General features: G+C 33.5%; 7 protein-coding genes across 7 annotated transcripts; 4 read left to right on the forward strand and 3 right to left on the reverse strand.

Annotated features, from left to right (window-relative positions):
- The first annotated feature begins 20280 nt into the window (after nucleotides 1-20280).
- Nucleotides 20281-23766, forward strand: LOC114741124 (O-fucosyltransferase 19). The gene is made up of 8 exons (XM_028929380.1): nucleotides 20281-20883; nucleotides 21470-21542; nucleotides 21637-21707; nucleotides 21810-21898; nucleotides 21998-22130; nucleotides 22214-22446; nucleotides 22545-23021; nucleotides 23115-23766. The coding sequence occupies exons 1-8, from the start codon at nucleotides 20332-20334 to the stop codon at nucleotides 23371-23373; spliced, it is 1887 nt and encodes a 628-aa protein (XP_028785213.1). The 5' UTR covers nucleotides 20281-20331; the 3' UTR covers nucleotides 23374-23766.
- Nucleotides 23767-27539: 3773 nt separating this feature from the next.
- LOC114741123 (fructokinase-like 1, chloroplastic) lies at nucleotides 27540-29961 on the reverse strand. Its single transcript, XM_028929379.1, has 2 exons — nucleotides 28972-29961; nucleotides 27540-28252 (listed from the first exon to the last, which is right to left on the reverse strand). The coding sequence occupies exons 1-2, from the start codon at nucleotides 29959-29961 to the stop codon at nucleotides 27557-27559; spliced, it is 1686 nt and encodes a 561-aa protein (XP_028785212.1). The 3' UTR covers nucleotides 27540-27556.
- Nucleotides 29962-32162: 2201 nt separating this feature from the next.
- On the reverse strand, nucleotides 32163-33070 carry LOC114741126 (uncharacterized). The gene has a single exon (XM_028929381.1). The coding sequence runs from the start codon at nucleotides 33014-33016 to the stop codon at nucleotides 32384-32386; it is 633 nt and encodes a 210-aa protein (XP_028785214.1). The 5' UTR covers nucleotides 33017-33070; the 3' UTR covers nucleotides 32163-32383.
- A 1716-nt stretch (nucleotides 33071-34786) lies between these two features.
- LOC114741116 (tubulin beta-2 chain-like) lies at nucleotides 34787-36458 on the forward strand. Its single transcript, XM_028929373.1, has 3 exons — nucleotides 34787-35180; nucleotides 35306-35575; nucleotides 35676-36458. The coding sequence occupies exons 1-3, from the start codon at nucleotides 34787-34789 to the stop codon at nucleotides 36344-36346; spliced, it is 1335 nt and encodes a 444-aa protein (XP_028785206.1). The 3' UTR covers nucleotides 36347-36458.
- A 2089-nt stretch (nucleotides 36459-38547) lies between these two features.
- Nucleotides 38548-40281, reverse strand: LOC114741121 (L-type lectin-domain containing receptor kinase S.4-like). The gene has a single exon (XM_028929377.1). It carries the CDS (start codon nucleotides 40064-40066, stop codon nucleotides 38987-38989), a length of 1080 nt encoding a protein of 359 aa, XP_028785210.1. The 5' UTR covers nucleotides 40067-40281; the 3' UTR covers nucleotides 38548-38986.
- Nucleotides 40282-48738: 8457 nt separating this feature from the next.
- Nucleotides 48739-50384, forward strand: LOC114741122 (uncharacterized). Its single transcript, XM_028929378.1, has 3 exons — nucleotides 48739-48886; nucleotides 49016-49345; nucleotides 50036-50384. The coding sequence occupies exons 1-3, from the start codon at nucleotides 48820-48822 to the stop codon at nucleotides 50182-50184; spliced, it is 546 nt and encodes a 181-aa protein (XP_028785211.1). The 5' UTR covers nucleotides 48739-48819; the 3' UTR covers nucleotides 50185-50384.
- A 2598-nt stretch (nucleotides 50385-52982) lies between these two features.
- On the forward strand, nucleotides 52983-56243 carry LOC114741120 (transcription factor MYB1-like). Its single transcript, XM_028929376.1, has 2 exons — nucleotides 52983-53382; nucleotides 55210-56243. Exons 1-2 carry the CDS (start codon nucleotides 53061-53063, stop codon nucleotides 55998-56000), a joined length of 1113 nt encoding a protein of 370 aa, XP_028785209.1. The 5' UTR covers nucleotides 52983-53060; the 3' UTR covers nucleotides 56001-56243.
- The last annotated feature ends 1488 nt before the right edge of the window (nucleotides 56244-57731 follow it).

Here is a 57731-nt window from a genome sequence, read left to right on the forward strand (position 1 = left end):
TTAACGGTGGATAACAGTTCAAGATAGAAATACCATGAAATAATATTTTTAGAGTATATAAGAGTCAGAAAAAATTTTAGGTGCTAGATGCTCATTCTTAAATATTTCAGAATACTTAAATACCTTATCCTAATAATAATTGATTCTGAGAAAGGCAACTAGATGTTAATAATTCCATAGGCATTGTGCTGAAACCTTTTAGAACAACTATATGTTGTGAACACATTATGTTTCATTTTGTGGGAGAGTAAAGAGTAGTTTACTCTTAGTTTGGTACAGTAAAAATATTTTTGCGTCAATTGAAATTGATTTTCTCATCAAACGAACGTAAGGGATCAACCTTCACTTTATTCCAGTTTTAAGAAAATCTTTTGTCTTGTTGATTGACGAGAAGGTGGCTTTTTAAGCTATAACTATTAAAGGTTAAGTTTAAAAAGTTGCAAATTTTTTTAATATTTAGTGAATTTAATTAGTTTCCTTAATCCTTAAAAAGGTAGTTAATATGATTTAATAGAAAAGGCCGGAGAGAGTAGTTAATTTTGAAATAAAAAAAATGAGAAGTATGATCCAGCTTGCTTCAACTTCTTACTATCTTTACAAGTGAAAATTATTAAATTAGTCTTCCCATAGTAATCCCCGTATATTTCAATATTATCATTTTTTATAATTTTATTTTAATATGATCATGTTTGGGTAGCTATAATCAGTAATAGGAGTATTTCCTTCGGCAGACCACAGATCGCAGTAATCATAATTCCTTAAAAATAAAGTCTTGAAATTTGCTTTCAACTTTTTTTTTTTTAACTTTTTTATCTTTTTCTTCCTTCCTTTCCTTTCCTTTTTCTTTTTCTTTTTCTTTTTTGACCCCTTTTTGTTAGAGAATTTGCTTTTTCTTTTTCTTTCTTTGCCAAAGAGAATTTGCTTTCTCAAGTTTTGAAGAAATTGATTCTTCTAGGTCGGCTTTATTTAAATAAATAAGAAATAAATTAAGTCAGTTATTTTTAATAAATAGGTGTTGCTTTCCTAAAATGTTCTTGCTAATTAAGTATATTCGCCTCTTTAGCTCTTCTTTGGTAATTACAATAATTGAAGAAAAATAAAATCACCTAAAACAGGAAATAAATTATGATATATTACCTCTGTTCCTTAAAATAAAAACCGGTTGACTAATTTAAGTATATTATAAAAATTAGTTAAGTTAGTTATCGTTTCTTGAACAACACTAAAATTTTGAAAGAACTTCTTTGGATTAGCATTAAACGATGGTTGAAATTAATTTCCATAGTACAATGGTTAAATATAAAAGCTAGTTAAAGATTGAATTTGATTTTAAATATAAGATATCGATCCACTTTGTCTCTCAAATTTATAATATTTTCTCTAAAATATTCTCATTAATTGCAAGGTGTTCTCACTAAAAGATATTTTTAATGTACATGATTAAATAGGATAATTTAGAGAAGACAACACAAATTTATTATAATTAACTAACTTAATTAATTTTCTTAATTTTTTTCAAATTGATTATGTGATAAGAACCAGAAGTTGTACATAGTTGTACATAGGAATGGGGAAAGGGGATCTGATTTCTCCATATATTTTCACTCTATGTATGGAAAAGTTAAGCCATGTGATTATGGATGAAATTCATAGAAGGAAATGGCTCCCCATCACCTGGAAGGGAGAAAAAAAAATCGTCCACCTATTTTATGAAAATTTTAGAAATTCTTTTGATCTATAATGGGGGGTTGCAAATTCTGTACTTGATAGGAAAGTGAAGGAGAATTACTAGATAAAGCAAATACGTTGAGCACCAAACCACCATTATATAATTATTTATTCTACCATAAGCCATCACACTTCTTCAAAACAAGAAGACAGAAGTACAAGAGAGAATCGAGAAATTGAAGCACTAGCCACTGCTTCGCGTCTTTGTTTCGCCCTCTTCTTTAATATTATTTGATAAAATTCCTTCAGGCCAATTGTCAAAGCTGATGTTGAAACCATGGAAGCTTTAAGGATGCTCACAGCCTGCATTTGTATGCAAATAAATTTGATCATATTCAAGGGAAAACAAACCCAAACCATATAAATTCTTGTTTTTTCGTTCCAAACAGAATTTGCATCTCAGTCGTTCCAAACAGAATTGGCATCTCATTTGTTGTGTCTAAAGGTTAGAAGATACGTACCTCTTGTACCCCAATGCGGATTGTTCTTTCTTCCAAGTCATGGTGAGGCACCTTCAATTCAGTTAATAAGGATGATAGAACATGGTGAGATGAAAAGGGTTTCACAGACAGGTCATCGGCAACCATGAACTTGGTTCTGCTCTTTGCATATCCATTGCTTGATTTCCCCTCCACTATTGGAGGCTTAGGGTCACACATTCTTACTCTTCTCACAACACGGAGATACAAACTTGCATCAGCAGTCAAATAATATGGACCAATAGCATGCTCGTTAGAACAGACACTTAACTCAGACGGATATTTTAGTTCATCGATAGGTGCCATCTGGTTATCAACATTAAAATATGGGGCTATCATGAGGTTGGCGAACACGTTTTTCAGCTTCTCTCATCTCAAGTCTATGGTTGAATCAAAATTGAACAAACTGTTATATAATTTGTCGACACACACCATCCCAGAGTTTCCTTCTAAAACTCTTTCTACTGCTCCTACTGGGAATGTCAAGAAACTAAGAAGCTGGTCCATGAAATCTTCCTCAACCTGAGCAAACAATATCTTGGACTTCGATTTTGACACCAATACCTTCATCTTCATCGTCCCATTGCTCTCTCTGCCTTGTCTCTCATCAGTTATCTTGAACGAGGTTTCAGAATGCACGAGGTTGTGCTCCTTCCTTAACAATGAATCTGTGAGTGCCGTCTTGGAGATCAACAAGCACTTGAGTAGGTCCAAAATCTTCGAAAATATAATAAATTAAAGCATCAGGTGATGTGATGCAAAGAAAAAAAAACATAATACGTTTTCAGAACTTAACCTCATTTGAACTAAGAACCATAGTGGATTCCTCCAGTGGACCTTCACATCGGAGATTCTTCAGCAGACACAATGTTGTATTGAAATCAGCAAGAGTTACAGCTAGATCATCAGAAATAATAAAAGATGCAGTCTCCTTTACATAGCCTTCCCATGTATTATCTGCATTTTGGAGTAGGTAGGAAAGAAGTAATAGTAATAATCGAATCAAGTATGGTTTGTTTAATAAGGATAACAAAAAATATAAAATGCATTTCAATTATTACCCCCAGCATCACCACTCGCGTTTTTATCGGATTCACTTAACAGAGGACTGCATAAGGGCGATTTGCAAGGGTCCAAAGAGAGGCGCGTAAAATCCCACCCACATTTGCATTTCATATTCTTGGAAGTGCTCACCAGAGAAGGTCCTCGAACAAGACAACGTTCACAAGCATAATACTTGGTTGGCTCAGTGTCATCAATGTTGAGTTTGAGGTTTTGATTATAACGTTCCATGGAGTTCCTTGGCTGAAGCAGCATTTGCTTGCATGTCTCCGAATTCAAATACTTGGGGTCCAGATTTCCCACACTTTCATACAGCGAGCTTATGCATCCGAATCGACAAGGCTTCGTGTTTGAATCCTTACTTACGAGTCTCGCAATAGTTCCCAGTGGCAATGTCAAGAAGCTTAAAAGAACATCCACAAAATCCTTCTCTGCTTCGGCATAAAGCACTCTGTTCTGCTCTTTGTCCACAACAACTCTCAATGAAATTTGTTCCGGTATAGCAGTTGAAGCCATGGGAGCAATATTATTAACCCACCAAATCCAGCAAATGTTTGAGAAACTGTAACGACGACGTAACCTATTACCTATTTGAATTTGATACACACACACATATAAGCATGCAAGAAGATATATAGTACCTGTACTGGAGAGTGGGTCTCGTTGTGGAGGTTATGGTTATGAACAAGGGCTCTTCAATTATTGGAAACTGATGATATGACCAATGCTTTGCGACTCCTCCTTCATTGCTAAGGTAAACGCTTGCACCTTTTTGGAAGTCAAAAGGTTCTTGCCTTCATTGCTAAGGTAAGATTTTTTTGTTAAATGCCTTTTTCTGCCAATCTTCGCCTCTTTAGCTCTTCTCCAGAATTTTTAGGGGTTGCAATCAAGTAAAATGTACGCTTATAATAATAGATGAAAATTAAAATTACCTAAAACATTAATATTAAATTATGATACTATATATTTAGTATAATATAAATCTTTTCATCACATATTGATATTTAATTTTTAAAATATACAAATCATTTTTTAAGTTGGGCTCGCGGGTATTACAGGACAACAAAAATCACCCATCGTCATATTCGTTTAGAATTTTATTAATATAACCATAATTATATTAGTGAGAAAATCATCTTACATTTTTGTTTTAAAAAGAGTTAATATAATTTTTGATCCCTCAAGTTTGCTTTTATTTTGGTTTTAGTCCCTCAAGTTTTAAACAATAGCTTTTACTCCCTCAAGTTTCTTTTCATTTAAAATATTGATACATATAATTCAATACAAACTTGGACCATTCTCTCTTTTGAGGAATCAAAACCTATAGTTTGAAATTTAAAAGATTAAAACTAAAATGAAAGCAAACTTAATGGACTAAAAATTATATTAACTTTTTTAAAATCTAGACCCTAAATTCAGAAGAAGTTAAATTAGTCATTTGTAATAAGTAGGTATTGTTTTTTCTAAAATATCCTTGCTAATCAATATATTGGCTAGAACTACTATTGTTAGAAGGACTACATTGAAAAAATGTATAAATATGAGAGACAAAATGGATTGAGGTCTTATATTTAGAACCAAAATAAAAGTCAAACAAGGTCTTATATTAAGGACCGGAGGTAGTATTGAATTTTTTCTTATATTTCACTACTTTCTTTTTTCTGCCAGAAATATATTATACTACATATTATAAAGTAAATAATAATAAGATAAAGTGCTTAAATACCTCGAAAGTATCCATGTGGATTTTTTTTTTGCTCTTATATGCCCAAAAAGTTTATTTTTGTAGTAAAAATACATTAGCCGTTATCCGCTATTAAGTTTGATTGTTAAATTATGCGGTTTGACTGATATATGTAACAGCCAAAATTAATGGCGGATAACAGTTCAGGATAGAAATACTATAAAATAATACTTTTCGAGTATATAAGAGTCAAAAAAAATTTAAATGCTGGACACTCATTCATAAATACTTCAGAGATACTTAAATACCTTATCCTAATAATAATTTATTCTCAGAAAGGCAACTAGATGTTAATAATTCCGTAGGCATTGTGCTGAAACCTTTCAGAACAACTATATGTTGTGAACACATTATGTTTCATTCTGTGGGAGAGTGAACAGTAGTTTACTCTTAGTTCGGTACAATAAAAATATTCATGTATCAATTGAAATGATTTTCTTCTGAAACGAACGTAAAAGATCAACCTTCACTTTATTCCAGTTTTAAGAAAATCCTTTGTCTTGATTATTGATGAGAAGGTGCCTTTTTAAGCTATAACTATTAAAGGTTAAGTTTAAAAAGTTGTAAATTTTTTTTCATATTTAGTTAATTTTGATTAATTTCCTTAATCCTTAAAAAAGTAATTAATATGATTTAATAGAAAAGACCACTGAGAGTATTTAATTTTGAAATTAAAAAAATGAAAAGTGGAACAACATATGATTCAACTTGCTTCAACTCCTTGCGATCTTTAGAAATGAAAATTAGCCTTCCCATAGTAATCATCATATATTTCAATATCATCATTTTTTATAATTTTAGTTTAATATGATCATGTTTGGGTAGCTATAATCAGTCATAGGACTTACTCCTCCGACAGACCGCACTAATCATAATTCCTTAAAAATGAAGTCCTGTAATTTGCCTTCAACTTTTTTTTTTTCTTTTTTACCTTTTTATCTTTTTCTTTCTTTCTTTCTTTCTATCTTCCCTCCTTTCTTTTTCTTTTTTTTTTTTGTTTACCCCTTTTTGTCGGAGAATTTGCTTATTCTTTTTCTTTTTTTGCCAAAGAGAATTTGCTTTTTCAAGTTTTGAAGAAATTGGTTTTTTGGTTTTTTTTAGTCGGCTTCATTTGAATAAAATATCATGTGGCTGTGCTCAAGAAAAGAGTAAACATTACAACATCATCAGGTTGTTTGGGATAACCTAAAAAAAGTAATTTCTGAGTCGGTTTCATTTTTTTTGCCTTGCTGTCGAATGTACAAAAAAATATTTTAGGATACTAGACACACCTAAAATAATATTTTAGAGGGCCGGATGCTCTAAAAAATATTTCACGATGCTGGATACACTTAAAAAAATAGTTCAAAATATTGGATACACCACAAAATACAAAATACTTTGGGTTACTGAATGCTTCTTGATCCATTTAAAGTACTTATACTCCTCTGATCCTTAATATAAGACATATGTAACTAATTTGATTAGATTAAGAAAGTTAGCTAAGTTAATTAATTATAAGAAATATGAAATATTTTTTCTAAAATACCATAATCCTATTTCTTAATATCCTCCTTCCCTCACTTGATTATAGTTAAGGGAGTATCCATAGAGGTAATTTTAAAAAAATTGATAAATATGATAAATAGATCTTATATTTAGGACCAAAATTAACTTAAGAATTAGGTCCTACATTAAGGACCGGAAGAGTATTATTTTTTAATATTTTCATTTTATACAAAAGCAAGAAGTTCTTTCAAAGAACACCGACTATTGCAGAGAGAGAGATAAAGAAATAGCTTTGGGAAGAAGCCCAAGCTACTAATCATTTACTTATTGAAACTAAATTTCTTATGAAATGATCTTGATCCCCCTTGCATTGTCTTAAAAAATACATGAAGAGAACAAAAACTACTTACAAAATATTTACAAGTTATTCATTACTTGTGAGTAACTTGCACGTTCAAACTTACAGTTGCCTGTGTGTGATCTGCGAAGCCCTTCTTGTGAGAAAAAGGGCAAAAAAGGTGCACGTGTGATTTAAAAAAAAAAACAATAACAACAACAAAAGGATGTTGTCTGAGAACCACCCATTATGAAATACTCCAATTATATAACGCACGACACATGTTATTGGTAAAGTCACTTCAGGAACCATTGATAGAAAAGTTTCATCCAAATACAAACAAACTCCAATGAATCCATGTTTAACAACACCCCACATGGCTCCAGAATTAATTGGTACAGTAAAAATATCCATGCGTCAATTGAAATCGGTTTTCTTCTCAAATGATCTCAAGAGATCAATCTTCACTTTATTCCAGTTTTAAGAAAATCCCTTGTCTTGCTGATTATTAATGAGAAGGTGGCTTTTTTGTTCTTTCTCCCAATAAGCTTTGACCATTGAGGTTAAATTTAAAAAGTTGTAAAAAATTTTAATATTTAGCTAATTTTAATTAATCTCCTTAATTCTTAAAATAAAAAGTAGTTAATATGATTTAATAGAAAAGACCGGAGAGGGTAATTGAGTTTGAAATATTAAAAAAAACAGAGAGAGAGAAGTGACACAATATATGATCCGGCTTGCTCCAACTCTTTGCAAGTTTTAGCAACAAAAATTAGCCTTCCCGTGGTAATCACCATATATTTCAATATCATTATTTTTTTTATAATTTTATTTTAATATGATCATGTTTGGGTAGTTATAATAAATCATAGGAGTATTTCTTCCCGTAGTAATAATAATTCCTTAAAAATGAAGCCTTGGAATTTGCTTTCAAGGTGTTTTTTTTTTCTTTTTATCTTCTTTCTTTTTCGTTTCCCGGCCTTTTTTGCTGGAGAATTTGCTTTTAAGTTTTGAAGAAATTGGTTTCTCTGGGTTGATTACAATCTTCATTTGAATAAAACATCACGTAGTTGTGCTCAAGAAAACGATTCCTTGCGGGATTAAAATTTTTATGATGCTCAAATGTGGCTAGGTTTAAAGTATTTATACTCCTTCAATCGTAAATGTAAAATTTATTTTATAGTATAAATTACACTACAAAATGATTTTATATTTAGACCCTAAAGAAGATTATTTTGTAATATTTTTATTTCACACAGGAAAAAGAAGTTCTTTTAAAAAACACCGACTACTGAAAAGAGACGAAGAAATGACCTTTGAAAGAAGCCTAAGCTACTAATTATGTACCTATTGAAAATAAATTTGGTATCAAATGATCTTGATCACTCTTAATTGTCTTTAAAAAATACATAAATAGAACAAAATTCACAACTTAAAAAACACTTTAAAAAATATTTACAAATTATTCATCACTTGTGAGCACCCCACAGGTTCAAACTTACTGCTCGATGCGTGTGTGCGTGAAGCGTTCTTGTGACAAAAGGGCAAAAAGGCACCCATGTGATTTGTGGGGGAAAAAACAACAACAACAAAAGAAGAGAATTCAAATGCATGCCTTGGCAAAACAAGACATCAGTTATTTATACAAAGCGTAGAGAATTTGCTGCCTAATTTATTTATTCAAATTAAGCTTAAAAGATCATCATCGTGAATCTATGATCTCTTAGTATGGACATCTCTACGCCAAAGATTATGGTGAAACTTCCTATAAGAGACGGCAAAGAGTAATTAATTTTTAAATCAGCTGTAAGATTCAAAAATTAAAGATCCAATTTAATTATCTACATGTAATGCAAAGCATTGGTGATACAAGAGGGAGGCCACTGCCTTTTAGTTATGCCCTTTTCTTTATCGAAAGAGTTGGGTTGCTCCTTTGTGGTTTTTATTATAACATTAATAAATAATAATTACTAATTAATATTTGATCCAATTTGATGGAGAATGAGCATGACAGGGTTAAACAAATGGATCCGCTTTCGGGATTTTTTTTTTTAAAAAAAGGCCAGATTTATATCCCTCAATCACCAGGCTTTTAGTGGGCTTATGTTCCAACCAGGCCTTGGCCGAAAATGGGTAAGAATTCTTTTACTTCGAGTTTGGGCCTAAACTAAAACAATATTCCTTTCTTCTCTTTTTAATTAGATCCTTTCCATCAGCCCAAAAAAAAAAAGTTAGATCCTTTCCCAATTTTGGTAACTCATAAGCTATAAGCCAGATTTTAGCTTGTTGATTTTGCTTCTGGCCTACCAGTTTTAATTTGTTGTTAGCAATTGCCATTATCATTTCTTGAAAAACATTAAAATTTTGAAATAACTTCTTTGGATTAGCATTAAACGATGGTTGAAATTAATTTCCATATTACAGTTTATTATGCTTAACATTTTCTCAAAACGGTTTAGGTCTGATAGAATAAGCTGTACCATGTTGGGATGTTCAATTTGTTATATATTTGTGTATTTTCAAAGAAGACCTTAAGATTCAAAATAAAGTTCTGACCCAAAAAAAAAAAAGATAATGATCCTATTTAAAGTTTTAAAATGATTATAAGTATTTTTGTAATTCGTCAATCTTTTTAATATTTATATCTGTTCTCGGACATTTTGCATTACTCATTCACGTTGGTTAATTTGACTTCCTCTCCAGTGTCCATCATCTTTATCCCAATTCCAGAAATTTGAGGTCCACATAGACCTATATTTCTTCCTTATATATAAACTAAAACAAAGAACACAACGTCAGTTCCTTAATATAAGATTTTATTTGACTTTTATTTTGGTCCTAAATATAAGACCCTGATCCACTTTGTCTCTCATATTTATACTTTTTTTTTTCAAAATAGTCCTTCTAATAATAATAGTTCTAGTTAATACACTTGATTAATAAGAATATTTTAGGAAAGACAACACATATTTAAGATAGATAAATATCTCAACTTACTTTCTTAATCTTCTCAAATTAGTCAATTGGCTCTTATAATTAGGACCGAAGGTATTAATATCATACACAGAAATAATAATTATATTTCTTAATAAAACATGTTTACTACTAGATAGTGAAACAATGTTGTAATTATTATCATCCATAAATAAACTAAAATAAAGTAACATAGAATGAAAGGTGAATTAAATTATTATTTATTCACAGCTTATGTGGCTTTTTTTATGATTATTTAATCATCTAATATTAATTAACAAGGCAAACATATCTATTTTAAATTTTTGGCAAAAAAGAAGTCTCCTGGTTTTAAATAGTACTTCCTCTGATCCTTAATATAAGAGTTAGTTGAATATTGAATTTTATTCTGAATACTTCAATTTATTTTGTCTCTCAGATTTCTCTAAAATATTCTTATTAATTGCAAGTTGTTCTCAGTAAAAAATATCTTTAATACATATGATTAAATAGGATAGTTCAGGAAAAAAAACACAAATTTATTAAAATTAACCAACTTAATTAATTTTTAAAATTTTTTAAATTAATTATCTAATTCTTATGTTAAGAACAAGACGTAATAGATAGTTATGTCAAGATTTGAGATATGCCCCCTTCTTTATTAAATTTTTTGTAATATTTTTTTATTTCTCTTGCGAACGAAATCTCCATATCAACAGGATTTTATGCTCATAATGCAAAATTTGGAACACGTAAGGAACAAAAAAACAGATTTTCCAATTGCCTATCACCAATGCGTGTCTATCTCTCCGTCTTTTGTACGTCTCTCCACATGAAGAAGAGAGACCTGACCTCAGTACAAATCCTACAGGTGCGGGCCGTGTTTTATTTTCTTTTAAAATAATCCTTCCCTGCATTAAATTCCATCTACTTAATGTTTTTTTTTTTTTTGCCAGCCCATTACTTAATATTATTCTATGTTTTAATTTCAACAAAAAAAATTATTATTCCTCTATCAAAACCAGCGGAGATCTGCCCACCAGCAAAAAAATTGAAAAATAGTTTCTGGAAAATAAATTCTTGAGAGAATAAATTTTGTAAAGAATAGGTTTTATGAAAAAGTGATTCTAATAAAGTGAGAGTGTTTAAATAATTGTTATCAGAAATATTTTTATATGTGCAAATTACTAAAAAAAACATAAGTTAATATGATAATTACATAAAATATGGATTTTATAATATATTTTAATTTGAAGGATAAAATTGTTAATAATATATTTTTTACCAATATAATTAACAATATATAAGATAATGTAATGAATAAATAATTAATATGTGTATATATATTATAAAAAATAAGATTAAATATGTTTGTAAAAAAATAATTGAGGGGTGTTAAAGTCATATTATCATTGAGATCTACTCTGACAAACACAATCATATTCTCCAATTTAATCGAGGAGCAGAATAGATTTACTTTTTTTTGAAACCATGGTTTTAACCCAAAACTGCGGCTTGTTAATTCCCCCATTGTTTGGCAAATTTGAGACCCAAACCATGATTTGGGTGCCAAAACCATGGTTTCATCATATTGCTAAACAGACCCTTAATCTTAGGAAAATGTGATTTGACCACTTAAACACAGTTTTAATTTTGAGTGTGTGTGAATACAAACCTCAAATAGCCCGAACATTAATTGTTCGAATCTAACTCGTTCGGATATTCATATCAACAGACAATGCTCAAATATAACCGAGGCATGTATCCATATTGGAAAAAAATAACAGATAACAGAAAACCAACGTGAGATTTAGTGTTATGATGACAAACATAAGGGAGTGAGTGCAAGCATTTCAAACAAAACCAACTACCACATGAGCATGAAAGAAGCTATGAAAGAGTGATCCCTTTTTTGTCGCATTTTCTTTGGAAATTACATATACATACATGCGGTGTATCTACATTTATGTCATTTTATAATGATTTAAGGAGATGGAGGCCCACGTTCTGTGATTTGGGACTATGCGACTTGTGAGGAGTCCGATGGAATAATCAATGTGATCTGTGAAGAATGGAATTCTGGTAGCGTGAAAGGAAGAACAAACCGTCGATCGTGTGGGCCATAACTATATATATAATGAAAGGGAGGGAGGGTATAGATTCAGATACACACACAATTTTTTTTGTTGCCCATCCAGTTTATCAAAACTTGGTTCTGACTATATCTGGATCCGACCCGCTTCGCGCACCTGGCTGTGGTGGATGAGTCTCCTAAAGAAAATTTCTACATACATTAAGACTCGAATTCGAGACCTCACTTAAGTGGTACTAAGCCGTTTATCATTTGGATCAAACCCCTTTGGTCATACACACAATTTGATGTTACGAGAATTGTTAATTCGATGTTGTTGGGTGTTTCTCCAAGTTAGGCAATGGGCATATAAAAATTAAATGTTTGGTTAGGTGGCACTTGGCTGATGGGTTCCTTCCCTTTTCCTACATTTAATGCTTCACACGCCTCCCTCCCTACCATCCTTCATTATTTTTCATTCATTCATTATATTAAGGTAGGCATACATTTGCATGAAGCTCTCTGCCTGTTGGACGCTGTGCACTTCCTTCCCTTCATTGATATATGTATTAATATAATCTTTTGTCTTTTAAATTTGTTCTTATTGTGATCTTAGTCTCTTTAAAGAGATAAAATGATCTAAATTTTTATTAGATTATAGAAACCAATATTATAAATGAAAAGAAATTTGAATGACCAAAACGTATGATTTGAAATTTAAAGGACTAAAACCAAAATAAAGATAAATGTAAAAGACCAAAGTTTGTATTACCTCTTAATATATTGACATTGATTCCTTTTTTCAAACCCAAAAAAATTATGGGCTAGAGATCTGCATTTTTTTTTAATAAAAATTCAAATATTAGTTCAATACATTATGAAGAACCAGTTTCTTTTATTAGATCCAGTTTTTATTAAGATAAGGAAGATTTAAGGATGTATTATATGCTATCCCGTGTTATGAGGTTAGATTTTAAGCAGATATGGATGAGTTTGACTCATAATTTAATGAACATGCAAAAAAAATAAGATTTTACTCCTTCGGTTCTTAATATAGAACCTAATTTTCGAGTTGGTTTTGGTGCTAAATATAATAATCATTTCTTATATTTATTAATTTTCTCTAAATTACTCCTATGAATACTCCCTCAACCACAATCAAGTAGAAAAGAGAGAGGGGGTATTAAGAAAGATGATTATATTATTTTAGAAAAAATATGTCACTTTTCTTATAATTAACTAACTTACCTAATTTTATTAATCTAATCAAATTAATTAAATATATCTAATATTAAAGATCAGAGAAGCCAGAAGTATTAAGAGTTGAGACAGTGTTGAATGTTGGTGACACCAGAACCAGAGTGAGTGAATAATATTTTTCAAAATGGGACCGGTAATATGGGACGGGACACCAGTGGGGGTGTTTTTTAAATCCATATTTTGGGGCTGAAATTGAAGGTACTGCCAGTGGAGTAACATCGAAATTAGTTGCGACGTGGTTCCGTTAAAGCTGAGATCTCAAGCTTTCTCTGGCCGCCACGCATCAGTTTTAGGGATTTATTTATGGACAGTAGAGGTCACCCACCAAACGGACCACCTCAATTTCAAAACCCCATCATGACATCCCGGTTTTCTTCATTTTGTGGCCACCCATAACCTCTTTGCTTTCTTTTTTTAAATATAACTAATATGGTTATGTCAAATTCCACTAATCCTTCCAATTTTTACTATACGTTTCAAGTATTTAATTTATATACTCTCTCCGTTTCTTTTTATAAGCAACATTACAACTTATCACGTAGATAAAAAATTTAGCTAAAAACCATAAATGTGTAAAAATTAGAAGTTTTTTTTTTTTTGTAAAACGTCTTTATTTATGAGGGAAAGAAGTATAAAAGAGATAATAAAAAATTATTGTAATAAAAAGAATTATAGAAAAAAGAGAATGTGTGATGGAGAGATGATGGTTTGAAAAATGAGATAATAAATATATTAAATATTAAAATAAGTAATTAATAAAGTAACATAGGAAATTTGCTACAAAAATTTAAAATAACCTGCAAATGTTGCTTATATTTAAAAACAAGAAGGAAATAATAGTTGTTACTTATAAAATGGGACGGTAGGAGTATAATGAAAAATTAGTTATAAATAATAAATACATAAAAAAACAAAATGCTATCATAATAAATAAGAAAATGTCATGTTGAACTCTTAGAATTGAAGTCATCTAAATTTTTGTATCTAAAAAAATGTATGGAAAAAAAGGTATAGAATAGTGTGGTATGAAAATGCGACAAATAAAAAAATAATTAACAATAAAATTAACAAACACACATTAAATGTTACGACAAATTCAAATTAATGCTTATACTACCTTAATCCTAAATACAAGTTATTTGTAAAACGTTCTTACATACTAAAAAACACATTAAATTGATAATGTTTTTTAATTTTACACTTAGAAGTTTTTTCTCTCTCTCTATTTTCAATTCATTACCATATTTATTAAATGAGAATAATTAAAATAAAAATTAAATATATTTTAAGTAATTTACATTCAGAACCGGATGATAAGATAATAAATAGACTACACACCTCACCAAATTTAGGAGGAATATTGATATTGATGATCACTTTGGCAAAGGCATTTTCTTGTAACCTCATTGGTTGCCCCTTACTAGCTCCCCCCCAACTCTCCGTTGGTCCTTCTAGAAAAACAAACTCTCGGTTGGTCCTTCCAGAAAAAACAAGTCGCTGTCTCAACCCGCGGCAACTTAACCGTAAGTAACACCATTAATTAGGCCAAAATAAATAGAAATGAATTTAAAAAAAGAAAAAAAAGAAATAGGGGCATATTCGTGCGGTGCATGCTTTTGAAATTGAACGGGGGAAGAGGAAGCCACTTTGGATCGTGCTGGCTGCGACTGCGAGCATAGCTTTCAAGATTCAGCGCGTTCAACCTTCTTTTGGTCCCTTCCTTTCTTCATTCCCATTCTATTCCCCACCGCCACCCTCTTCCCAAATCCTACTCATCCCTCCCTCGCTTATTCCACGTCTCCATTTATTCCTACTTCATTATTGGTTTTTTTTTTAAATGTAACACTTCACCAATAATAATTTTATAAAACCGCCATTTAAATTTGACACGGTCCATTTTTCATTAAGAAAAAAAAATAGCATTAAAATTCAACTTGGGTCAATAATTGGACTAGTTAACCACAAGTCAACTAGGTTGAATTTTATATTTTCTTTCTTTTTTTAGCTTGAAATGATTTAGCTTATTTTGAGTTTAAAAAAAAAACACAGTTTGTGACATCTACGTTTTAGAAGGTGTTTGGATAGAAACTAAACCATGATTTTAAAAGTGTTTTTACGGTATGTGAAATAAATATGTGGAGGAAATTACTTCGTTTTATAAAAAAAAGTGCTTCTGATTGTGTTCTCATAACTGGGTTGACTTTGATTCAATCACAATTAATTAATAACTCTTGGTCGATTCGAGTTTTGCAGAAAGAAGTGGATTAGAGTGTTAGAGAAACAGTGTTGCAGTTATTCTTTTTTAATTCGTGCCCCACTCTTCTAGTAAACATGGAATGGTTTCCCCACCCACACCCCCATTCTGCACTTGTAACAGCTCCACTGAACACAAGGCACATATATTTAAGAGGTTCAAAGATGGGCCACACGCCCATATCCAGCAACAATTCAGAATTCAATTTAAGGCCTGTTTGACATGACATTTAAACAGATTTATAAACATATTTTTTTATAAATTAAAATAAATTTTTTCTTACATATTTATTTTATATTTTATAAATTATTATTAAAAAATTATTTATAAGCTATTCAAACTTGTTCTTAATGCTTATTCTACATTTTATTCATAGCCCACTCCTTTTTTTTTCCCTTCCTTAAACATTGTTAAACATGACTTTTAGCATGAGGTTCGAATGGAAATGATGAGATGGCACCCTTTTCTAAAGACAATAACTGTGTGAATTTAATCCATAAAATATGAATTTAGTCTTCTTCAAAATAATTTTTTAATGGCAGGATAGTATTTAAAAAGGAGTACGGCGAGAAAAAATTTATGAGGAAAAACAACCAGTGGGGATGCGGGATTTCCTGTAACATGACACGTGGGCCAATGAATGGGATGCAAGTGACGAGGGTAGAGATGGGCCCACGGGATGAGGAAATCCAGCGGGGGAGGTCAAACTGTCAAATCGAAAGCGTGACAGGTCCTTTTGGAGTTGGGACTCGATCTCTCTTTCAACGGCGCGTTCATCGAGGAAAATTCTCAATGTAACAAAACCTACGGGTCGGCCCATCCACACGCATTCCGCACACCGCACCCCGCACCCCTCTCTTCTCACACGAAATCCCTAAACCGTCCTTCCCTTTTTCTGTACAATCATGGGTACTTCATTCCTATTTACTTGTCCCTCGCGAGGGGAAAAAGCCACCAACGAATCACCCACAGAAAAAAACAAACTCTAGGTTATATTCCTCTATCTTATTTATAGGGTAGGGAGGAAGAAATTTCTTTAGAATATTTTTTTTAACGTAAGCAGCCTCATTAAATTTATTATATGAATATATAATTTTATTTTTAATTTATTTTTTAAAATGTTTTTTTTAAAGAAGATTTGCTTTGATTTTATTTATAAAGAGAGAAGCAGTTTTTTTTTTATAATATTTATAAGACAGAGAGAGAAATTTTAAATATAAATGTATAATTTTACCCCTAATTTATTATTCTATTGGTTTGGTTTTTATTAAGTATAATGTATCGTATTAAATAAGGATAAAGTTAAAAATTATTAAATTTTAAATAGAGTTAATAAAATTTAATATTTTTATTAATTTGTATAAACATGTTAGAAGTAATATAAATAGGATAAAAGAATATATGTATATATATATTAAAGACTCATAGAATTGGAAAATGATTAAACTTAAAGACAAAGTTTTGAGATGGATGTACTCTTTTGTTATTTATTTATCATTGTGTAAATTATCATTTTTCTTCAAAAAATGTATATATTGCATGGAGATAAAAATAGAAAATTGTTAAATTTAAATATAGAATTAATAAGGTTTAAGATTTTTATTAATTTTCATGTTAAAAATAACTTATAAATAAAATCAGAATTAGTACTTGGTTTGAGATATACTAATATATCATGTGAACTCCTTTCAATTCACGGTAGAAGTTGCTTCTAAAATAATAGTTTAGTCTAACTAATATAAGTCACTGGGAGAGTAATAATAATTAATTCTCATTTGTCAGTTTGTCTCCACAATTAAAGTCTAAATGTAATTCTTTGTTTTTTTTCCTTTTATTAACTATCTTATTTAATATAAGCAAGGTTGGAAAAAATTTCCAACTTGAAACCAACTGAAGAAGTTAACTACAAATTCTTGATTATGATAAATTAGTTTAAGGCTTTAAGCCTGTAAAATGAATCAATGCCAATTAATGTAGAGTGTGAGAGATTTAGCTTACTTGTGGCGCCAATTCACCTATACTATTCCTTGAATTTTGAAAAAAAAAATTATTAGGCCAAAAGAAGTTTAATGAAAATTTTGAAAATAATATAAACACTTGTGTTCGTCATTAACTTTATTTTGTGCCTCAATTTAATTTTTAATTATTGTCTTAGAAAAAGGAAATTTTTTTTTTTATAACGTTGTCTTGGTTTCCCAGTGATTTTAGACTCAATGCTCACTATGAGTCACTGTAGTTATGTGGTTAATTAGTTTTCATGATGGAAGGATTGACTCTGCAATTACAAGGAGAACACCTTTGCGTAAAACATCTTTTAAACTTTAAATTGAATTTACATAAACTTTATCTTCAGACAATTATGAACTCGCGTTCCCTAATTGAGAAGCAAAGAGGATTATGATTTGATAGGAGTAAATGTCACACTTTGTGATTAATGAGACACTTTGATTTTGAAAGGGATTAATTATGGAGCCTCTACGCACGGCATTGGCATATAAAGTGAATTCGTAGTTCCCAAAACGTGAACTTCTTAATCTTAATTTATTATAACCAAATCCTAAAGGACGTGGATTTTGCGTCTCCTACACGTACCATGTTATACACATACACCGAAATTGTGATCAAAATCTTTCAGTTAAATTCCCTTAAGTTTATGGCTTTATGCCATGCTACTTTCGATCCTTAATATAAGATTCTATATAATTTTTATTTTGATCTTAAATATAAGACCCCAATCCACTTTGTCTCTCGTATTTATATATTTTTTCAAAGTAGCCCTTCTAATAATGATAGTTCTAGTCAATACACTTGATTAGTAAGGATATTTTAGGAAAGACAACATCTATTTAGGACAAATAACTAACTCAACTTACTTTCTTAATCTCTTTAAATTAGTCAACTGGCAATTATAATTAGGACCGGAGGTAATATATATTAAATAGTGTGTTTCTATTGAATTTGAATTCATTGGTCGGTTTCTTTATGGTGTTACGGATTCAAAATACTACCTCCGGTACTTAATATAAAAACTCGTTCGACTTTTATTTTGATCCTAAATATAAGATCCCAATCCATTTTGTCCCTCATATTTATGTAATTTTTCTCAAGATAGTCCTTCTAATAATTATAATTTTAGCCAACATACTTGATTAGCAATGATATTTTAGGAAAGATAATACTTGTTTATTACAAATAACTAACTTAACTTATTTTCTTAATCTTTTCAAATTAGTTAACTAGCTCGTATAATTAAGATTAGAAGTAGTAAGTAAATAGCATCTTAATCAAGAAATGTTGGTAGTTTTAGAATTTAGAAGTATCTTGTTTCTTGTTTTCTTTGTGATTGAATTTTATCTTCTTGATATTTATACATTTTACTTGAATTTTTTTTTTGCCTGAACATTTTACTTGATTTTAGCCCTTGTAGTTTGGGGTGTTAGGAAATCTTTGTAATCACTTAAAAAAATTTTATTTTTTTCGGCCTGAGTAATGTTTTAGTTGTAGCCAGGCTTTGACCTTTATTTATAATTGAAGTCTAGATTAAAAGCTCTCACAAAACAGTCAATATTAAAGTTTACGTACTAAAACCAGTAATCAATAAAAAAAGGCAACTGGGTCACAAATTAAAAAAAGAAAAAGAAAAAGAAAGATTCAAACATAAACATATTTATAGTTTTTAAACTTATATTTTTATTTATTGTCAAGTCCTTTGATTAAAAGATAAACAGCTGTCTTGAAAATATGACTAAGTATATGGTTTTTTAATAAACACTTGACTCTATATTTTTTTCCCAAACAAATAGATAAGGATTCCGATTAAAATATTCAGTTTGGCATTTTTCTTAGAATAGTATATACTTAAGAAAATGTCATAGTAAGAATATGAAGAAATGAAAACTCTTTTAATCTGAAATTAATTATATCTATTTATTTTAAATTCAAATACATCACAAATAAGTTATAGTAGTTCATATAGATGCAGATAGGTAGTAAGCGTAATAAAATATTAAAAGTGTTTGTTTTCCGTTAGATTTATTTTAAAAAAATATTTTATGAGAATAATTTCTCATTAATTGGTCCTAAATTGTTGAGTTAGGTAAAATTTATCTGAACTGTACATTTAACAAGACGAGCAGAAAATGGAGATGATAGATACTACCTATAAATTATAAGATCAGGCATCTGATCTCAATCAGTTTCAAATCAAATTTAGTTTAATATCAAATTTAAAAAATATCCATCAGAATATCACACTCACACGTCTTCATACATGAACTTAAGATAAATTAATTAATAATAATGATCAAATAATTTCCAAATTAATTAAGAAAAAAATACTATATTTGAGCATGATTTTTTATGCCTATCCTCATTTCCCCCCAAATCATCAAATAATGATAGTTGAAAGATATGGAAGTGCTTCACTTTCAGAGATAATGTCAAATAAAATGAATTAAAATTTAAGATCTGAGATCAAAGGGCAAATAAGTCATAAGGCTCTAAAAATTTAGCTGTTTTGATTTTTTGACGCACAAAATCCTAATCATCCTGAAGAATCTAAATAGCACATGAATGAGAACACGTCGCGGTTATATAAAAGGGAGAGAGAGGGAAGGAGGGAGAGAGAGAAAGGGAGGGAAGAGGAAGACGTTGCATATCAGAACACTGAAACCTGAGAGAAAAATGACACATTGCCTCCGCTGAAGCACCCTCCTGGGATTTCGGAGCCTCTCTCGTTCTCCTTTTCACACCCCCCAATCTCACGATACCATTACCCAAAACCCACTCTCTCCCTTTTCTCTCTCATCGCCACCACACCAACAGAGAGAAGAAAAAACCTCTTCTTCCTTCTTCTCTCCTAATCCTCTCTTTAATTAATTTGCCTTCTCCTTTTCTCGGAAAACTTGGTTTCCCGATTCGGGGTTGCCGTTTTATTGTTATTTTCCGGCACCGGTCATGTCGTCCGGCGGCCCTACCAGCTCCTGCAATACAAGCCCAAGGATCGCCGGCCCCACCTTGCCTAGACGACGCGTCGCAGACAATATTGCCGACCCTGAGAAACAGTCTGGCTATTCTGATTACTCCGACGTTGGTGAAGACGACTCTAATGAATCTGGTGCCGGTGGCGGGTCCCAACTCCACCACTATCACGCCCAACGCCATCACGTCATCAGGTACATCCTGCTTCGCACGCGGATGCTCTTCTGTTTACCGGTGCGCCTCCTCCACTGCATTGAGCAATTCTATATCTGGGCATCCATGGTGGTTGCGTCGATGAGATCGGGGAAGAATATAAGTCGTAGAGTTTTATGGATGTTGACGTTGATGTTAGTTATGACGGCTTTTTTGAAGGCCGCGTTTCTAGGAGTTGCCTCGGAGGTTAATAGGAGGAGCTTAGAAAATGGTCAATTGATGTTGCAGAGGTTCAAGCAGGATTGGGCATCGGCTCAGAGGGCCGTCACTGAGAGAGAAACCTCCTTGCCCAAGCATGTCCCTCAGAGATTACTCGTAAGTGATTTTGGATTTTTTATTCCCGTCTTGTTTTTGTTTACGAAGTTACCGATCATTAATTTATTTCATTAAACAAGAATCTCAGATTCAAGTTTCTTCTAGATCCTCTGTTTTATATCGATTAGCTTTCTAAATTTAGCGTAACTGTGGATACAAGAAGGATAGGCTTCATTTGGTTTTTCATGGCGTTGGTTTTGAATTTGACTCCAAATGATGAAAAAAATTTCTGATATGCTAATTATTTAGCTTTCTTTAATTGAATTGATTTGTTAAGAGTTCATGTTGTTTTCATATCTGGGTCAGAGTTGTGAGAGCCAGGGTTTGTTATTTCTTTAACGTTTTGAGTATTTGGACTGGTTTAGGAGTCGCGAGAGATGATGTAACCAGTATTATTTATAGAATATCACGCTAGAGTTGTGAGAGATGATGATGATGTAATGAGCATTACTTATAGAATATAAACCCCGCAGTTGAGAGATGATGATGTAACTGTCATTTTTATAGCTCTATATCACTTTTAGTTTCACTTTTCATGATTTTTAACGCTTTCTTTTCCTTGTTCTGTTTCTTTTCTTTTCAAAAGACTGAGGAAATATGGATGAAGCCCGACACTGGCAACTATTATAAATGCATCTCTCGACCCAGGAGGCGAATAAGTATGTAGGACTGCTCTGAATTCTTATAAAGCATATGTAGGTGGGCTTAATGTATATGTTTATGACTCATTGTTCCGCTTTTGTAATTTTTCAGGGGCAGATACAAAGACAAATGGCTATCTGCTTGTTCATGCTAACGGCGGGTTAAATCAAATGAGAACAGGAGTAAGATCAACTGAAATATAAGATTGTGATAATTGTTCTATTTCCCAGCCTCCTAGATTATACTTTTCATGGCTAATTCTCAGAACCTGCTTTATCCTGCAGATATGTGATATGGTTGCAATTGCAAAGCTCATGAATGCCACTCTGGTTCTTCCTTTACTTGATCATGAATCCTTTTGGACAGATCCCAGGTAAATTTTCGATTTCGTAAGTGCGGTGCTCGTAATTTGACTCCTCACAGTATCCTTCTTTTCCGAAACATATATAATAGCCCCTCTCATATATTTCAGTGACTTCAAAGATATTTTTGACTGGAGGCACTTCATGAATGTTTTGAAAGACGACATTGACATAGTCGAGTATGTTCCTGCCGAGCATGCAAATGTTAAACCTCTTATGAAGGCTCCTGTTTCCTGGTCAAAGGTGTGGAAATAATCCAACTATGTGACGAGATTCACACAATTCAAGAAATGTGGAGTGGTCTTACTTACATACTTGTTTTGCAGGCTAGTTATTACAGAAACGAGATTTCCAAGTTGTTGAAGCGACACAAGGTCATACATTTTACTCACACAGATTCCAGACTTGCCAATAACGGCCTTGCTTCTCATATTCAGAAGCTCAGATGTCGTGCCAATTACGAAGCTCTCAGGTACTCACCAGAGATTGAAGAGCTTGGAAAAATTTTGGTCAACAGGCTAAGATCCAATAACGAACCATATATTGCCCTTCATTTAAGGTATCATCGTGTAGTTTCACCCATTTGTTGTCCGTTCTTCGTTCAGTTATGAGCCGCCAAACTGACATTTCTTGTTTGGATTCTTTCTTCTGTAATAGATATGAGAAAGACATGCTGGCCTTTACCGGATGCAGTCATAACCTCACAGCAGAGGAGGCTATGGAACTCAAGACTATGAGGTATGAAACTAAGCACTGGAAGGAGAAAGAGATCAATGCCATTGAAAGACGATTGCAAGGGGGGTGCCCTATGTCCCCTAGAGAGGCGGCCATTTTTCTCAAAGCCATGGGCTACCCTTCTACAACAAAAATCTACATAGTTGCAGGCCCGATCTATGGAAGAAACAGTTTAGATGCCTTCCGATCTGAGTACCCTAATGTATTCACTCATTCAACCCTGGCAACAGAGGAAGAACTGGAGCCCTTCAAACCATATCAAAATCGCCTTGCTGCATTGGATTACATTGTTGCCCTGGAAAGTGATGTCTTTGTCTACACTTATGATGGAAATATGGCCAAGGCAGTGCAGGGCCATAGGAGGTTTGAGGGATTCAGGAAGACTATAAATCCTGACAGGTCAGTTCTAAATGCCAAATACGTGTCCCTATTTTGAAAATTTTATATAATATGCATTTCTGACAGGTTTTTCGTTTCCTTTTTCATTTCCAGATTAAGATTTGTAAAACTGATTGATAAGCTGGATAAGGGTGCTATATCTTGGGAAAAATTTTCTTCCAAGGTTAAAGACATACATTCAAACAGGGTAGGCGCACCTTATCTCAGACAGCCAGGTGATTCACCAAGGACAGAGGAGAGCTTTTTCGCTAATCCCTTCCCAGGTTGTATCTGTGACCAGTCGCAGGAGCTGCTTACAAGACTTAAACTTGACCAAAGCCGGAAGCTTAGTCTTAAAACCCAAAGAGGGTAACCGGGTTTTGGTATGACTAGCCCAAGATGATAGATTTACGCCAGTGCCTAAAAAGGCAGCAGTACATCAGTTGAGGTGGCAATGTGCTTTCCTTATTCAGGCTAGTTATTTTGGTTAATGTGCCACGGAAGGATCGAAGGACATATGGGGCTTTTGCCATACGATTCAAAAGAGACGAATTTTGGTTGATGCAAACCGAATGGGGAAAAGATTTATAGGCGAAGGAGGAAAGTAGAGGGGGCTGTGTATAATTTAAGGAGGTTAGTTTATACTTGGGAGATAGACATCTAGCAGAAGGGAGTATTGTCCCACTGATTCATTGATTCTTTATTGGAAAAGGGGGGTGTTGAAGTTGCAAATTGATTGCAATTCTGCTTTTTAATTTTTTTCCCGTACAGTTTAGCTGAGGAGATTAGATTCATACGTTCCATTTGATGCTTGTTCATAATTTTCCCTTCGTTTTTGGATGGAGACGCCCGTGATTGCCGGTTGGTTCCAATATACAGTAATTTCATCAGTTTTTTCTCCTATTCTTCATTGCGTGCCAGCTATACTGAGAAAAGGCCATCTCTCCTAGTTACAAATCAATTCCTAGAAGGAATTAACCTTCTCCGAGTTTGTGTCCATGTTTCAAAGTTCTAAAATGAATTTACGGACGTGAGATATGTACTAGTAAAATAATCTAACTAATAATTCAAGCCAGTCTAAAGATTTAGATCAGAAAATAGCTATATTTTGAATCATGAAGAATAGATTTGAACTCTTCAGAATCCAATATATCAATATGTAGAGATCACACCTGTAATAAATCCCATTATCTAGAAGTAGCACAGCATGATTTGTTCTTTTAAATTCCATGTACAGTGTATTGAGAAAGCGTGTGGGGGTGAACAAGTCTACATAGAAAAGTCATTTATCGGTGACATTGATAAACTTTGTGGGAATTTCTTCAAGCTGAGCTGATGCAAGTGAAGTCAATATGGGGTGACAGAGTCGAAGTGATGGAATCATGGAAGCTTCAAAAGGTCCCATAAGAAAACATATATTGTCCATGAAGAAACGAGTACGACTGAAAGTGGCCATGGGAAATGAAACCACTCCAATGGCGTTTCACCAAGACTTCTTCAACCTAGTCATGCTTGACCAAACTCGAATATGACAATGGAAAGCGAAGTAGTACACAAAATTGACTTGGAATTGTCAATCATAAAAAGAGTTCTTTTTTTTTTTGTTAAATAAGGAGATAAAAAACCTAAAGAACCAACTCGACGAATAAAATGCAGAATGCAGGAGACCTTAACAAACTTGATATTTTAAAATATTTAAATAACTTTCAACCTCTTCTCGTTTTTAATATAAAAACTAGTTAAGAATTAAATTTAATTATAAATATAATACTCCAATTTATTTTTTCTTTCATCTTTTTTTTAAAAATATTCTCACTGATTGTAAGAGGTTTTCATCCAGGAATAATTTTAATCATCCCATGCACCTTATTAAAAGAGGATGGTTTAAGATATTTGTGACAAATAATTAATTTAACTAATTTTTTTAATATCTCTAAATTAGTTATCTAATTATTATATTAAGGACTAAAAATAATAATTAATTATCTATACTACATTTTATCTTATGCATAAACAATTAACTCATTAGGCTTAAGTAAAGCATTTATTCTTCTTTCGTGTACCACCAATTAATTTCCTCCCCCGCAAATTGCTTCAATTTAATTTGTGTACTTCTATCCTTTATTTGCTTATCTCAAATCAACATATGTTGATAACTTATAAAAATATAATATATTACCTTTGATATTTAATATAAGATTTAATTTATAGTGCATTACAAATTATATTTTATATAAAAGACGGAGATATCTTTCCTTAAAAAAATAAAAGAGTAGGTAGCAACCCATTTCTTAGTCAAGCATTTAAAATGCATGTACATTACTCCTACTTCTATAGAATTCAAAGTCATTCACAATCAATTATCCAGCCATTAGTTTACACTTTCCAACTTAACGGCGCCCTCAGGGCCTTCAGACTCCGGTCAGTTTCCGAGTATACGTAGCCACTAATTTCCCCAAATCTGACTACCCTTTCTTTTTATTCCAGTGGGCCCTTTATTATTAACACTTACGCGTACTTTTCTTTCTGCCATGTATTGCTTTCGCTCCTTAATATAAACAAATAAATTTCAAACCCACGCCTAACTTTAATTAAAATCACATTTTGAGGTAAACTGTCAATGTTTTCAAAATTGAAATACTCCTCCGGTCCTAATTATAAGACCCAATTAACTTATTTAAGGAGATTAAGGAAGTAAGTTAAGTTGGTTATTTATAATAAATAAGTGTTGTTATTCCTAAAATATCTTTGCTAATTAAGTATATTGGCTAAAACTATCATTATTAGAAGGATTATCTTGGAAAAAAATACATAAATATAAGAGAGAAAATAGATTGGGTCTTATAATTAGGACCAAATAAAAAGTCAAATTGGGTCTTATAATAAGGACCGGAGGAGTAGTAATTGAACACAAAGGACCAATGGCTTAAAAAAATAAGTTAAACTATTCAATGATTGAAAGTGGTGATGAGTATCATGATACCCATTGTTATGATGAATACCATAATACTTATCATTGTGATGAAATCTACATCATTCTAGTATAGTTTTAATGGTTTAGATTTAAAATTTTTAAATTATGATTTTTAAATAAAATTTATTATTTTTTGAAAACCGTACAGTTAAGAGATTATATTTTTTATTGTATACCTATTAAAAGAAAATATTTTTCAAAAAATAAAAAATAAAAATTTAAATCTTAGCCGCCCATATTAAATTTGTACGATTGATATTTGATATGTATCATGGTACTCAATATTATAATGAGTACTAAAACTGGTTCCTTAACTATAGTGAATAAAAGAACCTTTTACAATTCTTTTAAAAAAATAGAAGTAGGTATATTTGGGCCGGACTTTTCAAAGGAAAGGCGGAAACTTTTGGACACAAACGCACGCCAAGAACCAATACAAATAATGGTCGGGCACAAGGCCTTAAGCTGTAGCTTTTGTGCTTGTTTACAACAGTAATAACAGAATATGAGACAAGTGTACAAAAAAATTTTTTATCTCAGTTTATGCAAACATACTAATAAACACTTAACATAAGCAAGTACAAACAAGCCCTTTAAATATCACCAATCCAAATTAAAAATTTTAGTAAAGTAATGGAGGGTGTTTTACCAACAAAGCTAAAATAAAACCAAAATGTAAAATAAGTTTTTAGACAACATAAACCTGTGTGTATACCATCTCCAATCTTTAATATAAAAGCTAACAGGAGGTTGAATTTGACTCTAAATATAAGATTTCAATCAATTTTATTCGTCTTGTTTATTCAAAATAACCCCATTGATTGTATATGTCAAAAAAAATTTGTATCAAAAATTAGTATCAATCCAAATGATTTAAAAAGCTATTTTAGAAAAACCAACACATTTTTAACAAATAACTAATTTAACTACTTTTTTAATACACTCAAATTAGTTAAGTAGATATTATATTAAAAACCCGAGATAATATTTATTTCTCAAAGATCTCAAACCTAAAACATGGCAACCTTCAAGGAACTAGACACGTGTACCATTCATGACTCGCAGTAGAATGTGGGATCGTATAATTTTAATGCTATGTATCGATAATTGATAAGTTGACATCGATTTGCAGCCCTTGTGAAGTATATGGGAATGGACTTCCTAGTTGTCGACTCACATGAAAATGGGAATACAAAATCACATGGATGTGAGCAATGAGGGTGAGAATGAAGAGATAACACCTACAATTGCATTACAAATATTAGTGTACAATCCATTTCTCACCTACAAAATTTTCAATTGGTGGAATCCACCACATTTGTTACGAGAATGAAAGGATGTGTCATTGAATGAATGAAATGGAGCCAAACACAAAAGCAAACAGTTTATGCAACCTAGAGTCCCAGTCTGTGACTGTTGAGTTCTCCCACCTTCCCTGGTTTCAGCCGAAGTACTAAAACTCTTCGAGAATATCTATTCACCAAAAAAAACTTTTGGAGAATATCTGGATAAACCATTTGAACCAAGAAATACCCAGAATCAAGGCTCTAAACTATATAAAGGCACACAAACCATCTATTTGTCACCACATTGAAGGCACATAAACTTGTTCTTTAAGATTCTGCGCAGCACTTTCTGTGGGAAAGCCTCTTACCGCACCAATGGTCCATTGTGCTATTATTCCAGCTGCAACCGCAAAGCGAAGTTGTCTCTCCAAAATGTCTTGGTTTTCAAACATTTCTGGGCATGAGGTCAGCTTTCGTATAAGAGCAGCCACAATTGCGTCGCCGGAACCAGTTCTATCGCATGTATATGGAGTTATTAGAACATCTTCAGTTCCAATCACAACCCCATCAAAACTAGGGGTATAATAATGAATTCTAAATGTTCCATCCGTCACAAACAAGATTTTAAGTTTGTCATGCCACAGAGGAGAGATTTCCTCAGGAGTGTAATGATAATAATCTTGCTGATGTTTTTTGGTTTCTTCGTAGTTCTCAGCATAGTATTGAGGTCTGTAATTTCTCTTTCTCTCGTAATATTCTTCATCAAGAAGGAATTCTAGCTCAGTCTTTGAAACTTCAATAATGTCAGCTTCACTCCATGCTTTATTGATCAATTCTTTTGACTCATCAGGTGATTTCCACAGAGGTAAAGGGAGGTTCGGATCGAAAAACACAAGGCCTCCAAATTTCTTAGACAATGCAATTGCTTTGAAGAGGGTTGATTGCATTGAAGGGGATGTTAAAACTTCTGAATTGAAATGGAAAAGCCTTGCCTACAGTAATTCAGAAAAGAAAGTTCTTGAGTTGGTTAAGAGCAACAACCATTACACCAATGCATTCAAATCACATAAAATTATCCTAACCAGCAAGATCCAAATCATCAACAAGAAGGACATAGAAATAGAAGGAACAATAGGGCTTGAAATTCATAATTTCTTAAAGTATTGAATGTTACTCTTATGCGGCAAATTTACTAGTATGTTAATGGATCAAACATGGAAGAGGAAAAACCGTTTACAGCAATTCAGAGGGATTCAATGGTTGGATGAAACATTATCTTCCCTTACCAAAAATGGATTCAATTTTTCTAGGATGTCTAAACTCAGATAAAGCCCAAAGGCATCCCCGACCATGATACCCAAACAAAATTCCCATGCCACCAATCTCTATCCTCTATGTTCGTACAAGTAAATGCATGCAACACATTCGAAAAGGGATAAAAATAAAAGAGACAGAGACCACAGATATAAAGTCCCCACAAACCATATTATTAGTTTGCGTCAGTCTCTCAAGTTTCAGTTCGATAGATCAGTAACAGAAATTTAGCTGCAGCGAAGAAGTCAATGGGTATGCAATTATTATAGAAAGAAATTCATCAACCAAATGATCATTTAATCACTATACTAATTTCCAAAGCCTACCAGTATTAGCGAAGTTGTTTTGATTAAGTTGAATAATCATAGTACAGAGAAGTAGGCATATGAACTCTCACCTCTTTGAGAACAGAAAGGTTCAGTTCAGAGCTTCTAAGTGAATCCTCAGCCGACTCTTTAGTCGTCTCCATCTTCATTTTCCCATCCTCAAACTTCACCTTCATGTACGTACATCCAGTCTTCACATTGGAATCAAATTTCACAGCCCGCGTCTGAACCTTCTCCTTGTTCATCATCAAAACCAACTCATCCCCATAACTGTCGTCCCCAACCTTTCCCATGAATGCCGCTCGCCCGCCGAGCCGGACATGGGCAATCGCCACATTCGACACCGGTCCTCCCGGAGCCCTCCCGAACTCCGGCGGCTTCCATTGCAGCATTTTCCACTCCGAGTAGATGTCCGGGTCCATCGGGTATTCGTGCACCCGCACTGTGGGGACGAACTCCTTCTGTACAGCGCCGAAGCAGCATATTAATGGCGGGTCGTCATAAGAAAAATCCATACCGTCGTCGTAATTTTCTGCCTCTTCTTCTGTTATTTCAGCTTCGTTTGCTGTTTCTATCGCAGGTTTCGCTTGAAATGCGCCCAGTTCGACAAGGGTTCTTCTCCAACGCATGGATTCTTTTGCTGGAGAATCAGCAAAGGAATACAAAGAGGACGAAGATGGGGTTTTGCTTTCTTCAGTTGTTTCACCTTCGTTTGCTATTTCTTCCGCAGGTTTCACTTCCAATGTGCCATTTTCGACTTTGGTCTTTTTCGAGCGCTTCGATTGTTTTGCTGCGGTAGACGAGGAAGACGAAGAGGGAGAAGACTGGGGCTTCTTTTTCCTGCCTCGGCGTGCTGGGCTCGGGGTTTCAATAGCTCCATTGTCGCCATTAACGGACACTCTGACTGGGTGTAGCTTTATCTGGTGAAAAGGAGTAAATTTGAAAGGAATTTGAAATTTTAGAACTTTAGAACTCGCATTTCCCAGCTCTGAGGGATGGAAGAAAGAATCTTGAGAGTAGCGAAAGGGAAGTGGAGATGAAAGAAGATGAAATGACGCCATTGATAGATTAATGGAAGAATTCATCCATGATGAGCTGAGCTTCGCTAATCTTTTCTCCGATGAATCCTATCGGGTTACTGTATATTTGAATTATCCTTTGCCTGTTTACCAGATCCAGTCGGGTACCCGCACTGGGCCGGGGCAGTTGGCCTTTTGTGCTTTTAATATGCAAATTATAGCCACTTGCTGTTTTCTCACAAATTTACTTCAAACTTCATAAAATCACTTCTAAAATTATAATTTGATTTTCACCTAAATACCCTCTTAAACTTACTTCACTTTTTATAAATAATCTTACTCCATCACAAAGATCAAAAAATTAATTAAAATTGGTTTAAAATAATAAATGTGTAGAAATTGAAAGTTTTTTCTTCAAAATATCCTTATCTGTGAGAAGGATTATAAGAAAAAATAAAAAATAAATATAATAAAGAGAATTATAAAAGAGAGGGAATATATGATGGTAGGAGATGATGGCTTAAAAAATGAGATAATAAATATATTGAGTATTAAAGTAAGTAATTAATGAAGACAAAATAAAAAACTTACTACAAAAATTTAAAACAACTTGCAAATATTACTTATATTTGAGACAAGAAATAGATGATAGTTGTTGTTTATAAAAAAAACAGAGGGAGTATTAATTTTTTAACAATATATTTTATTGGGAAAAAAATCATTCTGCAATTATACTTAGCATTTTATTAAAATAGATAGGTTTTATTGAATAAATTATAATGAGTTGAAATATTTAGTTTATGCATATAAAAAAATAATAAATCAATTTAAAAGTCAATTCTATCCCTGTATATATATGTATATATATCTGTTTTATAATTGTACTTGTCAAACACTGTTATTTGGCGGCAAAAAAAAAAAACACCGTTATTTATGACAGATTTGGTTTTTATTCTGATTTTAACAGTTTAGCATCATAATTAGCACAAGTTCATCCAAAGATTTTGACATGTGAATTGGGGTTGTGTAGCGTCGCTACATACAGTTCTGCATAATTAGGAACTTTGAGCTGCAGGGCGTATATCCGTGCTTTAGTTCTGGTTGTTCCATTGATGTGGTGTTTTGAAGTATTAATCTCAGCGTGATTCGTTTCAGAGAAGCATTGATATATGAAATCCCAATCAACCTGGTTCATACAAGTGAAGCAACTAGTGCAACCTACAAGTGGTTCCATTTCATCAATGCTTACTCTGTTTCTCGGCTAATAAGTGACCAAGAATATGCCTGTATGATACAAATGGTCCTAATACAAGCACTCGCGGAGCATTACTTAAAACTGTCTTCTTCTTCGTCTCCTATGGTGTTGAATCATTCATTGTCTCGTTCTAACTTGTGCACTCAATGTCTGCTATTAGATGCCTGTTTTACTTCAATTGATTCAATTGTTAAGGAGTATCTTTATTCAAATACGGCAGAAAATGGTTTTCTGGACACTGTTAAAGGGGTTACTGTTATTTGCAAGTGCGTTAGCTATGTTGAATAGTTTCCTTCGTCCAAGAGGATGGAGATTAACAGAACTTATAGGACAAAGGGCAGGTGATAGGGCTCATCCATGCTTGTCAGTTCTAGAGACTTCCACTTATTTTGTTCAATAACGTCACTATTTCAGTGAAGTTTCTCAGTTCTCACTGGATAAGAACAAATGACGGCGGTATTGCAAGTCTGTGTACTTCTTATGTTATAAAGGCACAAACTGCATCCAAACGGGATGTACCTTACTTGAACACCATCTTCTATCCCCTTTGAATTTCGTGCCTTTTAAGTTTGGTTGATGATGATACACAATACTTGGTCTAGCCTCTGATATCGAACTAGAAATATCTAAATCAATTTCGATTCGGAAAGTTTTAGTATATTCCTTGCATCGGAAGCCAAAAGAAACTCGCCAACAAATTTTTTATCAGGGAAACTCACCATTGAACAATTCACTTAAGTCAGTCTTCTTTCTCCTCTAGCATGGCTGAATATCGTGAGGAATTCTTCGGAATATTTCTTGCATCAAGAGCTAATAAAAGCTCACTTAGAGATCTGTAGGTGAACTCTTGAAGCATATTTATGGAAAACTGATTTCTGCAATGATGAAAAGGGGAGGCATGATAAACAGGAATTGAGGATTGAGCAAAGATCATGATAATATAACACATTCCAATTTCCAGAATCAAAGATCATGATAAGCGAAGGCATGGTAAAAAGAAAAGGACTAAACTGTATTTATACGATCAGCTATTCAGATTACAAACTTTCTGCCACTCAATCCTCTTGACAAGTTACCCAGCAATGCACAAAAGACTATAGCATTGCTTGTCTTCTTAAGGAAACATCTCTTACATTCACAGATTTTCAAATATCAAAACTTACAAACTATCCAACAACGCAGTACATCAAACTGTTAGTCATGTTGTGTTCATTCAACTGGGATCATAACCTCATTAGTTCTGAAAGGAGGCAAAGTCCAAGGGGGGTTGTACCTCGCCAGCACGAAATCCCCGACCACCTTATACCCATCTCTCTCCAGGCTCCTCTTGAGCTTCTCCACCTTCTCCTCAACCACAGTTTCTGATGCCACTCCTGCAAACTTCACAACCCCATATTTCTTTTCTCCTTCCTCTCTGATCTTCACCCTCTCATCCAACGGTTTTGGTGCCTCCTCAGCTTTCCCATACTTGGCCGGCAATATAAACCCCATAGTCACCATCTTCTTATTCTCCCCAGTGTCACTAGCCTTAGTCACAACAGGAGCTGTCATAGCAATGGCTTCACTCTCACTTCCACCAGAAGAATTCTCTGTGTTCTTCGTTATAACAGGAGCAGTCATGGCAATCTTCTCGGGCTTAGTATTCTGGGGATTCCCTAAAGCGCCAATATAATTAGCCAGAACTGTGAATCCTCCATCCTTGTTTCCCTTAAACTGAGATGGCTCGTAGGTGACTTCAGCTACAACAGAAGGTGGGTATTTGCGGATTTCGTAGTCAGTGGTGGATTTGATGACTTCGTAATTCGGAGTTTCGACGCCGATCTTCCCAAAGACCATACCCATTATGAATCGTGAAGGGATGAGCAGGGAATTGCGAGATGAAGGTAAGAGGTTGGAGTAGAGTACGGAGCGCTTCACGCCATTATATAGAGACATGGACGAATTGGGAGTGTAATGTAGATACTTGTTGATAGGGTTCATCTTGTCTTGTGTGGAGTGATCGAGATGAGCTTTGTGACGTGTTGGATAGGAATGTTTGATCATTGAACGGTGGTGATGCTGCCTTGCTGCCATCTGTTCGTGGCCTCCGTTCGCCCACGTCCCATATATAGTTACTGTTACATTCTCTTGTAAAATATAAAAGCTCGACTTTTATTTTGGTTATTACAATAATAATAGTTCTAACTAAAGATATTTTTAAAAGATAATATATATATTTATTATTAATAACTAATTTAATTATTTTTAATTTATTTTAATTAGTTAATTAGTTTTTATATTAAAGACTGGAAGTAGTATAAATTATTTTAAAAAATTCTTTTTTTGGGCCATGCATAGGATAATTGGAAATGCGAGTTCCTTAAAGAAATTAGAATTAAAAATATGTTGGGGAAATATAATGGGAGAATTATAATGAAATCCTAAGGAAGGAAAACACTTACTAAAAACAATCTCAATAATAACTTTAATAACCTATAATAACAAGTTTTAAAATAAAAAAGGGTAAAGATGCATCCAGTATCCCGAAATAGATTTTCAGGTACATCCAGCATTCTAAAATATTTTGTGATGCATCCAGTACTCTGAAGTATTTTTTAGAAGCGCCCAGCACCCTGAAGCATTTTTTTTGCCTTGATACTGAATGCACCAAAAAATATTTTTGGGTGTTAGATGCACCTAAAAATATACTTTGAAATGTTAGATGTACCAAAAAATATTTCACGGTATTGAACGCATCTAAAAAAATACTTCAGGATGCTAAATGCATCACAAAATACTTTAGGGTGTTGGATGTACCTGAAAAAATATTTCGGGATGTTGGATGCACCTTAACCCAATAAAAAATAATAATTTTTAAAACTTATTTTGTAATTATTTTTTTATTAGAGTCTCATTATAATTCTTCGAAATATAATTAGTGTTTGGTATTATGAAAAAATAGGTGGCAAATAAAAAAGCATTATGAAAAGATAAAACTGGGAAAAAAAAAAAAGAAGGACAAAGACGCCGTCCAGGAAAAAGTTGAAACTCCAATTAATACTATGCATTGATCATTTCACTTGTCATGATGAACCAAGGGACATGTACGTGGATGGATCATGGATCTACACTTATAGAGAATACTGGGGCCACACCTGGATTTAAAGAGATATTGTGGGCATGGCTCACCTAAGAATGATTTTCTTGTAGTTTTGTGACTGGGGGAAAAAAAAAATTTAGTACTTTTGTTATCAACTTAGCCATTAACATATTTATGATCGACAAAGCTCATGTAAGAAATTAAATTTACTAAAGCAAGGAAGAAGAAGGGTGAGAGATCTGTTTTTGTGTTGGGCAGATGTCAATTTTCATTTTCCAAAAATGGGAATTTTAACTGGCCCTTAAAAATAGTAAAGAAAACAAGATATAGTAAGAAAAACAACAGGTCATGACCCTCGTGCAACCAATCAAAATCCCCCTCATTCCTCCTCCCCTGCTATTTCAAAACTCACCCCAAAAATCCAATGTTTCTAACCCATTCTTTCCGTTTTATAAGATAACAAACACACCTCAATTTTCCCTTCATCCTTGTCTTGAATTTACCAGTTCTTCTTTTTTCTCTTGGGTTCAACAATGCGTGAAATCCTCCACATTCAAGGCGGCCAATGTGGCAACCAGATCGGAGCCAAGTTCTGGGAGGTTGTCTGTGCCGAGCACGGCATCGACCCCACCGGAACCTACAACGGCGATTCCGATCTTCAGCTCGAGAGGATCAACGTCTACTATAATGAAGCCAGTTGTGGAAGGTTCGTGCCCCGGGCTGTGCTCATGGACCTCGAACCCGGAACCATGGACAGCGTCAGAAGCGGACCTTACGGTCAGATTTTCAGACCTGACAACTTCGTTTTCGGTCAATCCGGGGCCGGAAACAACTGGGCTAAGGGCCATTACACCGAGGGTGCCGAACTCATCGACTCCGTTCTCGACGTTGTGAGAAAGGAAGCAGAGAACTGCGATTGCTTGCAGGGTACGTGTATATATTTCTGTTCATCAATCTCTTCGTAATAAATCCCACAATTTTATATGTGTTGAACATGTACAACAAGAACACGTTATCATCAAACAATATCGTTTTTTGATGTGATTTTGCAGGTTTTCAAGTGTGTCATTCTCTGGGTGGAGGAACAGGGTCGGGAATGGGTACCCTGTTGATTTCAAAGGTGAGAGAGGAATACCCAGATAGAATGATGCTTACTTTCTCTGTCTTTCCTTCCCCGAAAGTCTCCGACACCGTCGTGGAGCCATACAACGCGACTTTGTCTGTTCACCAGCTCGTTGAGAACGCCGACGAATGCATGGTGCTGGACAACGAAGCTCTTTATGACATTTGCTTCCGCACCCTCAAGCTCACCACGCCAAGCTGTAAGATCTTTCTTCCCTCTTGTTTAAACTGTTTGATTTCAATGTATATGGAGATTCTTGATTCGTACTCTGTTAATTTTTTTTTTCCCCTGAGGAACAGTTGGTGATCTGAACCATTTGATATCGGCCACCATGTCTGGAGTGACATGCTGCTTGAGGTTCCCCGGTCAGCTAAACTCCGATCTTAGAAAGCTGGCTGTGAATCTCATCCCCTTCCCTCGGCTTCACTTTTTCATGGTGGGATTCGCTCCTCTGACCTCTCGTAATTCTCAGCAGTACAAAGCTTTAAGCGTACCAGAGCTCACACAGCAGATGTGGGATGCGAAGAACATGATGTGTGCGGCTGATCCAAGACATGGACGATACCTCACAGCTTCAGCAGTGTTCAGGGGGAAGATGAGCACGAAGGAGGTTGATGAACAGATGATCAATGTGCAGAACAAGAACTCTTCATATTTCGTGGAATGGATTCCGAACAATGTGAAATCAACTGTGTGTGATATTCCTCCGACGGGATTGAAAATGGCCTCCACGTTCATCGGAAACTCCACATCGATTCAAGAGATGTTCCGTCGGGTGAGCGAGCAGTTCACGGCCATGTTCAGGAGGAAGGCTTTCTTGCATTGGTACACAGGGGAAGGTATGGACGAGATGGAGTTCACGGAAGCCGAAAGCAACATGAACGATCTGGTTTCAGAGTATCAACAGTACCAAGATGCTACTGCTGAAGAAGATGATTATGGAGACGAAGAAGAACACAATGACATGTGAATATGACAAGGATGGATTACTCATTCATTCGTATGAGCTCTAAGCGCAGGAATTGAATTTATTTCATCAAAATTTGAATTCTTTTGATTAATATATATTTCAAATGTTGATGTCTATACGGACCCAATATGCATTCTTTTGATTGATACTAGAGAAAGATAAAATATATCAGGTGGGGAATTAAATTTGTGAATCTTGGACCTCAAAATTGATCAAGATCGGACAACTTCAGGCTGGCTCTTATTCATCAGGAGGAATTCTGAATGTCAGAGTGAAGAGGAAAGAGATGAGTCAAGGCAACAGATAAGAATAGAAGGTGTTAGAAAGACAGATTTTTATTGCAGTTTCATAATTTTTCACCTTTCCGTATATTCAGGTTTTATTTATTTCACTATGAAAATATCCATGAACCGATTATAATCAGAAGAGAGATCCATAAAAACTAAATTAGGGTTAAAATTAAATACTCTCTTATATATATTATTGCGAATTTTCAACATCTTACTAACAATAAAAAAAATAAAAAATTGCAAATAAAGACCCCTAATATGTAAAATTGTGATTTGAGACCCTCAATTTGAAAAATAGCAAATAAGGACGGAGTTTCACTTTTGCAAATATGAAATATAGGTGAAATGTCAAAAATGTCCTTCAGCCAAATTGTGATTTAGGGTCCGTTTGGATCAGCGATTGGAAAAGTAGCTTATTGAAAAAGTAGCTTATGGAGAAGTGAAGTTGGTAAAAGCTAAATTGGATAAACTGAATTATGTTTGGATTGAAGTTCAAAAAAGCTAGTTTGCAAAAGTAAGATTGGTAAAAGTTTGTTTAGATTATAGTTGAGTAAAAGTAAGTTTGGCTGTAAAATAACCAAAATGGATATAAATTTTAATAAATAATGAAACATGATAAAAAAATGATTTAACATAATACAATAAAATTAAAATAATTTATTATGAAGAAGTCAAATTTAATAAGTGAATTAAATTTTAAAACTTTAAAGAAATCATAAAAAATATTTCTCTGGTCCTAAATATAAGACCTTAAAAAAAGGTCTTATATTTAGGACAGGATTTACACTATAAAAAGAGTTTTATATTTAGGACCGGATGAGTAATCTAAATATAAAGTAAAACATGAAAAAATAAATAAAAGTGAAAAAAAACAATAGAGGATATGGGAGAGGTCTGAGAATCTGAGGTGAAAAAAAAAAACTCAAGAAATGTGTTAATATAGCCGAAGTAAGAGGGTGGGGGGGAAGCTCTGACATGTGCAACAGTGAAAAAGCAGAATAAGCTCCAAAATAAGCTACAAAATGCAGTTTCTCCCCCAACGCTGGTTTAATAGCTTAAAACAGATAAGCTCCTTTTGAAGTTAAGCCCAACCAAACAGGTGACCACCTTGCAATCGGGCTTGTAGCAAAAATAAGCTACTTTTCACCCCAAATAAGCCCAACCAAACAAGCTCTTAGTTTACTGAAATTGTCATTCCCTAAAGTGAAATTGTCATTTTCCATAATCAACTCGTCATTTGACATACCATTGTGATTTGGTCTATTAAAATTATCATTGGCTAAAATGAATTTATCATTTTTCATAATCAATTTATTTTTGACTGAGGGAAATTTCAGACATTTTCCCGTGATTTCATATTTACAAAAGTAAAACCGGGTCCTTATTTGCTACTTTCCAAATTAAGAGTCCCAAATAATAATTTTAAGAGGTCTTTATTTGCAATTTTTTCTTAAAAAATTCTTAATCATTTTTAGATGGCGTTAGATGACGTGGATGAGGAAGGTCACAAAAGAGACAGATCAAAGTCATCCAACATATATGTGTGTATATGTATTCAACTGAAAATCATTAACAATATTTTTCCTTCTATTTCGTGTCAAATTAACAGATTAATTTTTTAACATTTCTTTGACTTGAAAAGAATATGATGATCATTTGCTCACCTCTCATTTTCATTGATGCATTATTCTAATCTTTCAAACATTAAAATATGGAAGATATTTTTACTCTCTGTCATACCACAAGCATTATTTTATATCCATGGATTTTATTTCATTCTCATTGCGATATTCTTCGTTGGTTAAAATTTATTACTTAATCCTTCCCCATACAAGTCCTCAAACTCTCTCCAAAGACAAAGAGAATTTAAAAATAATAATAATAACAATAAAGGAATGACAACATACAACGTCAAGAATATGCTTTCATCTTTTCACTCTTCTTATACAATAAAGGAATGACAACATACAACGTCAACAATATGGTTTCATCTTTTCACTCTTCTTATACAATAAAGGAATGACAACATACAACGTCAAGACTCAAGAATATGGTTTCATCTTTTCACTCTTCTTGCCCTTTGACTCATACAAGGTTCCAATGTTATATTTCAAACCACATTAGTATTGGGCAAAAATCTATCTACAAAATGCAGCATATAAGGTGCGAACCATTTAACATTAGCTAACTATATGCAATCGTTAATGCCAGGTTGGATCTCAATATGCAAATAGACAACAATAGGAGGAATATAATTGGATAGTTGTTTTACCATACTACAATACAAGACCAGAACCTTAAAATAAGCAAGAAACAATAATGTACAGCACAAATGCTTCCCAATCCAGATCTACTCCTTGCCATCTTTGATGGCCTTATCTACAACTACGCTCACCTTCTTGTACTCAAAATCTACAGGCTGCTCCCCGACAAACTCCTCCGGCACCACTGGACGCCGGTTGCCGAAGATGGTCCACAAATACAGCACAACAAATGCAGTCAATGCTCCACATCCACCACCAAATATCATAGCAGCAAGAACTCTCAGAACACAATCGCTCCTTGGTTTCACTTTTGCAGTTTCAGAATTCTTAGAAAGAGCCTTCAGATCCACAGGCTCTGAGTGCATCCAATTTGGAAAAGGCCTTTGATTGAAGCTCCATGAATGTAGAGAACAAGGTTGGGATTGAAAACTTCTATTTCCCTTCACAGAATTAAACCCCACAAACATTTCACTCTTTTTCCATATCTTTGTAAAGTCAATTGAATACCAAATCAAGGGATCCGCAGGCCTGGAGTGACCATACTGACTTAATCTCACTTCTAAGCGTTGTGAACTTGCTTCATAATCAATCCAAGTGTGAAGTTTTTGTCCCTTTCTTAGAGCCATCTTCAAAGAGGAGGTATTGCGTGTTTTTGCTGGTGCTGAATCACCCACATTAATGGCCACATTACAATGAGCAGACCCACCATTTCTGCTGCCAAACTCAGCGGTGAATTTAACATCGACAACCATAGATTTTCTTTTGCTCAATTGAGAAGAAGAAATCCCAGATGGACTTTTCTTAAAGAAATCATCTTGAAGACCACTCGGAACCATAACAAAAGCCAAACCATCCCCATCCACCGACAAGATCGAAAATGCAAAATCAGTGGAAAAAGAGATCAATTGCTTTGGTTTACCTCCAATAAGCTTGATGGGTTTTTTGTACATGACTCCTCCTCGGCTCTCAGACCCAGAGAGTTGAACCGCAGAACCACCATTGACGACCTTTGAACCGCCCAAAAGGGCAACATTGGACTCAAATTTCAGATCCTTGTCAAAATCAGGGAAAGAGAACGATGAAATTGGGTCGGAAGTTACGATTTTGAAGAATAAGACGAGGAAGGTGAAGGCCGTGAAGGAATGGGGAGTGGAAAAAGCGGCCATAATTGAGTTGGGTATGAGCTGAAAGTGGCTATATGTGGAGTTGCTTTGGATTCTAAAGCTCGTGGGTCGATCCCATTTGGGTGTAAGGTAAATTGCTGTCTAGGGTTTGTGTTGAGTTGAGTGAAAGAAAGAAACTGATGGGAAAGTGAAGATTTAAGAATAATCAAAATTGTTGGAGCAAGTTGGTGCTGGAATGGGGGGTTGTGAAAATTAAATACGGTTGCTCTGTTTCTGTAAAACCCGTGGCTCGCTTTCTCTTCTGTGCCAGATGACTCAGGGAATAATGGAATATAATAAAGGGGCATTCTGGCAATTTGAGCTTTATAATTATAATTACTAATAATTTGTATCCTCCACAGTCCACACATTATTTTTAAAATAAGTTGTGAAATTAAAAAAAAAAAAAACAGAGAGAGAATTGGCTTGTCTTATTTTGTTTTCTTGGAGGAGATTTCGTTTTCACTTGTTTTTTTCCCCAAATATTCACTTGTTTTTTCACATCAGCTATGTGAGAGGAAAATGAAATTGTAAAACCTTTATGCCTTCACTTTTTTTTCTTTTTCCAATTCGAAATGCCAGTCGGTGGTGGCATGTTGCTGTGAAAGTGAAAGATAAGCATCACTACAGAAAGCAAGATAAAATAAACTAAAGCTAGAAAAATATGTGCATAATTAATATATTGGGTAAATATGATTTTTATTTTTTAAAAAAATTGGATTTGAAATTTTTTAGATCATTTTCAGATTATTTATTACAATTTTTATTCCCATTTAATATTAATATAAAAACTTTGATTGGTGAAAAATACCCACATTTAAGTAATGGTCACTGAATAAATGTGTTTTCTGATATTTTGCGTATAAAACCTCATCAGGTAGCTCTTGTGAATAAAATTTTTAATGAGGGATTTTTTTAATTTTCAGACCTGAAATTCTATTTGATAAATAGAATGAGTAAAGCAGGAAAATGGGAGAGGAAGGGGACCATGTTAATTGTTAAAGGAAGGGGCACCATCCACGAGGGGACTTTATTGGGTGGCTTGCTTCCGACACTTTGAAAACTGCCTCTATGTGGGACACTGCGCCCCACTCGCCACATTCCCCTATCTCGCTAACCTGCGCCTCATTTCCAACCGAGACTGACACGTCACGATAAGATCGCACCCAAGGACTAAAGTGCCCCACCCAAGGACTAAAGTGCCCCAAAAATATATGAAAATGATTCATTTTGTATTCACATAAGTTTAGCTAGAAAATAATTTTTAATAGGAGTTGGATCATTTCCATCAAAATTCTGTATAGAAAATATAATCAATAATATATATGGTTTTAATTTGAGAGTTCCTTATTGCTAGAGTTTGTAGCTTATTGTTTTACTTCTACTATTGAGTTTTGTAATTTGTATAACTGAAATATGTGCGAATTATTATCTTAACATAAAAGTTAGTTATAAGATTTGATTTTAAATAAAATACTTTAATCTATTTTTTTTTCAAAATATCCTTATTAGTTATAAGAAGTTTTTAATAAAGAGTAATTTGAATAGACATTATTAAAGAGGATTGTTAATTAAGGAAGGTCAACACATGCTTATAACAAACAATCAATTTAACTAATTTTTGTTAATATTTTTAAATTAATTATTTAACTGTTATGTTAATAACTGGAAGTGGCACATTTGACAAATTCGTTTATTTTTGTTAACTTTGATCTATTTTTCTATGAATGCGTAGTTCTCCATGGTCCTCTTAGGTCATTTCCCTTTCTTTTCTTTTCTTTTTTCCTTTTACATCGAAATAAGTCATTTTCCCATTTGCAAAATCTCTTTCGCCAATGTGAGTAGTTGTTGGAGTACTCGTTAGGTGGCTGGAATCTTTCAGGCTTGTCAAGCGTCCAAACCACTGGCTCGGATTTGGTGCTCATTTGCTTGGAAAACAACTTCCACAGTTTAATTTTAATCGGTAGGGTTTACGTTTAAAATTTTTTTAATAAGGGTTGAGTATATTGGTGACGAATTACACTTGCTGTGACGTGTATCAGTGCAGCCTGTTTTTGTATTCATCTGAATTTATTTATGAGTTATCTTTAACATGTTAATTTTACATTTTAAAATTCAACAATTTTCTGATTTTATTATTATTTAATATACAGTATATTTTATAAAAATAAAATTGACACAATAATAAATGAAAGATAAAATTCTACATTCATATAAAAAATTTAATAGAGTGACTTACAAACAGTATAAAAAAATCATTCTTTCTCAACCTTACAAATAGAAATAGAGAGTACTCCTCCGGTCCTTATTATAAGACCCAATTTGACTTTTTATTTGGTCCTAATTATAAGACCCAATCCATTTTCTCTCTTATATTTATGTATTTTGTTCCAAGATAATCCTTCTAATAATGATAGTTTTAGCCAATATACTTAATTAGCAAGGATATTTTAGGAATGACAACACTTATTTATTATAAATAATCAACTTAACTTACTTCCTTAATCTCCTCAAATAAGTCAATTGGGTCTTATAATTAGGACCGGAGGAGTATAATCTTATTGGTGTATGTATACACTACTAAATTATGTCACCATTACATGCTTTTTGTGAGTAATAAACAAATGTTATATGCCAGGTCATGTATGTTTTACATCGAAATTAAATTTCTGGCACAACGATTTCAAAGAATGCGTCTTCAGAAAAACAAAACAAAACGTGTCTTTTATATTACTTTCAGTTTTAATTATAAAACCTCGTTTATAGACTATAAATGAGGTTTTTTAATTAAAACTGGAGGTATTATAAGATCTTGTTTGTAATCCACAAAGAAAATCTTATAATTAGTTTTGTTTATTTTTAATTTTAGTGAGAAAGGGTGTCCATCACTACCATCAACTTCCACTTTAGAAAGCCAAGGTACCGGTCGTCAAATGTATAAAAAGGATTCGTCATTATTCTAGGGACTGTTTTGGATAATCCATCAGTATTTTAAACAAATTCATTCCCTTTTTTCTTTAAAAAAAAAAAGAAATTAAAAGAGACTGGTGTGTTATTTCTTATTTTCTTTTTACTCCCAAATGAGATCCACTATATGAGTGATAAAGACACGATCATGAAATATCGCAAACGAGAATCAGAATATATATATTTTTTTTGGGGTGTATTGACGAAGCTCGACTTATAAACCCAACATGTCCACCTAAAAAAAAAAAAGGAACTTATTTATTCCTAAAAGTTGGTTGTATAAATCAAAGTAAAAAAATAAAAATTGCAGAAGGGGTTGCAGGCAATGAAAGCAAAGAATATAGGTGAGGCTTTAACGGTGAGTGGCGTGTGTTGGCTGCAAAATTAAATTACTAAATTATCAAATCATTAACAATTCCAAAATTACTATATTTCATTTATAATATAAAAACTAGTTTAATATTTAATTTGATTTTAAATATAAAATTTAATTCACTTTATCGTTCATATTTATTCATCTATGTTAAATGTATCATTAAATAGTAGTTCTAATTAATAAACATGATTAGTTGGGGTATTCTAAAAAAGATAACACTTATTTATTATAAATAACTAACTTAACAATCTTTCTTAATTTTCTCAAATTAATCAATGTGTTCTTATAAGTTACTCCATTGGTGAGCTGCAATGGAATCCTGTTCTCTCTGTACTTAATAATGATACTTTGTTTTGTTCCATTATTGTAAAACCCAACTGTCTCCCCTCGCAATGCAGCGTTGTCACTTGCTCTTATTTGGATTTTCTTTGTTCACGGAAACTTTCCTTATCCAATATTATTTAATATTATTGGAAAGTGAGTTCCCGGGTAATCTCATGCAGCTTAACTTATATTCCATTCAGAGTCTTAAAGTTTTTTTTTTAAATTTCGTACTTTAAAATATTTTCTCAGTAGCATTTAGTATTATAAAGTAATTATTGATAAATTTTATACCCCAATATATTTTTCGGTAATACTTAGTATCTTGACTTTATGATGCTCATTATTACTAAACAATATTTCCAGAACAAAATTGTACAAAAATCTATTTTAAAGGACTAGGTGTAATTGAGAAAATATTTCAGAATTATTACAGCAATTCTTAATATTACTCAAATGTCACCGGAGATATTAATATTATTCATAAATATAAATTAATAACATTATTTAAAAAAAGAGGGATAACCCTTAATTCAGTGTGCTTATCCGTTATCAAAATCATGATATTCTTCTGGTTCTAAATATAAGACCAATTTTATAATATAAATTATATTATAAAATAAGTTTTATATTTAGACACAGAGGAGTATGATCAACTGGCCATTCTCATAAAATAAAAATTAGTATGACCTTAAAAACACAAGCAAAAATAATATTATAAATGAAAAAATCTCACAAAATGAATCTGAAAAATATTAAACTACAAATCAGTCCTGTTTCTTACATTTTAATAGGTTTTAACTACACTTGATAAGAAAATAACAACACATTTTTATGGGCAATTTTTTAGGGATTTAGCATTAATTAAATAACTAGTTTCATTAATTAATATAAAGTAGTTATTAGGTGCTTATAATAAGTATAAGAGGGAGCATTATTTAATTAGGAACGAATTTTGCTTTTGCTCAAAACTAACATTATATGGGTAAGTAATGGTGATGTGGGAGAAAATGCCAATAAATGACAAAATTAAAATGAAAGTGAAGATCATAAGAGACGATGATACTGGTACGATGTCACGTCATCCATGTTACGCCATGTGATATTGGCGTGTTTGGTAGCACGTTCATGTTAGTTACCAAATTAACTAGACAGCAACCAGGTGTCGCGTTTCTATTATTTCATATAATCTCTCCTACACAATCATTATTTATTTTGTTGCCCTTCGGTGTCCTGTGAAATAGGGAAATGTAAAGAAAATGTGTGAATAATCATTATCAATATATACACACAAAAATGAATCATTTCTGCTGTGGTGAACAAAACAAACCTATTAATTAGTTTTTACATTTAGAATTAGCAAGTAATAGTAAAATTTGCTTCTTCTTTTTTTTGGGTTGGAAACAATGAAAAGCATGTCCAATTGAGATTTAGGCTCTGTTTGGGTGCTCCAAAACCGTGATTTCAGAAGCATTTTTCCGCAAAACGAGGTAACCGTCTCCACATATTTACTTCGTAATCCGTAAAAGCACTTCTGAAACCATGGTTTGGTTTTTATCCAAACACTACCTTAGTTGACAAGCTTTTGTCGTGGACCAAATGAAAATTAAGGGGCTATGTTTATTTTCATCCACCCCATCAAACTTTATGATATTTGATGTTGCTCCCAACGTAAATAGGAGTTAAGTAATTAATTTATGAATATTTTAAAAAATATATTAAGTTAATTATTTTATGATAAATATTTTTAATTTTTTAAATATCCCTTAGACCAAAATAAATCTAGAAAAAATATATTAAAAAAAGACTGTTGAGTTTTAAAATTTTAAATCAGAAATTACTATAAAAATGTGTTATTATTTTTTTCATGAGTGTAGTAACTAATACTGATTTGAAAATTTAAAAATTAATAGTCATTTTTTTTATAGATTTTCCTATAAATCTACAAGTTAGTTTATATATTTAGGATAGAAAGCAGAAGTAATTTTATCCGAAATATTATTGCAACTAAATGTTGGCACATTTCCTAATAAAAATTTAAACTTTAGTTCATCATTTTGTAAGGGATTTTTTTTTTTTTTGGTTAGATCCAACCTTGTGGGTGGTTTAGAAGAAAATGGAGCAGGTAATAACTAGAAAGCCTATACCACACAAAGCGGTTTTTGATGCATGTATTTGCATGGTTTGCCAGCCCCATCACTTCCATTGCCACCTTTGCTTTCTCATCTTTCTCTTTTCCCAAATAGGCCCACTGCTTCCCTCCTCTGCTTTTCATTTCTTTGGAATATCAGTTTAGGATTATACTAGTGATTCATCATTATTCTTCAATAATTATGCTTTGGATATAATTAAGGAAATGAACGATCATCAAAATTTCTCTTTATTATAAGAGAAACCACACATTGATCATAATTTTTTTTTCCGGTACATAGGAGGGCTAAGGTCCAAATAAAACTAAAGATTAGCTATTAACAGTGTCACTACATCTAATATCCACATCGAGGAGAGCTTTTAACTCCTCTGGGCAACGGTCAAACAAGGACGAGTGAAAGAGACCCCGTTTTAGCAAGGGCATCTGCCACCTTATTTGACTCCCTTGATATAAAGTGTAACTGTACGTTCCAGTTAAACTGCAACATATCCCATATCCTGAGGAGCATCAGACTGCAATTAACACCCTTCTCGTTTCTGTTCAGCTGCTCAATTAGATTCTTTGAATCAGATTCAAGAATAACGGGTTTAAACCCAAAATTCCAGGCTAGATCTAAGCCTTTAAATAAGGCCCCACCCTTCGGCCTCTAGAGCGCTACAAGTGTCTATGTTATGAGAGAAACCATCAATCCATGCACCAAAATGATCTCTGATTAAGCCCCCACAACCTGCCTTAGAAGAAGCTTGCATCATAGCACCTTCCACGTTTAGCTTAACCCAAGTAGGCGGTGGAGGTATGCAGTTTAATCAGCTTATCAACTGGAGTAGCAATAGGAATAATCTCCTGTTTATTATGATAAGTCAAACTCTGCCGGCAATTGAGAACAATAAAAACAGGATTATGTGGTCTCTCTTTTCCAAAATCGAAGACAGAACTATTCCTCCATAGCTAGAGTTTCCAAGCTACCACACCCCATAGAAGATCCCATTGAGCATTGAGAATTTTCCCTCCATTTTGTTTCAGATTGTCTGAAATCCAATCCTTTAGGGAAGCATTAAAAAAAATCAGGAATATACCTGGGTTTAAGCAACTTTAACCAGACATCCCGTGCATAAGGGCAGTCTCTTAATACATGTAAAGTATCCTCAATGTTTGTCTGACAGTAGGTGCAATTAGCAGAAATTTGTGACCCTCTACTTCTCCAATAATTCGTTGGAAGCCTATCATTGAAGATTCTCCAAAGGAAAACCCTTATTCTTTCTGCTCCTTTTCATCCCCAAATCAGTTTATAGGTAGGATGATACAATTCATGATCAGCTTCACACATGGATCATAATGGCCACAACACTCATTGCAGTTTGCCATCAAATGGTTCCCATTATTACTCTCTCTAAACTGTAATTCATCACTGGAGAGTCAGAGCCCAAACTTCCTTATTATTCTAACGTTTAAAGCCCATCAACTTTGGAAATATTGGGCCACACCAGATGAGGCCCATATTATTTCATCCATTCCTCATCCAACCGTATTATCAAGCCCATAAAATGAACCATATAATGCAGAGGATTTCAAATGAGAAGTCGCTGACTTCAGAAGCAACCCAGATGACAAGTAATTAAGTGGTTAATATAGGAATTAAGAACATTCCAAGAAAACGGCAAGCGCTAGAACCTTCGTGCATGCCTTAATTCATAAATTAAATTAAAAGAGTCTTTTTTCCAACGTGACTTTTCTTTGAAGCTCAGAAGTCAGCTTCTGGGCAACTTCAGCAAATGCCCATTCATTGCCCTGGCCAGTAACCTGTCATTTCTCAACTTTCCAAAATCTAACAACTCAATTAGTATTAAAAAATCCCATTCAATCATTTTTATTTGTAATTTTTTTACTATTAACTTCAAATCTAAGTTGGACCTTTCTAAGAGCTGTCGGTGAGCAATTAAGAATACTTTTTATATACTACCTCCGGTCCTAATTATAAGAGCTAGTTGATTAATTTGAGAAAATTAAGGAAGTAAGTTGAGTTAGTTATTTGTCTTAAATAGGTATTGTCTTTTCTAAAATATCTTTACTAATCAAGTGTATTGACTAGAACTATCATTGTTAGAATGATTACTCTGAAAAAAAATGTATAAATATGAGAGACAAAGTGAATTGAGGTATTATATTTAAGACCAAAATAAAAGTCAAACAAGGTCTTATATTAAGGACCGGAGGTAGTGTATATATATATCCTCACAAGTTAAAATTCTCTCTTGAAAAATATAAACTCAGACAAAATTTAGAATACTCTTGATCATGATGCTAAATATGAAATATATTATTCCTGACTTAAACGCCAAGCATTCTTGTAGATACTTCCATTTTAGGGTTGCTAAGTTTCATTTTCCAGTTGTAATATCGGTCATTTTGAACGTTGAATCATTCTTCGGCAACTCCTACATAAATATATGATAAAACAGTTTCATCTTCCTCTCCGAAGATTTCTAGAAAGGACGAAGCTAGCGGCTTGGACAAGAAAGATGGCCTGGACGTGTCGATCAGTAAATATGAACAGAATATTTTACAAAACAAACGATGGAAGCACCACTTTGTTGAAAACTTCAGAGTCCATAAATACCAAAACACGTCTTACTTAGACGTCCATCATCAAACACTCGTATCATCCAAGAAAGTAAACGAATCAACCCTACACAAGAAAAGGACCTTGTTAATTATTTCTATATGTATATTTATAGGAATCCGAGTAAAATGTGGTTAGAGTGTGAGTCTTCCAAACGCGTCTCCAAAAATATATTTAAAAGGGACAAGACGTGTTTTTTAACTACATATATAGAGACCTTTTGCGCCGTTTCCATTTCGTCCTTCTTCACACGATCTCTCTCTTTCTCTCTCGATTCCATCCTTCATATTATACTCTGAAACTTGTTTGCACATAGAACTATGGCTTCTTCAATTAGGTTGTGTTTGGTTCTCTTCCTCTCCTCCCTTTTCATCCATGCATCTCTAGGTAAGCCCAACTTCTCTCACTTTCTGCTTCCCATTCAGTTTTAGCGTTTCAGTTCTCGCTCTATATATACGTGAAAGTAACAGATAATAAAAATGTGGTGGATGGAGAATAACTAGGGTTTTGGAACAGGTGAGATAGTGTGCGAGGAGCTAGGAAAGGAGGTGTGCGCGTTCTCGATAGCATCGTCGGGGAAGAGATGTGTGCTGGAGACGGAGAGGCAGGAGGAAACAGGGAGGGTGGAGTACCAATGCCGGACGTCGGAAGTGGTGGTGGAGCACATGTCGGAGTACATAGAGAGGGATCAATGTGTGAAGGCCTGTGGTGTTGATCGCCGATCTGTGGGTATTTCATCTGACGCTTTGCTTGACCCACGTTTCACCGCCAAGCTCTGCGCTTCTCCTTGCTCCGACCACTGCCCCAACATTGTCGATCTTTACTTCAACTTGGCTGCCGGCGAAGGTATCATTAATTCCTCTCTTTTCGCAGTTCTGACGTCTTTCATTTTGTCTAGAAGCTAATCGAAACCTTAGGTCTTGATTGATTGATAATCTCATAATAACAATGCTAACAATGATCATGGTCTCCGTTTAATTTCTTTAATTTGGTCGTTTAATTAGTTGGTTGAGAACTTATTAGTGATGTTGCATCTGATGAACTTTTCCAGCCACTTATTATTTCTCCACTGGGCAATAATAAATCCACGTTGAATTCTCTTTTCACTAAGATGTTCTCGTACCAACGTTAATCCTAAATATAAAATCTTAATCATTTTATCTTCCATATTGATTAGTTTCTTCTCAAATGACTTCATTTAACTTAAAAAATAATATATAATTAGGAAAATCATATGAATTTTATTAGAATTAAGTAATTTATATAACTTTTTGAATCTCTTCAAATTAATTAAGTAGCTTTCAGGTTAAGAATTGTGGAGGACACTACCTATAAAGAAAAAGAAAAAGTCATCAGGATACATGCTTGATGACCTTTTCTTCAATATATGGCAATTCTTATTCCCGGTCAAGCTAGGTAGCCAGATATCTTAACTGGGGAGACATGTTTTTGAGCTTGGAATCCAATTAAGGGATATGTATGTGTATATGGAAGTAATAAGAGGAATTATTGTTTAAATATAATACAATATTGCAGGAGTATATTTGCCAGATCTGTGCGAGAAACAGAAGACCAATCCTCGTCGTGCCATGGTGGAGCTGATGAGCTCTGGAGCTGCCCCTGGTCCTGTTTCTGACGTTTCATCAGCTGATTTAAAGGCAGCACCTGCTCCTTCTCCCTTCTAAACGCCGCCGTTTTCATTCTTCTCAATCCTTCAACTTCCTTTTGCAGAAATGGTGTAAATGAGATGACCCAATAATAATATATATAATACCACCATATTATAATTAGAATTAATATATACTACATATATATAGAGAGAGAGATACAGGCCATATGGGTTTTGGCTTGGGTTTTAATTTGAGAATATTTGTTTATTGTCGAACAAGAGGACGGATTTTTCTCTTTTTTTAAAAAATATTGGAGAGTATTGAGTTGGACATTGTGATGATGAATTATATTATATTACATCCTATATTGTGTTATTTGCTATATCTTCCAATTCTGGAACTTTCGTAAATAATTATTTTTTCCTTGTCACATTCCGTTTATTTACGAGTTCATTGTTATATGGAAGAATTACTGGGAATTATTGGTCAAATAGTCATTTATATTTATATATTTATGGAACATTTGCCAAAAAAATCATTATTCTTCAAAATCATGAATAATATGAATACCTATATGAATACCTACATGAATACCTACACGTACATAGCTTCTGTGCTTACTCTATCAGCCGTGTGTATATTTTGTAAATTTAAATTTGAATTTGTCTTAATATTTAATATATTTTTTAATTTTATTTATAATTATTTATTCTCTCTCATTTATCATACCTTTTCTCATCATATTTCTCTATATATTTTTTTAATCATTTTTGTCATTTATTAAAAGGGCATACTTAAAAAAATATATATCTTTAACCTATTTATTTTTTAATTAATTTTAAATTTTTTATCTGTAAATTAATTATTTAAAACTTATAATAAGGATTGATAAGAGTATAATATAAAATTTGTTAAAAGTCACACTATTTATAATTCATGATTCTACATTCCAAAATACTACTGCCTCTAATCTTTAATATAAGAGTTAGTTGACGAATTTGAATAAATTAAAAATTAGTTAAGTTAGTTATTTGTAACAAATGGGTGTTGTCTTTTTTAAAATATTTTGTTAATTATGTATATTAGCTAGAATTATTATTTGATGAAATCTTTAACATGTACAACTACTACAAGAACTATTTTAAAAAATAAATAAATAAATATGATAGACAAAATGAATTGGAGTTTTACATTTATGACCAAATTAAATGTCAAAGTAATTTTTATATTAAGGATTGGAGGTAAAATATTCAAATTCTTGCTTTCTGAAATATTAATGAGATAAATGATTAAAAAAAAAGGTGCTATTTTGTGTTAAAAACAATAAAAGAATGAGTGGAAGAAAAATAAATAAATTTAACATACGTTTTTTGGAATATCTTTCTTTGCCATTTGCCAATAACCTTTAAAAAAAATATGTATAAAAAATATTTTTAAAATTTCAAATTTTCAAAATAAGAATAAATAAAAAAATGTGTTGTTATTTTCTTTTCAAATGTTGTCAACTATAATTGACCTGTAGTAAAATAATACTGATTTAGAATTTTGAAATTAAAAAGCATGTTTTTGGAACTCTCCCTACAAAAAATTATTATAAAAACTCCTAGATAATTTTTACACTATTTTTCTTTTGCCATACACTAAAGTTATCCTTTTCATATTGAAACGAATTTCTCAATAATCCAAATTGACGTGTGCATAATTAATTTTCATAAGAAAACAATATACTCCACTGATCTTTAATATATGACCTAATTGTGGAATTGATTTTGGTTCTAAATATAATACCTATTTCTTATATCTATTAATTTTTTTAAATCACCCCTATTGATACTCCCTCAACCATAATCAAGTATCAAAGAGAGGGAAGATATAATGAAGGTGATTAAGGTGTTTTAGGAAAAATATGTCATATTTATTATAGTTAACTAACTTACCTAATTTTTTCTAATCAAATTAGTTAAATCGGTCTTATATTAAAGACCGGAGGAGTATTTATTATGTGTCATAAAAGCTAAGCAAAAATTTAAAACTATCACGTAATTTATTTAAACATGAAAGTACTAATCTCGCCTATTAATATATATTCCAGTTGTGTGAGAGCAGTTAAATCAATTTAAATTAAATAGTTTAGTTTTACTATACAAGGATACATCTTTTTTTTTTTAACTAAAACTATATAAATATAAAAACACAGATAATGAAATTAATAATAAAAACCTTTTGATCCATAATTAATGAGAATTTGTGGGTTTATATTTTTGTATAATATATAAAGTTTATATGAATTAGCATTCAGTCATAAATAATACTCTTCCTGTCCTTAATATAAGATCTATGTAAATAATTTGATTAGATTAAAAAAGTTAAGTAAATTAATTAATTATAAAAATATGATTTTTTTTTCTAAAACATCATAATCATTTTTCTTGATATCTTCCCTCTATCTCTTACTTGATTATGATTAGCAGAGTATCAATCGGAGTAATATAAAAAAATTGATAAAAATAATAAATATGTTCTACATTTAGAATCAAGATCAATTCAGTAATTAGGTCATCCAAAAAAAAAAGGTGAGTATAACTTATTTTGTAAAGTCATAATTTGCAATGCACTTTGTTTGATATAATACATTAATCAATTCATTTGATTCGCAAGTAAGAAAAAAAATTCATTGATTCAATATATATAATTGCTGGTAAAAAGAATTCAAATATAAATATAAATATATATTTATATATATATTACCAAATGAAACTGAAATTCCTGGCAAAAAATTAAAAGGGAGGGAAACTGTAATTCACCGCCGTAGAAACTAGAAAAGGCAAAGGTGAGCAAAGTGAATTCCGGGCATGTGCCCTACTCCGTCTCCCCTGTTCTCTTTACTCTTTTGGTTGTGCACTTGTGCTCCATTTCAGCTCGGCTCTATTGTGCGGGGCAGGGAGTGTTAGATGGAAGTGGATGAAAAACCCATCGTTGAGCTCGACAAACCACCCGCCGGAGACGTTGGCAGCGGCGGAGACGGCGGTAGTGGTGACGAGGGTTTAATAGCGTTAGGTGATGGAGGTGGGAGTAGCTCCCAGACCGCTAAAGACAGAGTGAAGGGTCCTTGGTCTCCAGAGGAGGACGCGATACTGGGTCGACTTGTTAGCAAGTTCGGGGCCCGGAATTGGAGCCTAATTGCTCGCGGGATCGCTGGAAGATCCGGCAAGTCTTGTCGCCTCCGGTGGTGCAACCAACTCGACCCAGCTGTGAAGCGCAAGCCCTTTACTGGTATGGTTCCCTTTCTTTATTCGATGATTTTTTCCACATTCGTATTTACATTTCCATTTGTAGTACTAGTAAGTTAATTTGATTGAGTTTTGGGATTTAAGTGTAAACGATTTTGAAAAGATGAGCTTCTGGAGTATGGATTATGCAATGTAAAGTTTTAGGTCCAGTTAGAATAAGATCAACCCAATCCCCCCCCCCCCAATACCACCTCAAACAGAAATGCTAGCATAAGTAATGGTCAGAACCAATTCAGCTCCGAAGGCTAAGCTGTCAAGTGAATGTGGATCAATAATTCTTACCATAATCTCTATGATCTCTCGTAATAAAAGAGTTCTTTTGCTTAGATACGTGGATAAAGGCACGGGTCCATTATACTTTGCACTGAAGCTTAAATTTAACTAATAATGAAGAGCGATAAGGATTGAACTCTTGATCATTTGATTAGAGAGACTTTGATGTCATTTCAAAGACCAGTTTTCCTCAATCACAAGCTTGTGAGTTGAAAGTTGAAACGGTATTTGACGATTTGCTTGTTGGTCCTGAGCTATCAACATAATGTTGTGTGACATTATGCCTCAGTTAATTGTCATCAATCCGGATCGTAGAAAAATGGACATTTTGGGTCATTAAGGTTTACTTGCACCTATACTACTAATACTAGACTTGTATGCTTTGTTCATTAATAGCCCTGGCCTTCAAGCTAGCTGTTAGTTTATTGAGTTTCAGGCTATTAGTTTCCTCATGATGGTAATTAAGAGGTCTATTCTGAATCCTGAATGATATATTTTATTGTGATGATAAGTTGATTCTTGAAGGACTCTAATGACTGCACTACTCTAGTTATGTGGACCGTTTGGTCTGGGTGACTTTTATTTCGAAATTATTACAAATTATGTTGTTTAGAGGAGGACAAACATGTACAGACATTTATGGTATAATATCTAGGTTTGGCATGTTCCAAAATGCCAAAACTGGCCCTTCGATAGGTCTCCTACTGTATGGGAAGTGGGCTTTACATCTAGTCTGCTTACTAGAATTTTTTAAGTATCATTGATGCGTCTAAGCTAAGGCTTTGGCTAACGGCTTTGTGTTGATCTGTGGGCAATCTTAAAAGTAACAACCCTTGAAATCATCCTGGCAGATTTTTAAGTTTTACTTCCGAAGTGTTCCCTAAGAGACACTCTGGAAGTAAAGCCTAAAATCAACCTGGATGATTTCAAGGTTTGTGCCCCAAAAGAATCTAATCTAGGTTGATAAGAATAAACGCTGTCTCTTACCAGTTAGCTAATCCCATTGGGTTTAGGTTGCTTATTAGATGTTTGATTGAAAGATAAGCAATTTTGCTTTTCTTTTCTTAAAAAAAAATTTAAAAGGGCAGGAAGTAACTGATAGAAGCACAAATGTAAGGCTAGAGAGGCCTTTGGTTGTCAGATCATTGAAGGGTCATAACTCTTGATCTGGGAGAAGTTTGGTCTTATCTTATACTATTTTGGATAGCTTGTTTTGAGCTTGTTGCGGACACCAGACCATTGAAAGGCCTGTTGTTTTGAGCTTGTTGACATGTCTAGGGTTCTTCAAGCTGAGGTTGTTTTGAAGATTAAATCCTTCATTTTCACAAGTTTGAGCCATTTCGGTTAATTTTCTATTTTGTGCCATTTCTATCCTGTTTTATGGCGTTATTTATTTCCTTTTGTTTAGAAGCTGACTGGAAATTATTTCTCTATTTAGTACAGTTGAATAGGGTTTTCTAGCTTCCATGTTAATTACTAATGCAGTGATTTGTGGATTGTCCATCAGTAAACAAATTTTTTCATCTACTATTTTCAGATGAGGAGGACCGGATCATAGTTGCAGCACATGCAATCCATGGGAATAAATGGGCAGCCATAGCCAGACTTCTACCAGGAAGAACAGATAATGCCATTAAGAATCATTGGAATTCTACTTTGAGGCGTCGGGGAATAGAACTTGATAAAGTTAAATTAGAACCTTGCAACACGACAGAAGATGTTAGCTTGGAGAAAGCAAAAGCATCATCTGAAGAAACTCAGTCATGTGGGGATGTTAATTCCTTGAGATCTTCAGAAGGAAGAGATGTCAGTTCTGTGGAGAATATGGAGGATAAATATGAAAACAAAGCACAGACAGAGAGTCAAATGAAGCATGAAGTCAAGGATCCGCCCACTCTTTTCCGACCTCTAGCACGTATTAGTGCTTTTAGTGTATATAACTCATTGGATGGTTCACAACCGGCTATGTCAACCCCTAGGCCAGTTCCAATGCAAGGGCCTCTTTTTCAAGCATCAAAGCCGGGGATTGAAATTTGTAAAATGCTTGATGGAATTTATGGCTGTGACCTATCTGTTCCTAACCACTGTGGCCATGGTTGTTGCACTGATCTAGGTGGCGAAAATGCTAAAAGCTCCTTGTTGGGGCCAGAATTTATTGAATATTCAGAGCCCCCGGCATTCCCAAGTTTTGAGTTGGCAGCCATAGCTACAGACATCAGCAACCTTGCTTGGCTGAAAAGTGGATTGGAGAATAGTAGTGTCAAAATGATGGGTGACTCGGCCGGCAGGGTGACATCTCATGGATCCCAAGTGAATATTGGCCATTAAAATGCCAAGAATAAGATTAGTTCTATTGAGTGACAGGGCCGTAGCTATGTGAAGGATTGTAATGGAAATGGAATTGATGGGTAAAATTTAGTAAGATACAAGTCTCATAATTCCAGGTATCACTCAATTTGTTTCTGGGTGATGACTGATCAGCACTTGATACTCTGGTGGAAACCAGGAATGGATTGCATATACTGTCTTTTAATGGCAAAGGGGAATATCTCCAGCTGCTTTGCTTGTTTCTATTGCGGTATTTTGCATTCTCTTCCCTCGTCAAATCCACCGTCCCTGAGGCATTGGATTGATTGAGGTGTTATCCAAAGTTGGATTTATTTTTTTTTTTGGTTGCCTGGGGATGGGAGGTTTGAAGCCAAAATGGCGCCGAAGAATATCATTTTTCTGATTTTCATGGTGCATGGGCGAGGCATGATGCTTACATGAGGTTCAGGTAGACAAGAATTCACTGCTCATGTCTCATTTATGAAAACCACCTCCAGCCCTTCAGAATCGCCCCCACATGACGAAGGAATCATATGCGTAAACGAAAACCCAAGCTAATGTTATTAAAACGCGACGTTCAGCGGCATCTGGTCTGGGATCGCTATATCAATGTGTTGGTATAACGATACGACGCACCCTCAGATTGCGATACGATGCAAACACTATCAACCGTATGTGTTGTGCCATATCATGATACCACCACCATGTTTCAGTTTCTTTATTTCTTTTATCAAATTTGGACTAATTTTTTAATTGATTCTTCTTCCATGCTTCCCTTGAAATTAATATATATTCAAAGTGAGTTCACAACGATAAATCCATCTCAAATTACGGTTCAGCAATTTAGATCACAAAAAAATATCAAGGCATGTTTTACCTGAAATATCTTTCATAAATCCATTAAAATATTTACAATAATGATTAAAACTTCAAATGACATGGAAAATGTGGTAAATAACATAAAAATATAGAAATCAAGTGCCTATTAATCAACACTTGCGGCAACTCCGACCAGTTGACCTCGGCACTCGGGGTTCAACTTCTTAAATTTAATGGACAGATTCTCCAACTATTTCTCTACAATACAAGCCCGCCCCCACCACCGGTGCAAAAAATAGTACGCGCACCCTGTATAAGTTTCCATTCAAAATAGCATGTCCAACTAATACCTGCCAGGTTGCTAAGGTCATTCAAAATTGAAGCTTCCATTCACCAGGAGTCTCAGTCCGTCATCAATTAGCTATCGGTTTCAGCTCCTTCAGCAATTAAATCTACTTGTTCTCTGCTTTGAACTTCGGCCTTTTCTTTCGGACAAAAAAGCACTTCCTTTTTCGTTTTTTACGTTTTGAAACTACTTCTTCTGGTGCGGAACACACTTCTTCCTGTGGCCTGTACAAACAAATCAGTGCATGAATATCAAGATCCACATATGCAACGTAGGAGAAATTATAAGAGAACAGATGAACATGCATTATGGATGTTCACAGGTGCAAGCATTCCCCACAATTTACACCAGTAACAGCCGAGCATATCTACATTTAACAGCATACAAAAGGAGAAAAGGGGTAAAAGAAGCTAAAGTTACTTGAATCTGCTATCAAGTTTTTTAAATAAAATAACATGTAGCAGACCTTCTCAAGAGCATACAAAGACGAGCTTTATCTGACGTACAACGCCATTGTGCTCTAGCAACAACTAAGTTTTTTAGATACGTTGTTAACCAGAAGTTTT

This window comes from Neltuma alba, unplaced genomic scaffold, assembly GCF_004799145.2.
Source record: "Neltuma alba isolate B1F8T4 unplaced genomic scaffold, ASM479914v2 tig00003278_pilon, whole genome shotgun sequence".
Lineage (NCBI taxonomy): Eukaryota > Viridiplantae > Streptophyta > Magnoliopsida > Fabales > Fabaceae > Neltuma > Neltuma alba.

Coding starts and splice junctions, on each gene's coding strand:
- LOC114741120 (XM_028929376.1), top strand. CDS start 53,061: ATGGAAGTGGATGAAAAACCCATCGTTGAGCTCGACAAACCACCCGCC. Junction 53,383..55,209: donor GAAGCGCAAGCCCTTTACTG/GTATGGTTCCCT, acceptor TACTATTTTCAG/ATGAGGAGGACCGGATCATA.
- LOC114741122 (XM_028929378.1), top strand. CDS start 48,820: ATGGCTTCTTCAATTAGGTTGTGTTTGGTTCTCTTCCTCTCCTCCCTT. Junction 48,887..49,015: donor TTTCATCCATGCATCTCTAG/GTAAGCCCAACT, acceptor GTTTTGGAACAG/GTGAGATAGTGTGCGAGGAG. Junction 49,346..50,035: donor CAACTTGGCTGCCGGCGAAG/GTATCATTAATT, acceptor ACAATATTGCAG/GAGTATATTTGCCAGATCTG.
- LOC114741123 (XM_028929379.1), bottom strand. CDS start 29,961: ATGGCGTCATTTCATCTTCTTTCATCTCCACTTCCCTTTCGCTACTCT. Junction 28,253..28,971: donor ACCTTTCTGTTCTCAAAGAG/GTGAGAGTTCAT, acceptor GAATTACTGTAG/GCAAGGCTTTTCCATTTCAA.
- LOC114741116 (XM_028929373.1), top strand. CDS start 34,787: ATGCGTGAAATCCTCCACATTCAAGGCGGCCAATGTGGCAACCAGATC. Junction 35,181..35,305: donor GAACTGCGATTGCTTGCAGG/GTACGTGTATAT, acceptor GTGATTTTGCAG/GTTTTCAAGTGTGTCATTCT. Junction 35,576..35,675: donor CAAGCTCACCACGCCAAGCT/GTAAGATCTTTC, acceptor CCTGAGGAACAG/TTGGTGATCTGAACCATTTG.
- LOC114741126 (XM_028929381.1), bottom strand. CDS start 33,016: ATGGGTATGGTCTTTGGGAAGATCGGCGTCGAAACTCCGAATTACGAA.
- LOC114741124 (XM_028929380.1), top strand. CDS start 20,332: ATGTCGTCCGGCGGCCCTACCAGCTCCTGCAATACAAGCCCAAGGATC. Junction 21,708..21,809: donor TAAATCAAATGAGAACAGGA/GTAAGATCAACT, acceptor TTTATCCTGCAG/ATATGTGATATGGTTGCAAT. Junction 23,022..23,114: donor AAGACTATAAATCCTGACAG/GTCAGTTCTAAA, acceptor TTTCATTTCCAG/ATTAAGATTTGTAAAACTGA.
- LOC114741121 (XM_028929377.1), bottom strand. CDS start 40,066: ATGGCCGCTTTTTCCACTCCCCATTCCTTCACGGCCTTCACCTTCCTC.